Here is a 72089-nt window from a genome sequence, read left to right as displayed (position 1 = left end):
AGTCCGATTGCCTTGTTCGTTGTGCTGATCGCCTCCCTCGACGGACCCAATCATGGGAAAAAGAGCGCTCAGATTTATCCCGAACACCCCAGCACTAGTGGCATGGGGGCAGAAGCCGACGACTGGCCATCTCTCAATTTTTTGATAAACGGCCGCATAGAAAGTAATATTTTAAATTCAAAAGCATTGCTTAGCGCATATGAACAAGTTTTCAGCGCACAGGATAACACGAGCGAGTTCATTCAAAAATTACATCCTTGGTACATTCATCCGCCATAAGGCGGGCACCAGCCAGAACATCCTTGTAATAGTTCTCGGGCTTGCGATGCTCCTTCCCCGGCGGCGGCCCGTCCCTCACAAGCTTCTCGCCGTCCAGCTTACCCCAGTGCACCTTTGCACGGGCAAGGGCCCTACGGGCACCTTCGATGCAGACGGAGCACTTGATGACCTCAAGCCTTGGACAAGCCTCCACCAGCCGCGGCACCAGTCCGAAGTAGCTCCCAGGTAGGGCCTCTCCAGGCCACAGCCGAACTATGATGCCCTTCAGGGCTTGTTCGGCCGCCTTGTGGAGCTCGACCAGCTGCTTCAGCTAGTCGCTCAAGGGCACAGGGTGTCCGGCCTCAGCATACTGAGACCAGAACACCTTCTCTGTCGAGCTGCCTTCCTCGGCTCGGTAGAATGCGGCGGCATCGGATACACTACGGGGAAGATCTACGAATGCCCCTGGAGAGCTCCGGATTCGGGTAAGTAACAAGTAGTTTACTTTTATATGTCTGCTTTGCATAGAGAATGCCTTACCCGCCGCTATCTTTTTCACCGCATCCAATTCCTGGAGAGCCTTCTGGGCTTCGGCCTTGGCAGATTTGGCAGTTTTAAGGGCCGCAGCAAGCTCGGACGCTCGCGTCTTCGAGTCGAGCTCCAAACTCTCATGTTTTTCCATGAGAGCCTGAAGCTCTTGCTGCACCTCGCCGACCTGCGCGTCAAATTTCTCCCGCTTGGTGCGCTCCGTGGCCGCTTTCTTCTCGGCCCCGGACAGTGCCTGCTTGAGGGTCGCCACCTCAGTTGTGGCCCCTACAATAAGCAGTGTACTCCTGTCATGTTTTGCAATTGCGTCTTCTTATAGGCATTTTTTCTATAAGGTATCTCTTACCTTCTTTCTCCTTGAGCTGCCGTTTGGCAAGGCCGAGCTCTTCCTCAGTCCGCTCGAGGCCCTGCTTCAGGGCACCCACCTCCGCAGTCAGTGCGGCGGTGGCCAGCAGCGAAGCCTACATACGTATATTGACTCCTTTTTAGTTAGACTCCTGCGATATTTAATAGATCCTCTATTCGGCTTTTCTTTCCGAACGCCAAACAGAGCATCAGGGGCTACTGTCTATGTGGTAATATTTTTACATATTTTTTACTTACCTCGAAGCCTGTTAGAAGGCTAGCACAAGCTTCAGTCAGTCCGCTTTTGGCGGACCGAACCTTCTGGACCACCGTACTCATGATGGTACGGTGCTCCTCGTCGATGGAGGCGCCCTTAAGCACCTCGAGCAGATTGTCTGGCGCCTCCGGTTGGACGGAGGACACCGGCTCAATAGGCTTGCTCCTCTTGGCAGGAGTTCACCTGCCGCGGTCCGGAACCAGTGATGATTCCGGCGCGGTGTCCGGCTTAAAGCCGGACTTGGAGGCCTGGGGGGTCTGGTCCCCTTTACTCATGGAGTCCGGGAGGTCGCCTCGCGGCTCCTCCTGGACCACCTCCTCTTGCCCCAGAGCTCGTCACGACACCACTTCGGCGTCATCCGCAGCACAGGGGGAGGCAGCGGGCGGAACTGAATTCACGTCTGATGAATCCAGGGAGCCGCTTGACGACTCGTCGAGCCCGTCCTTGGGCGGGCTGCATGATTACATTCGACATTAGGGAAAGCTGTGCAATAAAAGGAATATCATGAGTTACTCTGGTATCCGAACACTTACGATTTCGCTGGACGCTTGGCCCTGTCCGGCCACTCCTCTTCGTCCTCGTCGGCGTCGGGGGCGTAGTCCGGCAGAGGGGTTTTCCTCTTCTTGGACCCTTCGGCCTCCCCTACTGGGGCGGACTTCCTCTTCTTTCCTCCCCCCGCTGGAGGGGGAGAGGTCGCTTCTTCCTCCTCCTCGTCTTCACGGGAGGAGTGCGTCTCGGACTCGTCGGACGACAAGTCCGACACCACCATATGCCGGGAACTCTTTCGAGTCCCCGTGGCCTTCTTCTTCTTGGCCTTCTTCTCCGGCACCACATAAGGTGCCGGAACCAGCAGCTTCACTAGGAGAGCAGGGGCTGGGTCTTCGGGCAAGGGAGCCGGACAGTTAATCAGTCCGGACTTCGCCCGTCAATCCTGTCAAAGGTGAGGGAGTTTAGATCCCGCATAGAGTCAAACTATGAAGAAAACTTAACATCTTGTAAAAGATGAAAATATTTTACCTCGCCAGCAAGACGCTGCGAGCTGAATCCATGGTCTTCGGAGGCGGATGTGGGAGCCTCGACGCCTTTGGTTAGCCCCCTCCAGACATCTTCGAACGTCGTGTCGAAGAGCCTGCTCAGAGTTTGGTGCTGCGCCGGGTTGAACTCCCATAGATTGAAGTCCCGTTCTTGACACGGAAGGATCCGGCGGACGAGCATGACCTGGACTATGTTGACAAGCTTGAGCTGCTTGTTCACCAGGGACTGGATGCATTTTTGCAGTCCGGTCACCTCTTCTTTGTCGCCCCACGACAAGCCCGTCTCCTTCCAGGACGTGAGCCGCGTAGGGGGTCTAGATCAGAATTCAGGGGCTGCGGTCCACTTCGGATCGCGTGGCTCGGTGATGTAAAACCACCCTGACGGCCACCCCTTCAAGGTCTCCAAAAAGGAGCCCTCGAGCCATAGGACGTTGGCTATTTTGCCCGCCATGGCACCTTCGCACTCCGCCTGGTTGCCGCGCACCACCTTTGGCTTGACGTTGAAGGTCTTGAGCCAGAGGCCGAAATGGGGGCGGATGCAGAGGAAAGCCTCGCACACGACGATAAACGCCGAGATATTGAGGATGAAGTTTGGGGCCAGATCATGGAAATCTAGGCCATAGTAGAACATGAGCCCGCGGACAAATGGATGGAGAGGAAAACCCAGTCCGCGGAGGAAGTGGGGAAGGAATACTACCCTCTCATGGGGCATTGGGGTGGGGACAAGCTGCCCCTCCTCAGGAAGCCGGTGCGCGATGTCTTTGGACAAGTATCCGGCCTTCCTTAGCTTTTTGACATGGCCCTCCGTGACGGAGGAGACCATCCACTTGCCTCCCGCTCCGGACATTGTTGGAGAAGGTTGAGGTAGGAAGTGCGGGCTTGGGCGCTGGAGCTCGGGTGCGCAGAAGATGGATAGGCAAAGGAGGAAGAAGGCGTAGGTAAAAAGGTGGATCCTTATCCCCTTATATGGGCGGATGCGACTATGCGTCCCCACCGGCCTAGTAAAACTCGCTTGCCTCCCAAGCGCCATGATAAATGGCGCGGTTGGGTTACCCACGTCCGTATTGATGAGAATCCCGTAAATGGGGGACACGATCTCTGCTTTGACAAGACGTGCCAAGGAAACCACCTCGCAAAACACGCTGAGGTGGAAAAGTGAAAACGATTCGAATAAAGGCTTGGCCGTAGTGTGATGTCACGCTGCGGAATACGTGAGCAGATTAGATTTGTGTTAATATTATTCTCTCTGTGGCAATACGTGGAAACTTATTTTGCAGAGCCGGACACTACTCTTGGTGTTTACAAACTTCTATGAAGAATTTGGAGGAGGAACCCGCCTTGCAATGCCGAAGACAATCTACGCGCCGGACTCGTCGTCATTGAAGCCTGGTTCAGGGGCTACTGAGGGAGTCCTGGATTAGGGGGTGTCTGGGTAGCCGGACTATACCTTCAGCCGGACTCCAGGACTACGAAGATACAAGATTGAAGACTTCATCCCGTGTCCGGATGGGACTTTCCTTGGCGTGGAAGGCAAGCTTGGCGATGCGGATATTCAAGATCTCCTACCATTGTAACCGACTTTGTGTAACCCTAACCCTCTCCGGTGTCTATATAAACCAGAGGGTTTTAGTCCATAGGACAACTTCATCGTACAACAATCATACCATAGGCTAGCTTCTAGGGTTTAGCCTCCTTGATCTCGTGGTAGATCTACTCTTGTACTACCCATATCATCAATATTAATCAAGCAGGACGTAGGGTTTTACCTCCATCAAGAGGTCCCGAACCTGGGTAAAACATCGTGTTCCTTGCCTCCTGTTACCATCCGGCCTAGACGCACAGTTCGGGACCCCCTACCCGAGATCCGCCGGTTTTGACACCGACACCCACTTAGATAGACATCTCTCTAATCGTCTAAGTGATCACGTGATCCATATCAACTAAACCATGTCCGATCATTATGTGAGTTGGAGTAGTTTTCAATGGTGAACATCACTATGTTGATCATATCTATTATATGATTCACGCTCGACCTTTCGGTCTCCAATGTTCTGAGGCCATATCTGCATATGCTAGGCTTTTCAAGTTTAACCCGAGTATTTCGCGTGTGCAAAACTGGCTTGCACCCGTTGTATGTGAACGTAGAGCTTACCACACGCGATCATCATGTGGTGTCTCGACACGACGAACTGTAGCAACGGTGCATACTCAGGGAGAACACTTACACCTTGAAATTCAGTGAGAGATCTCTTATAATGCTACCGCCGAACTAAGCAAAATAAGATGCATAAAGGATAAACATCACATGTAATCAATATAAGTGATATGATATGGCCATCATCATCTTGTGCCTTTGATCTCCATCTCCAAAGCACCGCCATGATCACCATCGTCACCGGCTTGACACCTTGATCTCCATCGAAGCATTGTTGTTGTCTCGCCAACTATTGCCTCTATGACTATCGCTACCGCTTAGTGATAAAGTAAAGCAATTACATGGCGATTGCATTTCAAACAATAAAGCGACAACCATATGGCTCTTGCCAGTTGCCGATAACTCTGTTACAAAACATGATCATCTCATACAATAAAATTTAGCATCATGTCTTGACCATATCACATCACAACATGCCCTGCAAAAACAAGTCTACATCCTCTACTTTGTTGTTGCAAGTTTTACGTGGCTGCTACGGGCTGAGCAAGAACCATTCTTACCTACGCATCAAAAACCACAACGCGGTATACTGATTGCTTTTTAATCTTCAGAAAGAACCCTATTCATTGAATCCGATTCAACTAAAGCTGGAGAAACAGACACCCACTAGCCACCTGTGTGCGAAGCACGTCGGTAGAAACAGTCTCGCGTAAGCATACGCGTAATGTCGGTCTAGGCCGCTTCATCCAACAATGCCACTGAATCAAGAATCAACTAGTGACGGCAAGCAATATGTATATACTCACGCCCACAACTCCTTTGTGTTCTACTCGTGCATATAAGATCTACGCATAAACCTGGCTCGGATGCCACTGTTGGGTAACACAGTAATTTCAATTTTTTTTCCTACGCACATGCAAGATCATGGTGATGCATAGCAACGAGAGGGGAGAGTATCGTCTACGTACCCTCGTAGACCCTAAGCGGAAGCGTTATGACAACGTGGTTGATGTAGTCGTACGTCTTCACGATCGACCGATCTAGCACCGAAGGTACGACACCTCCGTGATCTGCACACGTTCAGCTCGGTGACGTCCCGCGAACTCATGATCCAGCAGAGCTTCGAGGGAGAGTTTCGTCTGCACGACGGCGTGATGATGGTGATGATGATGCTACCGGAACAGGGCTTATCCTAAGCAGCGCTACGATATAACCGAGGTGGATTATGGTGGAGGGGGGGCACCGCACACGGCTAAAAGATCAATGGGGTGCCCCCTCCCCCGTATATAAAGGAGTGGAGGGGGAGGAGGCCAGCCTCCTAGGCGCACCCCAAGGGGAGTCCTACTCCCACCGGGAGTAGGATTCCACCCCTTTCATGAGTAGGAGTAGGATGGAAGGAAGGAGAAGAGAGGGGGAAGGAAAAAGGGGCGCGCCCCCCCTTGCTAGTCCAATACGGACTAGAGGGGGAGGGGCGTGCGGCCTGTCCTGGCCGCCCCTTCCTCTCTCCACCAAGGCCCATGAGGCCCAATACACTCCCCCGGGGGTTTCGGTAACCCCCCGGTACTCCGGTATTCGTCCAAACTTACTCGGAACCCTTCCGATGTCCAAACATAGTCATCCAATATATCAATCTTTATGTCTCGACCATTTCGAGACTCCTCGTCATGTCCGTGATCAAATCCGGGACTCCGAACTATCTTCGGTACATCAAAACACATAAACTCGTAATACCAATCGTCACCGAACGTTAAGCGTGCGGACCCTACGGGTTCAAGAACTATGTAGACATGACCGAGACATGTCTCCGGTCAATAACCAATAGCGGAACCTAGATGCTCATATTGGCTCCTACATATTCTACGAAGATCTTTATCGGTCAAACCGCATAACGGTATACGTTGTTCCCTTTGTCATCGGTATGTTACTTGCCCGAGATTCGATCATCGGTATCTCAATACCTAGTTCAATCTCATTACCGGCAAGTCTCTTTACTCGTCTCGTAATGCTACATCCCGTAACTAACTCATTAGCTACATTGCTTGCAAGGCTTATAGTGATGTACATTACCGAGAGGGCCCAGAGATACCTCTCCGACAATCAGAGTGACAAATCCTAATCTTGATCCATGCCAACTCAACAAACACCATTGGAGACACCTGTAGAGCACCTTTATAACCACCCAATTACGTTGTGATGTTTGGTAGCACACAAAGTGTGCCTCCGGTATTCGGGAGTTGCATGATATCATAGTCATAGGAACATGTATAGTTATGAAGAAAGCAATAGCAACAAACTAAACGATCATTGTGCTAAGCTAACAGATGGGTCAAGTCAATCACATCATTCTCTAATGATGTGATCCCGTTAATCAAATGACAACTCATGTATATGGTTAGGAAACATAACCATCATTGATTCAACGAGCTAGTCAAGTAGAGGCAAACTAGTGACACTATGTTTGTCTATGTATTCACACATGTAATAAGTTTCCAGTTAATACAATTCTAGCATGAATAATAAACAATTATCATTATATAAGGAAATATAAATAACAACTTTATTATTGCCTCTAGGCATATTTCCTTCACTACACGCATGCTCCAAGGGGGATAGATTTGTAGTAAAAGATCATCGCTCGTCCCCGATCGCCACTCATAAGGAAGATAATAAATAAATAAATCAACCTCCGTGTTCAGCACATAACGGTTCAACATATGTGCATGCTACGGGAATCACAAACTTTAACACAAGTATTTCTACGAATCCACAATTACTCACTAGCATGACTCTAATATCATCATCTTTATATATCAAAACAAATGCAAGGCATCGAACTTCTCATCTATTCAATGCTCTTTATATGAATTTTTTATTATATCCCTCTTGGATGCCCATCATATTAGGACTAAATTCATAACCTAAGTAAATTACCATGCTGTTTAGAGACTCTCAAAATAATATAATTGAAGCATGAGAGTTCAATAGTTTCTATAAAATAAAGTCACCGCCGTGCTCTAAAAATATATAAGTACACTAGAGCAAACTGCCTAGCTCAAAAGATATAAGTGAAGCACATATAGTCTTCTAATAAATTCACGATTCATGCGTGTCCCTCTCAAAAGATGTGTACAACCAGAATGATTGTGGCAAACTAAAAAGTAAAGACTCATATCATACAAGACGCTCCAAGCAAAACACATATCATGTGGTGAATAGAAATACAGCCTCAAGTAAAATTACCGATGGATTGAAGATGAAAGAGGGGATGCCATCCGGGGCACCCCCAAGCTTAGATGCTTGCTTATCCTTGAATATTACCTTGGGGCGCCTTGGGCATCCCCAAGCTTAGGCTCTTGCCACTCCTTATTCCATAGTACATCAAATCTCTACCCAAAACTTGAAAACTTCACAACACAAAACTCAACAGAAAACTCATGAGACCCGTTAGTATAAAAAAATCACCACTTTCGGTACTATTGTGAACTAATTCTTTATTTATATTGGTGTAATATCTGTTGTATTCCGACTTCTCCATGGTTCATACCCACTAATACATCTCCAACGTATCTATAATTTTTGATTGTTCCATGTTGTTATATTATCAATCTCCAACGTATCTATTGACATAGTGCCAAGTGCTAGTTGTTGTTTTCTGCATGTTTTTTACATCGCAGGAAAGCAATACCAAATGGAGTCCAAATGCAACAAAACTTTACGAACATTTTTATGGGACTAGAAGACACCTAATGGGCCAAGGCTGTGCCTGGGGGGTGCTCCGAGGAGAGCACAACCCATCAGGGCGCGCCAGGAGGCCCAGGCATGCCCTGGTGGGTTGTGCCCACCTCGGGTGCCCCTCGGACTGCCTCTTTGCTCTATAAATGCCCCAATATTCCAGAAACCCTAGGGGAGTCGACGAAAATCAATTCCAGCTGCCGCAGAGTCCAAAACCACCAGATCCAATCTAGACACCATCTCGGATGGGGTTCACCACCTCCATTGGTGCCTCTCCGTTGATGCGTGAGTAGTTCTTTGTAGACCTTCGGGTCCGTAGTTAGTAGCTAGATGACTTCCTCTCTCTTGCCGAATTCTCAATACAATGGTCTCTTGGAGATCCATATGATGTAACTCTTTTTGCGGTGTGTTTGTTGGGATCGATGAACTTTGAGTTTATGATCAGATCTATCTTTTTATATCCATGAAAGTATTTGAGTTTCTTTGATCTCTTTTATGCATGATTGCTTATAGCCTCGTATTTCTTCTCCGATATTTGGGTTTTGTTTGGCCAACTTGATCTATTTATCTTGCAATGGGAAGATGTGCTTTGTAGTGAGTTCGATCTTACGGTGCATGATCCCAGTGACAGAAGGGGAACCGACACGTATGTATCATTGCTACTAAGGATAAAACGACGGGGTTTATCTCTACATAGATAGATCTTGTCTACATCATGTCATCTTTCTTATTGCATAACTTCGTTTCTCCATGAACTTAATACACTAGATGCATGCTGGATAGCGGTCGATGTGTGGAGTAATAGTAGTAGATGCAGGCAGGAGTCAGTCTACTAATCTTGGACGTGATGCCTATGTAATGATCATTGCCTCGATATCGTCATGATTATTTGAAGTTCTATCAATTTCCCAACAGTAATTTGTTCACCCACCGTTTGCTATTTTTCTCGAGAGAAGCCACTAGTGAAACCTACAGCCCCCGGGTCTCTGTCTCATATTATTTGTCTTTTCGATCTATTTTCCTTTACTTTTATTTTTAGATCTATTAAACCAAAAATACAAAAATACCTTGGTGTGTTTTATTCTTATTTATTTTATTTGGTGTTCGATCTATCAATCTACTACAATTTTATTCACGTCCGTTTGCCCATCTTGGGGCGCCGCTACCCGAAAGGGATTGACAACCCCTTTTACATGTTGGGTTGCGAGAAGTTGTTATTTGCGTGCAAGTGCTGTTTACGTTGTGTTGCCTGGTTCTCCTACTAGTTTGATAACCTTGGTTTCACATCTGAGGGAAATACCTACCGCCACTGTGCTGCATCATCCCTTCCTCTTTGGGGAAATACCGATGTAGCTTCAAGCCGCATCAAAAGGAATTTCTGGCGCCGTTGCCGGGGAGGATCTTCAACATATACCAGGTACCTAATCAAAAATATCATATCCTCGCAATTTACATTATTCGCCGTTTGCCTCCCATTTTCCTCTCCCCCACTTCACAAAAATTTGCCGTTTTATTCACCTCTCTTTTTGTTCGCCTTTTTCTCGTTCGATCTTTTGTTTGCTTGTGTTGCCATGTGCCTTCTGTATGCTTGCATCTTCGCTTACTAAAAATATATTCATATGGATCCCCATCCACTTGCTAATCTTTTTAAAAGATCCAATCATGATGGACCAATTGCTAGTGAGTTGAGTGCACTACATTATCTTTATGAAATTTTGCTTGAGAATCATGAATCTGAAAATTATGATGAAGAAATTTATGAAGTGATTCATATAGCTCGTTGAATGAAAAGCATGATTGCAATAATTTTACTATAAATTCCATTAATGTCAATTGTGCTAATAATATGCAAAACCCCAAGCTTGGGGATGCTTGTTTTGTCATGTCCGCTACTTATTTCAATGACCATGATTGGGGTGATAATGTTTCTTATGATCTTGAAAATTTATTTAAGCCTCATGATGAATATCTTTGCGATAATATTGAAAGTGGGTTTGGCAGAGTGTCAACTTTAGCTAAAAATAATCCCACATATTTGGAGAGTGTTCAATCTTATGAAATTTTTGATGAAAGTGGGTTTGGAGAGGACATGACTTTATTTGATGATAATCCCACTATTCTTGAAGAGTGTCAACTTTGCATGCGTGTGGATCATAAAGAGAAAATTTTATATGATAGTTATATTAATGAATTTGATTATGATCCTACATATAATTATTACGAGAGAGTAAAATATGGTTGTAGAAATTTTCATGTTATCAAATTCCTCTCGTTGTGTTGAGATTGTTAATGTTTTATTCCTCTCCTTTGCATATGCAAGATGTTTCTTGTCTTGATAATTTGTTTTCCTATAAAATTCTTATGCATAGGAAGTATGCTAGACTTAAATGTGTTTGTCACATGTTTCATGATGCTCTCCTTGTGTTTCGATTATTATCTGCTGTGTGAGCATCGTTGAAATATTATGCCTAGCTAAGGGCATAAACCTATAGCGCTTGTTGGGAGGCAACCTGATACGTCTCCAAGGTATCTATAATTTTTTATTGTTCCATGTTGTTTTATTATCAATCTTGGATGTTTTATAATCATTTTATAGTCATGTATATAATATTTTGGGTACTAACCTATTGACATAGTGCCAAGTGCCAGTTGCTGTTTTTTACATCGCAGAAAATCAGTATCAAACGGAGTCCAAATGCCATGAAACTTTACGGACATTTTTTACGGACCAAAAGGAAGATATTGGGCCCTGGTTGCACCTGGGGGGAGTCCCGAGGAGGGGACAACCCACCAGGGGGCACCAGGAGGCCCAGGCGTGCCCTGGTGGGTTGTGCCCACCTCGGGTGCCCCCCGGACCGCCTCTTTGCTCTATAAATACCCCAATATTCCAAAAACCCTAGGGAAGTCAACAAAATATTCATCCAGCCTCCGCAGAGTCCAGAACCACCAGATCCAATCTAGACACCATCTCGGATGGGGTTCACCACTTCCATTGGTGCCTCTCTGATGATGCGTGAGTAGTTCTTTGTAGACCTTCAGGTCCGTAGTTAGTAGCTAGATGGCTTCATCTCTCTCTCTTGATTCTCAATACAATGGTCTCTTGGAGACCATATGATGTAACTCTTCTGCGGTATGTTTGTTGGGATCGATGAACTTTGAGTTTATGATCAGATCTATCTTTTTAAATCCATGAAAGTATTTGAGTTTCTTTGATCTCTTTTATGCATGATCTCTTATAGCCTCGTATTTCTTCCCCAATATTTGAGTTTTGTTTGGACAACTTGATCTATTTATCTTGCAATGGGAAGAGGTGCCCGGTAGTGGGTTCGATCTTACGGTGCTTGATCCCAGTGACAGAAAGGGAACCGACACGTATGTATCGTTGCTACTAAGGATAAAAAGATGGGATCTATATCTACCGCCATAGATAAATGGATCTTGTTTACATCATGTCATCGTTCTTATTGCATTACTTCGTTTTTCCATGAACTTAATGCACTAGATGCCTGCTGGATAGCGGTCGATGTGTGGAGTAATAGTAGTAGATGCAGGCAGGAGTCGGTCTACTAATCTTGGACGTGATGCCTATGTAATGATCATTGCCTGGATATTGTCATAATTATTTGAGGTTCTATCAATTGCCCAACAGTCATTTGTTTACCCACTGTTTGCTATTTTTCTCGAGAGAAGCCACTAGTGAAACCTACGGCCCCCGGGTCTTCTTTCTCATATATTTGCCTCTGCGATCTATTTTTCTCTTGCTTTATTTTTAGATCTATTAAACCAAAAACCCAAAATACCTTGCTGCAATTTATTTTATTTGGCGTTCAATCAATCAATATTTACAACTTTCTCCGGTCCACGTGCCATTTCTGGTGCGGTTACCTAAAAGGGATTGACAACCCCTTTAACACGTTGGGTTGCGAGGTGTTGTTATTTGTGTGCAGGGGCTTTTTACGTTGTGTTTCTTTGTTCTCCTACTGGTTTGATAACCTTGGTTTCATATCTGAGGGAAATACCTACCGCCGCTGTGGTGCATCATCCCTTCCTCTTTGGGGGAAAAAACTAACGTAGCTTCAAGCGACATCACAACCCAATGAATAAAATTTATTTTTGCCTTTTTCTTTCTATTCTTGAGTGTTAGCACAATTATGCTACTATTATGATTGTGTTTTTTGTGTTTTAATTAGTGTTTGTGCCAAGTAAAGCCTTTAGGATCTTCTTGGGTGATAGTTGTTTGATCTTGTAGAAAAACAGAAACTTTTGCTCTCACGAAAACAATTCTCATTTTTACCAGAGCTCGATAAAATGCCATGCAGAAGATTAATATACAAATTTCTCAGGTTGTCCTAATCTTTTAGAATTTTTGGAGTTCCAGAAGTATTCAAAATAGTCAGATTGCTGCATACTGTTCTGTTTTGACAGATTCTATTTTCTTTGCGTTGTGTGCTTGTTTTGATGGCTCTATGGTTTTCTTTGATGAGTTTTTGCCATAGAAAAGTTGGAATACAGTAGATATAATGCAAAAACAAAATATGAATTAGTTTGGTACAGTACTATAGTAGTGATTTGCTTTCTTTTACTAACGGATCTCACGAAGGTTTTGCTGAGTTTTGTGTGATTGAAGTTTTCAAGTTTTTGGGTTATCTTACGATGGATGAAGGAATAAGGAGTAAGAAGAGCCTAAGCTTGGGGATGCCCCGGCATACCAAGCTATTATCCAAAAGAGAGCAAGCAACTAAGCTTGGGGATGCCCCGAGTGGCATCCCCTCTTTCTTCTAACGACCATCGGTATTTTACTCGAAGCTATATTTTTATTCGTCACATACTATGAGTTTTGCTTGGAGCGTCTTGTATGATATGAGTCTTTGTTTTTTTATTTTGTGTTTTAAGTCTTGATTCCTTGCTGGACACACCTATTTGAGAGAGCCAAAATTATGTCATGACTTGTTAGAATTGCTCTCTGATACGTCTCCAACGTATCTATAATTTTTGATTGTTCCATGCTATATTATATCCTGTTTTGGACATTATTGGGCTTTATTATACACTTTTATATTATTTTTGGGACTAACCTATTAACCGGAGGCCCAACCCAGAATTGTTGTTTTTGCCTATTTTAGGCTTTCATAGAAAAAGAATATCAAACGGAGTCCAAACGGAATGAAACCTTCGGGAACATGATTTTTGGAACGAACGTGATCCAGATGACTTGGACCCTACGTCAAGACATCAACCAGGAAGGCACGAGGTAGGGGGCGCGCCTACCCCCCCAGGCGAACCGTCCACCCTCGTGGGGCCCACGTTGCTCCACCGACGTACTCCTTCCTACTATATATACCTACGTACCCCAAACTACCAGATACGGAGCCAAAAACCTAATTCCACCGACGTAACTTTCTGTATCCACGAGATCCCATCTTGGGGCCTTTTTCGGAGCTCCGCCGGAGGGGGTATCGATCACGGAGGGCTTCTACATCAACACCATAGCCTCTCCGATGAAGTGTGAGTAGTTTACTTCAGTCCTACGGGTCCATAGTTATTAGCTAGATGGCTTCTTCTCTCTTTTTGGATCTTAATACAAAGTTCTCGCCCTCTCTTGTGGAGCTCTATTCGATGTAATCTTGTTTTGCGATGTGTTTGTTGAGATCGATGAATTATGGGTTTATGATCAAGTTTATCTCTGAACAATATTTGAATCTTCTCTGAATTCTTTTATGTATGATTGGTTATCTTTGCAAGTCTCTTCGAATTATCAGCTTGGTTTGGCCTACTAGATTGACCTTTCTTGCAATGGGAGAAGTTCTTAGCTTTGGGTTCAATCTTGCGGTGTCCTTTCCCAGTGACAGTAGGGGCAGCAAGGCCGTATTGTATTGTTGCCATCGAGGATAACAAGATGGGGTTTATATCATATTGCATGAGTTTATCCCTCTACATCATGTAATCTTGCTTAAAGCGTTACTCTGTTCTCTTGAACTTAATACTCTAGATGCATGAGTTTATATCATATTGCAAGATGGGGTTTATATCATATTGCATGAGTTTATACTCGAGAGAAGCTTCTAGTGAAACCTATGGCCCCCGGGTCTATTTTCCATCATATTAATCTTCCAATACATAGTTATTTCCTTTGCTATTTATTTTACTTGCATCTTTATTTCTCTTTATCATAAAATACCAAAAATATCATCTTATCATATCTATCTCACTCTCATAGGTGACCGTGAAGGGATTGACAACCCCTTTATCGCGTTGGTTGTGAGGAGTTTATTTTTTTGTGTAGGTGCGAGGGACTCGTGCGTGGCCTCCTACTGGATTGATACCCTGGTTCTCAAAAACTGAAGGAAATACTTACGCTGCTCTACTGCATCACCCTTTCCTCTTCAAGGGAAAACCAACGCAGTGCTCAAGTGGTAGCAAGAAGGATTTCTGGTGCCGTTGCCAGGGATTCTACGCAAAAGTCAACATACCAAGTACCCATCACAAACCCTTATCTCCCGCATTACGTTATTTGCCATTTGCCTCTCGTTTTCCTCTCCCCCACTTCACCCTTGTTGTTTTATTCGCCTCTCTCTCTATCCTCCCTCTCTTTCTCTATTCTCCTCTTTTTGCTCGTTTCTTGTTTGCTTGTGTGTCGGATTGCTTGCTTGTCACGATGGCTCAAGATAATACCAAATTGTGTGACTTTATCAATACCAACAACAATGATTTTATTAGAACTCCGATTGCTCCTCTTACCGATGCTGAATCTTGTGAAATTAATGCTGCTTTGCTGAATCTTGTCATAAAAGATCCGTTTTCCGGCCTTCCTAGTGAAGATGTCGCTACCCATCTAAACAACTTCGTTGATTTGTGTGATATGCAAAAGAAGAAAGATGTGGACAATCATATTGTTAAATTCAAGCTATTTCCTTTTTCGCTTAGAGATTGTGCTAAAGCTTGGTTTTCGTCTTTGCCTAAAAATAGTATTGATTTGTGGAATAAGTGCAAAGATGCTTTTATCTCTAAGTATTTTCCTCCCACTGAGATCACCTCTCTTAGAAACGATATTATGAATTTTAAGCAACTTGATCATGAACATTTTGCACAAGCTTGGGAGAGGATAAAATTAATGATACGTAATTGCCCTACACATGGTTTGAATTTGTGGATGATTATGCAAATTTTTATGTCGGATTGAATTTTACTTCTAGAAATCTTTTAGATTCGGCCGTGGGAGGCACTTTTATGGAAATCACTTTAGGAGAAGCTACTAAACTCCTAGATAATATTATGGTTACTTATTCTCAATGGCACACTGAAAGATCTACTAATAAGAAGTGCATGCGATAGAAGAAATTAATGTTTTTAGTGGTAAGATGGATGAACTTATGAAATTATTTGCTAATAAAAGTGTTTCTTCTGATGCTAATGATATGCGTTTGTCTACTTTGATTGAGAATAATAATGAATCTTTGGATGTGAATTTTGTTGGTAGGAATAATTTTGGTAACAACGTGTATAGAGGAAACTTTAATCCTAGGCCGTATCCTAGTAATTCCTCTAATAATTATGGTAATTCCTACAACAATTCTTATGGAAATTTTAATAAACCCTTTGATTTTGAATCTAATATTAAATAATTTATTACCTCGCAAAAGAATTTCAATGCTTTGATTGAAGAAATATTGCTTCAGATTGATGAGTTGGCTAGGAACGTTCATAGAATTTCTCTTGATGTTGATTCTTTGAAACTTAGATCTATTCCTCCTAAGCATGATATCAATGAGTCTCTCAAAGCCATGAGAATTTCCATTGATGAGTGCAAAGAAAGAACCGCTTGGATGCGTGCTAAGAAAGATTGCTTTATAAAAGCGTGTTCTTCTAGTTTTCATGATAATAAAGATGAAGATCTAAAAGTTATTGATGTGTCCCCTATTAAATCTTTGTCTTGTAGTATGAATCTTGGTAATGATGGGACTGAATATGATCCACCTTCACCTAGAAGGCGTTCCAAAAATTCGGAGTCTTTAGATCTTGATGCTAAAATTGTTAAAAGTGGGATTGAAGAAGTCAAAACTTTAAATATTAATGAACCCACTATTTTGGATTTCAAGGAATTTAATTATGATAATTGCTCTTTGATATATTGTATTTCCTTGTTGCAATCCATGCTAAATTCCCCTCATGCTTATAGTCAAAATAAAGCCTTTACCAAACATATTGTTGATGCTTTGATGCAATCTTATGAAGAAAAACTTGAGTTGGAAGTTTCTATCCCTAGAAAACTTTATGATGAGTGGGAACCTACTATTAAAATTAAGATTAAAGATCATGAATGCTATGCTTCGTGTGGTTTGGGTGCTCGTGTTTCCACGATTCCAAAGACTATGTGTGATTTGCTAGGTTTTCATGATTTTGATGATTGCTCTTTAAACTTGCACCTTGCGGATTCCACTATTAAGAAACATATGGGAAGAATTAATGATGTTCTTATTGTTGCAAATAGGAATTATGTGCCCGTGGATTTTATTGTTCTTGACATAGATTGCAATCCTTCATGTCCTATTATTCTTGGTAGACCTTTCCTTAGAACATTGGTGCAATTATTGATATGAAGGAAGGGAATATTAGATTCCAATTTCCGTTAAGGAAAGGCATGGAACACTTCCCTATAAATAAAATTAAATTACCTTATGAATCTATTATGAGAGTACTTATGGATTGCCTTCCAAAGATGGCAATACATAGATCTATCTTTGCTTTCATGCCTAGCTAGGGGCGTTAAACGATAGCGCTTGTTGGGAGGAAACCAAATTTTATTTTTATTCCTTTATTTTTGCTCCTGTTTAGTAATAAATAATTTATCTAGCCTCTGTTTTGGTTGTGTTTTTTGTGTTTAATTAGTGTTTGTGCCAAGTAGAACCGTTGGGAAGACTTGGGGAAAGTCTTTTTAACCTTGCTGTAAAAAACAGAAACTTTAGCGCTCACGAGAACTGCTGCCATTTTTATTTGGAAAGTGATATTTAGTTAATTATTTTTGAATATGATTAATAGATAAATTCCTCACGTCCATAAATTTATTTTAGAATTTTTGGGGTTCCACATCTTGCGTTAGCTACAGATTACTACAGACTGTTCTATTTTTGATAGATTCTGTTTTTCGTGTGTTGTTTGCTTATTTTGATTAATCTATGGCTCGTAAAATAGTTTATAAACCATGGAGAAGTTGGAATACAGTAGTTTTAACACCAATATAAATAAATAATGAGTTTATTACAGTACCTTGAAGTGGTGTTTTGTTTTCTTTCGCTAACGGAGCTCACGAGATTTTCTACTTTAAGTTTTGTGTCGTGAAGTTTTCACGTTTTGGGTAAAGATTTGTTGGATTATGGAACAAGGAGTGGAAAGAGCCTAAGCTTGGGGATTCCCATGGCACCCCCAAGATAATCTATGGACACCTAAAAGCAAAGCTTGGGATTCCCCGGAAGGCATCCCCTCTTTCGTCTACTTCTATCAGTAACTTTACTTGGAGCTATATTTTTATTTACCACATGATATGTGTTTTGCTTGGAGCGTCTTGTATTATTTGAGTCTTTATTTGTTTGTTTTCCACAATCATCCTTACTTCACACACCTTTTTGAGAGATACACTCATGATTCGGAAATTGTTAGAATACTCTATGTGCTTCACTTATATCTTTTGAGTTATATAGTTTTTGCTCCAGTGCTTCACTTATATCTTTTAGAGCACATTGGTAGATTTGTTTGTTCTCTCATGCTTCACTTATATTATTTTGAGAGTCCTACAAAACAGCATGGTAATTTGCTTTAATTATGTTAGGCATTCAAGATTAATAATAAAATTTTCTTATGAGTGTGTTGAATACTATGAGAAGTTTGAAACTTGATAATTGTTTTGAGATATGGAGATGGTGATATTAGAGTCGTGCTAGTTGAGTAGTTGTGAATTTGAGAAATGCTTGTGTTGAAGTTTGTGATTCCCGTAGCATGCACGTATGGTGAACCGTTATGTTAAGAAGTCGGAGCATGATGTATTTATTGATTGTCCTCCTTATGAGTGGCGGTCGGGGACGAGCGATGGTCTTTTCCTACCAAACTATCCCCCCTAGGAGCATGCACGTAGTACTTTGCTTCGATAACTAATAGATTTTTGCAATAAGTATGTGAGTTCTTCATGACTAATGTTGAGTCCATGGATTATACGCACTCCCACCCTTCCACCATTGCTAGCCTCTCTAATACCACGCACCTTTCGCCGGTATCATACACCCACCATATACCTTCCTCAAAACAGCCACCATACCTATCTATCATGGCATTTCCATAGCCATTCCGAGATATATTGCCATGCAACTTTCGTTTTGTTTATTATGACACGCTCCATCATTGTCATATTTGTCGGATTTCGGGTTCCGGCAGACCCTTGAGGTTCAAACACTAGGGTGCGCGCGGAGATCTCTCCCCTACTGATCTACGTCCAATCTCCTCGCATGATCTAAGCTGGAAACAACGAACAACACAAGGGACACGAGGTTTATACTGGTTCGGGCCACCGTTGTGGTGTAATACCCTACTCTAGTGTGTGGCGTGGTGGATTGCCTCAGGGGCTGATGATGAACAATACAAGGGAAGAACAGCCTCGCGAGAGGTGTTCTTGAGCTGGTGCAATGAACTGCTTGGGTGAGTTCAGTTGCCTCTCTCTCTCTCTCTGCTAGGGCTCTATCAGATCTCTGTGGTGGCTAGCTCTATTTATAGAGGCCATGAGCCTCTCCCCAAATAATGAGCGGGAAGGGCGCCAACAATTGGCCGTTTTGAAGGGCAACATCTAGTACAAGTTATCCTGACCAAAGGTGGTGTTCGGCTGCCAAAAGCACTGGTGATGACGTCGTCTTGGGCTCCACGGTGATCTCCGTCCTGCCGCTCAGTTGGTCTTGGTCTCGTTGCACTGGAATGGTAACCTTTGCCCGATGCCTTGGCCTGTGCTTGCTCCCTTTGCACCAACGGGGAAACAAGGACACTGCGCAGGCAGGCGCCCGCCTGGTCTCGATCGTCATGGCTTGCGTCACGGGCTCCTCGCGAGGTACCCCTGCCTTGATCTCTCCGCCTCCTCGCGAGCCTGCCTGATGAGGCTGCCTCTGAGGAAGCTTTCCGTCATCCGCCCCGTGAGGCTTGGCCCCTCGCGAGGATCTTGAGCTTGAGCTGATGAAGATGGGCCGCGCAAGGCCCCCACTTGAGCCACACCATAGGCTGCAGGCAGGCAAGTCTGGGGACCCCCGTTCCCAGAACACCGACAGTAGCCCCCGGGCCCAAGGCGCGCCCGGGCTTGGCCTAGTAGGGAAGCAAAGGGGCAAGCGCGAAGTGCCGCGGGCCCCAACAGCTCGCGGCCTTGGGCGCCGTGTGGCGATTGATTGGACGTGGGCGTCTGCGCTTCCCCACGATGCCTCGGTGGCTGCACGACTTGACAAGTCCCTGCATGCAAGAGACCGGTCATGATTACCTGCGATCGTGGTTCTCGGCGGTTGGCCTCCATCGGCTATAAGTACGGGGCTGCGTGAGCCCCTTCAGCCCATCCCTTCTTGCTGCTCCTTTTCTTCTTCTTGGCTACTCGCCGTTCCCATGGCTCCAAAGAGATTCTTGACCGCGGAGAAAGGAAAGGCCCGCCAGGCAGGGCCTGACTCCCCCTGACCAAGCGCGGTCGAGGCCACCCTCGCAAGTATTCCATGGTCCCCCTAGTGGCTTCCCGCGGCCATAGAGGCTGTTCCCTGCGCGGTGGTGAGCGCCCGGTTGCCGATGGGGGGCATGCCGTGGCTGTGCGCCCCCTAGGCCACGCTTTCGCTCTACGGAGGTGCTGCCAGAGTTCGTCGTGTGGTCGGCGGACCCAACCAACACCCGGCTCCAGCTCCCCCGTTTCTTCGTAGGTGAACTGCCGGCCAGCGCTCGGTGCGGCCTCTGGCTCCAGGAAGACGGCTGCTGCAGCAGGGCCTCCTGGGCTTCGCTGGAGGTCTCCGTTTCTGGGAATGGGGCCCTGACCTGCGGCTGGCAAACGTTTGCCCGCGCGCGCGGCCTGGGCCGGCGGTGCACCCTATACTTCAAGTTTGATGGCGACGCCACCCTCTACGTGAGGGTGTTCGGTGAAGACGGTCGCCGTGCTGGGTGCTGCCCCGAAGACGACGACCGCGGCCGCTTGCCCAGCCCCGGCACTGACCAGGACGAAGACGGCGACAGGCGTACAGGCGGCGGTGCTCGGGGTTCGCTGAGCTTCGGTGACTCCCTCTCAGGCAGCAGCTCCTCCAGCGGTGGCCGCGACCAGCCTCCGCGCCGTCGCGCCCGCCCGGTGAAGGTAGCAGGTCAGCCCGCTGTCGCTCCCCGGTGAAGCGAGAGGAGGGATCCGCTCGAACCCTCGCTGTGGGTTGGTGCAGGACGAATCGCGCCCATTTTGTTTTCCTTCTTTTCCTGCGCAAAAATAGAAGGTAGTATAGGGCCCCGCGGGGGCGTGTTAGAACTGCTGCTGTTAACCATCGCGCTGCTTCTGCTATTTCTGCGCTGTGTTTCCGCGCCATGCACCCATGTGCGAGAATTATTTTAGCTCAGTGGGGCTTGACGCGGTCCTCGCCTCCCGAGGCCGTGGCCCCGCCGTGTGCTTCGTGCCCTGCAAGGATTAGTAGGAGGGGTAACTTTCGGTCTCGGTCGTGGGGGCGATCGGCCCAGGTCCTGCGCTCGTGTCGCGATGCCTGTGGGGCACGGACTGGGAGGGGTGCTCCCGTAGAGGACTCAGATAGGAAAGCTCCAAACGATCGGGGCAGAAAACACTCGCGAGGGCGCCCGCGAACCTCCCTCGCAAGACTTGTGCGAGAGAAAATGAGGCAAGCGAGTGAAAAAGACAAAGAGTCACAAGCCAGGAACGTCAACAGCTTCAATGAAACTTCAAACGGGAATAAACAAGCCAACTGTAGAAAGCAAATGGAAAAGCCGCGTCCGGCACCTATTCTAGTCTTCGATGTCTTCTCACCAGCGCGGAGCCAAGTGCTGCCACTGGGCGTCGGCGGGAGCCCCCGAGGCCCGAGGGCGGCACTCCGGAGACTCCGGGGCGTGTACAACCCCACTCATTATTACGTGAGAGTGTCACGGGCGGTGAGCTTCACATGCATTGGCCTTCTTCACAGGCATCGGGCCTTTCCCGAAATGCGGCAGCTTCACAGGCTTGGCCTTCTTCACAGGCACCGGGCCTTTCCCAAAACACGATAGCTTCACAGGCATTTTCCTTCTTCACAGGCACCGGGCCTTTCCTAAAACACGGCAGCTTCACAGGCATTTCCCTTCTTCACAGGCATCGGGCCTTTCCCAAAACACGACAGCTTCATAGGCATTTGCCTTCTTCACAGGCACCGGGCCTTTCCCAAAACACGACAGCTTCACAGGCATTTGCCTTCTTCACAGGCACCGGGCCTTTCCTAGGTGCTAGGCCTCGCTCAGGGATAGAACCTCCGGAGATGTTGAATGTTCCACGTGTTCTGGATGGGTACCCCCTCCGTGGTCTCCAAGCACGCGGAGCCAGGCCTAGAGACATGAACAACCTTGAATGGGCCCTCCCACATGGGAGAGAGCTTGTGCAGCCCCTCCCCAGAGAGAACCCGTCTGAGTACGAGATCCCCTACCTCAAGAGTTCTGGGGCGGATGTTGCGGCAGTGGTATCGTCGCAGCGCTTGTTGATACCTTGCCGCTCGCAGCATGGCTTCTCGGTGGCGGTCCTCCCCCATCACAAGATCCATCCCCCACATGGCGTCCTGCTGCATCTCGTCGAACGCCAGGACCCGTGCGGAGCGACGCCTGACCTCGTGAGGGAGAACAGTCTCTGCTCCGTAGACGAGGAAGAACGGGGTCTCGCAAGTCGGCTTGGTCGCAGTTGTGCGGATTGACCATATCACGGACTAGAGCTCGTCGTACCAGCCCCTGCCACAGGCCTCCGGCTTCTTCTTAAAGGTCCTGGCTTTGAGGCCCCTGAGGACCTCCGCGTTGGCTCGCTCGGCCAGGCCATTGCTCCGGGGGTGTGCTACCGAAGCGTAGCATATCTGCGTTCCAAGGTTAGCACAGTATGTTTTGAAGAGATTACTGGTGAATTGCAAACCGTTGTCGGTGATGATGCGGTTGGGCACCCCAAATCGGCTCACGAGGCCCTTGATGAACTTGACCGCGGAGCCTGCCAGGATTGTGCAGACGGCTTCCACCTCAGCCCATTTGGTGAACTTGTCCACAGCGATGTAGAGGTAGCGATAGCCCCCTGGCGCCCGAGGAAACGGGCCCAGAATGCCCAACCCCCAAACTGCGAATGGCCATGAGAGGGGTATAGTCTGTAGACCCCCCGCAGGCTAATGGATCTGCTTAGTGTGAAACTGGCAGGCCTCGCAAGCCTTCACCAGCTCAACGGCATCGATGAGCGCCGTGGGCCACTAGAATCTACTACGGAACACCTTGCCGACGAGGGTTCGTGACAACGAGTGGTGCCCGCAGTCTCTGCCGTGTATGTCCACTAGTAGCTCCTTCCCTTGCTCTCGGGAGAGGCAACGTAGGGACACGTCATTTGGTCGCTTCCTGTAGAGCTCTCCATCCTTGATGCAATAAGCTATGGCCTGCCGCGCTACACGCTCCGCTTCCTCCTCGTTCTCCGGCAGAGTCCCTTGCATCAGGTAGTTCTTGAGCTCCGGGATCCAACACCCTTCCTGAGGCTTTAACGCCAGGAGCAGGCATGCCCCTGAGGCCGGGCCGCAGACCGGGCCTCCTGAGGCAGGCGGCTGAGGGAGCTCCTCCCTTGGTTGCGCCGTGCTCGACAGTGACGACAGCGCCGAAGGTTTGAAGAGCCGCTCCTCGAAGACGCCAGGCTCCTGAGGCAGCCGCCGAGATGCCTTCTTGGCAATGTCATCAGCTTCCTGATTGGTGCCCCGGGGCACGTGTTGCAACTCCAACCCCCGGAACTGTTTCTCCATCTTGCGAACCTCAGCGAGGTAGGCTTCCATGTGCTCGTCCTTTGGCTCATATATCTTGTTGGAGAAGTTGACGAGGAGCTGCGAATCGCCCTTGATGATGAGGCGCTTTACCCCTAAGGTAATTGCGGCCTTCAATCCTGCTATTAGGCCTTCGTACTCCGCTATGTTGTTGGAGATCTTTTCTCCGTGCTGGAAGGAGAGTTGTACGATGTAGTAGAGTTTGTCCTGGGTAGGGTATACGAGCACTGTGCCAGCTCCTGCACCGTGTCGGGAGAACGCCCCATCAAAGTACATGACCCAGCCGTCCGGTGCTTCACTTCCCGGGGAAAGTGATCGGTCTTCGCCTGCCTCGAGACCCGTCGCTTCTGCCCATTCTGCCATGAAATCCGCAAGTGCGGCTCCCTTGATGACTTTGGTCGTACTGAATTCTAGCTGAAATGCCTGTAGTTCAATGTTCCATTCATCGACCGTCCCAGCTGAGTTGGGGCTCCTGAGTACTCTTTCCAAGGGGTATGCTGAGACGACTTTGATGGGATGGCCTTGGAAGTAGTGGCGCAGCTTGCGTGAGGCCACTAGTAGCGCGAGGAGGAGTTTTTGAGGCATGGGGTACCGTGCCCTTGCATCCCGTAGCATCATGCTGACGAAGTACACGGGATGCTCGACGAGGTTGAGGGTGCTGGCGCAGCTTGCGTCCTCTGGAGGTTGAGGCGTCTCTTGAGACGACGGAGCCCCCAGTGCTTGGTCGCCTGAAGAGGCCTCTCCTGCTCCGGGTGCGTTCTCCTGCTGCGGCTGTTCCTTTCCGGCTGCGGTTGCGGCCTTCGCAAGGCCCTCCCGGCTCTGCTTTGCTTCAGTTCGGACGGTCGATGTGGCCTTGGCACAACGCTCCTCCCTGACTGCCACCAGGGCTGCGCTAGCGGAGTAGGGGGTGGCCGCAAGGTAGAGCACTAGGGGCTCCTGAGGACGCGGAGCTACCATCACCGGTGGGCTGGTAAGGTACCTCTTGAGGTCTTGGAATGCCTTGTCGGCCTCTTCGGTCCATTCGAAGGGGCCCTTTTTCTTCATTAGCTTGAAGAAGGGCAGCGCTCGTTCCCCCAGCTTGGAGATGAAGCGCCCCAGCGCAGTTACACGCCCGGTGAGCTTCTGCATTTCTCTGAGGGTCCTTGGCGGGCTCATGTCTTTGACTGCCTTGACCTTCTCCGGGTTGGCCTCGATGCCCCTGTGGGACACGAGGAAACCCAGGAGCTTGCCCGAGGGGACTCCAAACACGCACTTCTCCAGGTTGAGCCGTAGGTCCACTTCGTTGAGGCTCGCAAAGGTTTCTTCCAGGTCCGGTATCAGGGTTCTTGCCTCACGAGACTTCACCACAATGTCATCGACGTAAGCTTCAGCGTTCCTCCCGAGCTGCCGGCCTAAGGCAATGTGCATCAGCCGCTGAAAGGTCACGCCTGCGTTGCGCAACCCAAATGGCATGCACGTATAGCAGTACACTCCACACGGGGTCAGGAAAGCCGTCTTCTCCGCGTCTTCTACCACCATCTTGATCTGGTGATAGCCCGAGAAGGCATCCAGGAAGCACAATAGGTCACACTCTGCGATGGAGTCGACTATCTGGTCAATGCAGGGGAGCGGAAATGGATCCTGCGGGCAGGCCTTGTTGAGGTTGGTGAAGTCGACACACATGCGCTCCTTTCCTCCCTTTCTTGGCACAACGACCGGATTAGCCAGCCAATCAGGGTAGCGGACCTCGCGGATAAATCCTGCTGCCTCTAGCTTCCGGGTCTCTTGAACGATGAAAGCCTGTTTCTCAGTGGACTGCCGCCTCGCCTTGTGCTTCATGTGGCGCACATTGGGGCACACGTTGAGGTGATGCTCAATCACTTTCCTTGGGACCCCTGCTAACTGATCAGGTTCCCACGTGAACACCTTCTTGTTCGCACGCAGGAACCTCACCAGGGCCTCCTCCTGCTCGGGCTCGAGGTTGGCCCCTATGGTGAAGGTGGCGCCAGTTGACCCGTCCTCGTCGACTGGTACCTGCTTGGTTTCTGCCTTGTCTTGGGTGAATAGATGCTTCTTTTTAGCCGGTGCATCCCCCTTGGGCTCAAGGGCGTCGGTGCTAGTGTGTTGTGCCACCGCGGCCGCCCTAAAAACAAGCTGGAGGACCTGCAGCGCATCCCTTGTGTCTCCTAGCACAGTGAGGACGCCGCTGCTCCCAGGCATCTTCATGAGGTTGTACGCCGGGTGAGTTGCTGCCATGAACCGAGCCAAGGCCGGATAGCCAAGGATGGCATTGTAGGGGAGGCCAATGGGGGCGATGTCGAAGTCGATCAGCTCTGTGCGGAAGTTGTCGCAGGTGCCGAAGGTCACTAGGAGGCGGATCTGACCCAAGGAGGCGGTGGAACCGGCTCCGACGCCCGAGAAAGGCCTGCTGGGTTGGAGCCGCTCTAGCGGCACGTGGAGGAGGCTGAAGGCCTCCACCGAGAGCACGTTGAGGCCGGCACCACTGAGGGAGTCCTGGATTAGGGGGTCTCCGGACAGCCGGACTATATCCTTTGGCCGGAGTGCTAGACTATGAAGATACAAGATTGAAGACTTCGTCTCGTGTCCGGATGGGATTCTTCTTGGCGTGGAAGGCAAGCTAGGCAATACAGATATGGATATCTCCTCCTTTGTAACCGACCTTGTGTAATCCTAACTCTCTCCGTTGTCTATATAAACAGAAGGGTTTTAGTACGTAGGACAACAATCACAACATACTATCATACCATAGGCTAGCTTCTAGGGTTTAGCCTCTCTGATCTCGTGGTAGATCTACTCTTGTACTACCCATATCATCAATATCAATCAAGCAGGACGTAGGGTTTTACCTCCATCAAGAGGGCCCGAACCTGGGTAAAATATTGTGTCCCCTGCCTCCTGTTACCATCCGGCCTAGACGCACAGTTCGGGACCCCCTACCCGATATCCGCCGGTTTTGACACCGACATTGGTGCTTTCATTGAGAGTTCCTCTGTGTCGTCGCCGTTAGGCTTGATGGCTCCTACTATCATCGATAGCGATGCGGTCCAGGGTGAGACTTTTCTCCCCGGACAGATCTTCGTATTCGGCGGCTTTGCACTGCGGGCTAATTCGCTTGGCCATCTGGAGCAGATCGAAAGCTACGCCCCTGGCCATCAGGTCAGATTTCGAAGCTTAAACTACACGGCCGATATCCGTGGAGATTTTATCTTCGACGGATTCAAGCCTCTGCCTTGTGCGCCACGCGGTCACGATGAGCATGATTTAGCTCTCCCATTGGACAGTGTTAAGGAGATCACACCGGCAGCCGCTGCGACCCTCAATTCAGAGCCAGTCGCGCCTTTCGCGGACGGGTGGATGGACCCCGCCACGGAGGCCTTACCCTCAGCGGTGATCGAGCTGAACATCGACCTTGCCTTGCACGGGAGCCGTGTTGTTAAACTGCCGGATCCTTCTCCGGCCACGGACTCCGAACCGCCTGCGCCCGTTCCTATTGAATCCGATTGGGCGCCGATCATGGAGTTTACCTCCGCGGATATTTTTCAGCACTCGCCCTTTGGCAACATACTGAACTCATTAAGGTCTCTCTCCTTGTCAGGAGAATCCTGGACGAACTATGTCTGGCAAGATCGGGATGCGGACGACGAAGAAATTCGACGCCCACCCACCACACACTTAATAGCCACTGTCGATGACTCAACCGATATGCTCGACTTCGACTCTGAAGACATCGACGGTATGGACGACGATGCGGGAGGCAAAGAGGAACCACCGCCCACAGGGCGCTGGACGTCCACCTCATCATATGACGTATACATGGTGGACACACCAAAAGAAGACGACGACGAGGAACGGAAGGATGCAACGAAGGCTTGTTCCCTCGAGAAGCAGTCAAAGCGGCCGCCCCAAATCCCGCCTCGGCAGAAATAACGATCATACAGACCCAGCGTTGGAGCAGGGCAAACCACCGCCAGACCACGGCAATACGGAGAATCAAACCGAACAAACCAATTCTGTCAAAGATAATAGTCCGGATGACATAACGCCGGACAGGCTCCCGGAGCAGCAGAATGCCCGTCAAAGGCTTGTTGCCACCGCGTGGAGTCTGAAAAAGCAGAAGCAAAGGCTCAAGGTTGTGCAGGACACACTCCAAATCAGATGGAGTAAAGTACTCAACACAGTAGCGAAGTACGGCGGCAATCGCCCCACCAAGAGCTACCCAAAGCGGAAGTTGCTACCTGAATTCGATGAGGAGGCCTCAGACCCCCCACAACCAAAAATTAAAACAGCCATCTGGCCAGATAGATGACCTCACGGCCAACGTACAGCGGCAAGCAACGCCGCACATAAGCCAATACGCGGTCTACGCGAGGGCTCGCATCAAAAGGACGGCGAAACCAGATCCATCTATGGACCACGCAAGCGTGCTCCAGCATACGATGCAACACAACAAACATCCGAACAACGCGGTACACCTAGATATAGGGGTGCGGCACACCCCCTATGTTTCACTGATGAGGTGCTGTACCATGAATTTCTAGAGGGATTCAAACCCGTAAACATAGAGGCATACGATGGAACAACTGACCCTGGGGTCTGGATTGAGGACTATATCCTCCATATCCACATGGCTCGGGGAGATGATCTCCATGCCATTAAGTATTGGGCCATTTGCATTTTTGTCCCTAACTCGAACCACCTAATCAGATATACCCCTAATTCGAAAGCCTGCTCAAATTTGCCCCTCCGCTGTTAGGTGCCCTTATAGAAATGCCCTTTTGCGCCGTTACCGTCCGGTCAAACAGCTTTGACCGTCTTGAAAAAAATAGCAAAAAAAATCTAAAAAATCTAAAATTTTGTGAGATCGAAGATACTCATGTGCCCAAGGTGTGTGCAAATTTTTGTGCAATTTGGACATTCCAGGAGCTCATGGCGAGGAAAAAAAGTTAATCTGCACACTTGTGAACAATAAATTTGAAATAAAATAGCAAAAAAATTTAAAAAATATGAATTTTTTTGGCATAAATGTGGCTTGGGTGCACAAGGTGCTTGGAAGTTTTTGTGATCAAATGACATGCGAGGAGCTCTAGCAAGAAAAAACAAAATAGTCATTTTTTCCCAAGTTTTTTCCTGAGCCAAATTTTGTTTTTTTATCTACAAGCCCCACCAATGTCCAAACACAACAAAAATTTGCATGCAGCTTGCAGACCCGAGTCTCTTTGATGCCAAAAAATTTCATATTTTTTTGAATTTTTTTGAATTTACTGTTCACATGCTTACATATTTATTGTTTTTCCTCTAACATGAGCTCTTGGAATGTACGAACAACACGAAACTTTGCACGCACCTTGTGAACCTGAGTATCTTTGATCCCACAAATTTTCAGATTTTTTAGAAATTTTTTGCTATTTTTTTCAAGATGGTCAAAGCCCTTTGACCGACTTTGACCTGCTTTGACCGGACGGTAACGGCACAGAAGGGTATTTCTGTAAGTGCACCTAACAGCGGAGGGGAAAATTTGAGCAGGCTTTGAAATTAGGGGTAAATCTGAGAGTGGGCGCAAATTAGGGGCATAGATGTAAATGTCCCTTAAGTATTTACCCCTCAAACTCAAAGGGCCAGGTCGGCACTGGCTTAAGAGCCTCCCCGAAAGCTCCATTGGAAGTTGGGAAGAACTCGAAGACGCCTTTCGGGCAAATTTTCAAGGGACTTATGTCTGACCTCCGGACGCGGATGATTTGAGTCATATAACTCAACAGCCCGGAGAGTCAGACCGAAAGCTTTGGAACATGTTTCTTACTAAAAAGAACCAAATTGTCGACTGTCCGGACGCCGAAGCCTTGGCAGCTTTTAAGCATAGCGTCCGTGACGAATGGCTTGCCAGACACCTCGGCCAAGAAAAGCTGAGAACAATGGCAGCATTAACAAGCCTCATGACCCGCTTTTGCGCGGGTGAGGATAGCTGGCTAGCCAGATGCAGCACCAGCGACGCCAGTACATCCGAAGTTAGAGATGGAAATGGGAAATCACGGCGCAACACCAATAACAAACGCTGGAATAAAGAAGACAACACGAAGAGCACGGTAGTAAATGCCGGATTCAAAAGCTCTCGGCCATGTCAGCAAAATCCGCCCTCTAAAGGCGCCAGAGACGAACTGTCCAGCCTAAACAAAATTCTGGACCAAATATGTCAGATCCATAGCACCCCTGGTAAACCCGCTAATCATACCCACAGAGAATGTTGGGTCTTCAAGAAGTCCGGCAAGCTCAATGCCGTACACAAGGGGGAGGATACACCAAGCGAAGACGAGGATGAGCCTCTCAAGCAAGACACTAGGGAACAAAAGAAATTTCCACCAGAAGTCAAAACAGTAAACGTGTTACACGTGATCAAGGGGAGAAACAAAACGGCACTCCCAGAAAAATATGCCCAAGGGCCTATCACCGCGGAGTCCTGCCACTGGTCGTCTCAACCGATCACTTTCGATCAACGTGATTACTCAGCAAGTATCCGGCGTGCAGGATGGGCTGCCCTGATATTAGACCCAATAATTGACGGATACCACTTCACACGAGTCCTGATGGACGGTGGCAGCAGTCTAAACCTGATATACCAGGATACAATCCGCGAAATGGGGATAGACCCAACGAAAATTTGCCATAGCAATACTACCTTTAAAGGAGTAACGCCAGGCCCAGGGGCTCATTGCATGGGCTCCCTGCTACTAAAGGTTATATTCGGCTTCCCCGATAACTTCCGTAGCAAACATTTAACCTTCCACATCGCTCCGTTCCAAAGTGGCTATCAAGCACTACTTGGACGCGAAGCTTTTGCTCGCTTTAATGCAATACCACATTACGCTTCCCTGACGCTCAAAATGCCCGGTCCACGCGTCATCATTATAGTGAACGGAAGTATTAAGCGATCCTTGCGCGCCGAAGAGAATGCGACTGCCTTGGTAGCCGCACACGAAAAACGGCCTCGCCGACTAAAGTATTTGATAGGTCGTCAAGACCACGGACGCGGTTAGACGAGTCCGGCGCAGCTATATGTAATTTATACCGGATTGATGGCCACAACCCTATTACAAATACAAGGGGCCCAACGCGCGCAGACAAGTGGCAATTTATACTCATTTCTAGTTATACATGGTTTCTTTAAAAACTATCTCTCTGCACGACAACTTTTTCACCTAAATTCCTCTCTTTTACAGATGACCATCGTGCTACACCCGTCCAGGATACGGCACAACGGAGACACAGGCGCAGACATGCAGCAGGGACCCGTTCCAAGGATTCTTTTTAGATTAAGACCCTGCGTAAACCTTTTTACTGTCTCTTGTTGATACACATCCACCAAATTCTCAGCACAATTGAGAAGGATGCTGACGTCTTGGCATGTGGCCACGTCAGAATAATGCACGTACCTGGACACAAGGGGCTTCTTACAAAGGCCACTATTTAGGCCCGGTTTATACCATAAAGACCGAATACCTTAGGGAGTTTGGCCTTATATGCATCAGCTCAGAATCATTGTCTTTGGTCAAATGTTGGGTCTGCCTGGCTCCTGTGTTTTGGTGCCTTATGTTCCGCTTTATCGGCTAAGGCAACACCAGGAGAACTACTGCGATTGTGCCCTGGTTCATCCGGATGAGCACCTCAGTAGAGAAAGCCGAAAACTGACTGTCATGATATAGCGTGAGACTGGTCAACCACTCGATGACCTATCGGAATGTTAGAATTCCTCCGCATTAACGAAGGGCCGTTTTCCGGCCAGGCATGTACGCACCCCAAGATCGGGAGAGTGCGGAGCCACCAGGGGCTATCTAGTAGCCCCACTGTCAAACTCCTATGGCTAAGTGAAAGTGTTAAAGCATTATAGTCCGGTTGCCTCGTTCGCTACGCTATCACCTCCTTAATAGGACCAAGACGTTGGGTTAAGTGTGAACACATGTTTTTCGTGAGCACCTCCGCATTATATGCGTGGGGGTTGAAGCCGACGGCTGCAATCTTTCAGGTTATACACATGTATACACAAACGGCCGCACAGGAGGCATCATACTACTTTCAGGAAAAAGTATAAACATAGCCTTATAAAATTTCATAAAAGCATTGTGTTTACAATGAGAATACATATCACTCAAACATAATATTCTTCGAGCACTGGGCCTCTATCAAACGAGCACCCTCAAGAACCTCCTCGAAATAGTGCTCGGCAGCCACTCGGCCTATGGCCGAACCCTGCGCCGCAACAGTGGTAGTGTCCATCTCCGCGCAGTATGCTTTAGCATGGGCAAGGGCCATCCGCGAGCCTTCTATGCACGCCGACCTCTTCATCGCTTTAATGCGCGGCACCGCACCAAGGAACCGCCGCACTAAACTAAAATAGCTGTTCGGCTTTGGCTTTTCCGGCCATAGCTGATCCACGACAGACCTCATGGCGAGTCCGGATAACCTATTTAGTTCGGCCCATTCGGCTAGCTAATCAGTCAATGGAAGCAGACGCTCTGGAACGTTGAATTGCGACTAGAACAGCTTGTCCACTTCACGATCTGTTTGACCTTGGAAGTATTTGGCCGCATCGGCAGCGCTCGTCACCAAGTCCATGTACACATCTGCTGAACTCCACAGCCGATCCAGAGGGGCATACCGTGGATCTCCGAACTTCCTCCGTAGCATGAAGGGCTTCCCAGCCGCAATATCCCTGGCTTCCCACAGCTCCTCCTTCTTCGCTCTCATCGCAGAGCGGGTGTCTTTGTCCGCCATCGTGGCCTTCTCAAGGTCCGTTGCCTTCGCTCGGTTTTCTTTTTCAAGGAGCCGGCAACGGTCGGCAGTGTATTTTAATTCTACGGCCATCTTGGCCATCTTCTCTTGGCTCTCGCAATGTGCGGCCTTCTCGGCTTTCAACTCTTCGGCCGCCTTTAAAGCAGCTGCATTACTAATCCTCGCTTGTTCCTTGGCTCGGGGAAGTTCTACCCGCAAGGTTTCCACGGTGGCAGCTCCATCTGCAGTCACAACATATTAAAGATATTGGCATCATGTTGCTCTTACTATGTGGCGTTCACTAGATAATAACACTTACCCTGTGCCTCGTCAAGCCTCTTGCTAACAAGCTCGATGTCGGCGTCTGCCGCATCCAGTTACCGTTTTAATTTGGCAAACTCACTAGTCCGGCTAGCCACCGGAGCTTCCACCACCTGCACATAAGGGAAGTCTGGTTATTGCCTGGGACTATAATCTCTGTTCGCCGCCGTTCTTGATGATAACCAGAGTCTCAGGGGCTACTATCTACACAGGGCACACCTAACATGTGCGGTACTATCACATATTATCTCACATACCTCAAAGCCTGTCAGTGGACTTATAAAGGCTTCATGTAATCCGCTTTTGGTAGACGAAATTCTCTCCATCACCGTACTCATCAGCGTACGGTGTTCTTCTGAGATGACCGCTCGCCCCACCAGTTCCCTCAGAACGTTCGACCGCATACCAGACGGTGCCGGACTCTTTTGTTTGCTCTCTTCGGGAGCCGGACGCTGGGGACTTCGGGGGTCTATGGGATTATCTTCTGGCCTCACCATATCCGGAGAGGCCCTCCGTGACAACACTTCGGGGTCGCCCGCTTCTTGAGCGGTGGAGTCCGGGGGAGGCGTTTCGATCTCCATCATCTCTAGAAGAAGATCCCCCGAAGATGAGCTAAGCTGAGAGGGGCTAAGGCCCGAACTGCAAGACATATGCAGCGGTTATTTTCTCAGAAGAAAGATAGTATACCTTCACTATTAAAGTATTTTTTGGATCACTTACGACTCCTTGGAGGGCTGATCCCCCCGCGGAGTTTGTGCGGCAAAAGCACCACCCGAGGCAGGACCCTCAGTGGGAGACTTCTTCTCCCGTTTGGAGGCCTCGGCTTCCGGATCCTCGGAAGCAGTCCTTTTTCTCCCCCGGTTATCCTCCTTCATGGAGACGCTCATTCCCTCGGTTGGAACTGGTAGCGATGGGGGACCGCGTCTGCCCGTATTATCCCCCCGTATCTTCCTTCGAGGGCTCTGGGCAAGGTGCGAGCTCGAGCATCTTTTCCAATACCGGATTTTCCAAACCCTCAGGGAGGGGGGCCAAACACCGAATCATCTTCGCCTTTGTTAGCCAGTCCTTGTCAAAGAGCGAACTCTCAGAAATAACTTCATGATGAATAAAAGACAGTGTGTTTGGCTAGGCGATTTCTTACTTGTTCGGCGGCGCGGTTACTGCTCAGGCCCACGTCCTCGGTAGTATCCGGACACTCTATTTGAGGTCCGAAGAATGACTTGTACATCTCCTCGTGCGTCAGGCTGAGGAAACTTTGAATAGCACGCGGTCCTTCTGGGTTGAATTCCCACAAGCGAAGGGGCCGGCGTTTGCAAGGCTGGACTTGACGAACCAGCATAACTTGTATTACCACGACCAAATTAAAATCTCCCTCGAAGAGATCTCGAATGCGGCTTTGCAATATAGGCACGTCCTTGGCTGGACCCCAGCTCAGACCTCTGCTAATCCATGACATTAGACATGGTGGGGGGCCCGAGCGGAAAGCGGGGGCAGCCGCCCACTTGGCACTTCTGGGAGCCGTGACGTAAAACCACTTCCGTTGGCATAATTCGGACACCTTTGGAAAGGAACCTTTCGGCCATGGATCTCTTGCCATCTTGCCTATTGATGCACCTCTGCACGCTGCATGTTGCCCCTCGATCATCTTCGGCTTCACTTCAAAGGTCTTGAGCCACAGGCCGAAGTGAGGGGTAATGCGGAGGAAGGCCTCACACACGACAATAAATGTCAAGATGTGGAGAAAGGAGTCCGGAGCTAGATCATGGAAATCTAGCCCGTAATAGAACATCAAACCCCTGACGAAGGGATCCAGAGTGAGGCCTAGGCCTCGGAGGAAGTGGGAGACGAAAACAACGTTCTCGTTGGGTTCGGGAGTAGGGACGACTTGGCCTCGAGCAGGTAGCCGATGCGAAACCTCGGCGGTCAGGTATCTGGCCTCCCTCAACTTCTTGATGTCCTCTTCCATCACGGAGGAGGGCATCCATCGGCCTTGAAGGCTGGATCCGGACATGATTGAAGATCCGGAGCACCTAACCTGGGCTTTGGGTGTTGGAACTCGAGTCGGGGGAAGGGTTCGATTGAGCACGAGAGGGAAAAAGCGAAAACCTTGTCCCTTTATAAAGAGGGTGAATATCAAGCGTCCTCTCCATAGCCGTTTAGGACTTGCCAATAATCTAGGAGTCCTAGACACGGTTGGGTTACCCACGACTTCATTAATGAGAATCCCGTAATTGGGGGAACACGATCTCTTTTTTGGCAAGACGTGTCAAGAAACCGCCTCGCGTTATGTGTGGAGCTGGTTGAAGAAAAATGGTTCGAATAATCACCGGGCCATGAAATAACGTCATGCTGCCAAAACAAGTCTCTCTACGGCGGTATGTGGAACTTATTTTGCAGGGTCGGACACTATCCTCGTATTTAAATTCTTCTGTGATGTATTCGGAGAAGGAACCCTCCTTGCAATGCCGAAGACAATACTGCGTGCCGGACTCATCGTCATTGAAGCCTGGTTCAGGGGCTACTGAGGGAGTCCTGGATTAGGGGGTCTCCGGACAGCCAGACTATATCCTTTGGCCGGACTGCTAGACTATGAAGATACAAGATTGAAGACTTCGTCTCGTGTCCGGATGGGACTCTACTTGGCGTGGAAGGCAAGCTAGGCAATACGGATATGGATATCTCCTCCTTTGTAACCGACCTTGTGTAACCCTAACCCTCTCCGGTGTCTATATAAACCGAAGGGTTTTAGTCCGTAGGACAACAATCACAACATACAATCATACCATAGGCTAACTTCTAGGGTTTAGCCTCTCTGATCTCGTGGTAGATCTACTCTTGTACTACCCATATCATCAATATCAATCAAGCAGGACGTAGGGTTTTACCTCCATCAAGAGGGCCCGAACCTGGGTAAAACATTGTGTCCCCTGCCTCCTGTTACCATCCGGCCTAGACGCACAGTTCGGGACCCCCTACCCGAGATCCGTCTTGACACCGACAACCACCGTCGATGAGGGTCCTGGTGACGGCCACTTGGCAGATGGTGGGGGTGCACAGCATTGGGAACGCGCCCGAACCGATGGGGTTGAAGGGGTGATCCTCCGAGTCGAAGGTTAGATCGGCCTCGGGTGCCACCCAGCCCGGGGGGGCTTCTCGGCGCTTGGAGGCGATGCTGTCCGGCGGGTGAACGGCTTGACGTGATGGCTCGAGGGTGGTGCCTGGGAGCCACCCAGGAGAGCTACGATGACGGGCGGCACTGGTGCGGCAAAACGGGCGAGGAAGAGGTCGCGCAGCTCCTCCCAGGAGGTGACAGAAGCCGTCGGCAGGTGGAGGAGCCACGCGCATGGAGCGCCGGTGAGGACCATGGGTAACCAGTTGGCCATCACCCGGTCGTCGCCCCCGGCCCTAAGGACGGCCTCCTCGTACACCCGCAGGAAAATCATTGGGTCTGTCGCACCGTTGTAGCACAGCGGCATCTCGGGCTTGAACTTGTGCGGCCACTGCTCCTGTCGCAAGGTGGGGGCCAAGGCCCAGAGCCCCGTGACCCAGTGCGGGAATCCGTTGCTGGAGCGGGCAGCGCGTTGTCCACCATGAGGGCAGGATGCGATGTTGGGGGAGAGCGGGTTGTCAGGAGGGAGAACTCCGGCGCACCCCCTACCTGGCGCGCCAAATGTCGGATTTCGGGTTCTGGCAGACCCTTGAGGTTCGAACACTGGGGTGCGCGCGGAGATCTCCCCCCTACCGATCTACATCCAATCTCCTCGCGTGATCTAAGCTGGAAACAACGAACAACACAAGGGACACGAGGTTTATACTTGTTCGGGCCACCGTTGTGGTGTAATACCCTACTCCAGTGTGTGGCGTGGTGGATTGCCTCAGGGGCTGATGATGAACAATACAAGGGAAGAACAGCCTCTCGAGAGGTGTTCTTGAGCTGGTGCGATGAACTGCTTGGGTGAGTTCAGTCGCCTCTCTCTCTCTGCTAGGGCTCTATCATATCTCTAGATGTCCCTCTACTCTGTGGTGGCTAGCTCTATTTATAGAGGCCCTGGGCCTCTGCCCAAATAATGAGCGGGAAGGGCGCCAACAATTGGCCATTTTGAAGGGGAACATCTAGTACAAGTTATCCTGACCAAAGGTGGTCTTCGGCTGCCAAAAGCACTGGTGATGACGCCGTCTTGGGCTCCACGGTGTACTCCGTCCTGCCGCTCTGTTGGTCTTGGTCTCGTTGCGCCGGAATGGTAACCTTTGCCCGATGCCTTGGTCTGTGCTTGCTCCCTTTGCACCAAAGGGGAAACAAGGACACTGCGCAGGCAGGCGCCCGCCTGGTCTCGATCGTCATGGCTTGCCTCATGGGCTCCTCGCGAGGTACCCCTGCCTTGATCTCTCCGCCTCCTCGCGAGCCTGCCTGATGAGGCTGCCTTTGAGGAAGCTTTCTGTTGTCCGCCCCGTGAGGCTTGGCCCCTCGCGAGGATCTTGAGCTTGATCTGATGAAGATGGGCCGCGCTGGGCCCCCACTTGAGCCACGCCGCAGGCAGGCAAGTCTGGGGACCCCCGTTCCCAGTACTCCGACAATATTGCTTCGCATGATCATGTAGTTGACATCTCAGTTGTGGAAAAGACACCGTTCATAATTCTTTCATATAAGTCACTCATGCATCATTGCTATCCCGGTACACCGCCGGAGGCATTCATATAGAGTCATACTTTGTTCTAGTATCGAGTTGTAATCATTGAGTTGTAAATAAATAGAAGTGTGATGATCATCATTCATAGAGTATTGTCCCAAAAGAAAAAAAGAAAGGCCAAATAAAAAAAGAAGGCCCAAAAAAAGAATAAATAAAAGGGGCAATACTACTATCTTTTTTTTTCACACTTGCGCTTCAAAGTAGCACCATGATCTTCATGATATAGAGTCTCCTATGTTATCACTTTCATATACTAGTGGGAATTTTTCATTATAGAACTTGGCTTGTATATTCCAACGATGGGCTTCCTCAAAATGCCCTAGGTCTTCGTGAGCAAGCAAGTTGGATGCACACCCACTTAGTTTCTTTTTGTTGAGCTTTCATATACTTATAGCTCTAGTGCATCCGTTGCATGGCAATCCCTACTCACTCACATTGATATCTATTGATTGGCATCTCCATAGCCTGTTGATACGCCTAGTTGATGTGAGACTATCTTCTCCCTTTTTCCTTCTCCACAACCACCATTCTATTCCACCTATAGTGCTATGTCCATGGCTCACGCTCATATATTGCGTGAAGATTGAAAAAGTTTGAGAACACCAAAAGTATGAAACAATTGCTTGGCTTGTCATCAGGGTTGTGCATGATTTGAATACTTTGTGTGGTGAAGATGGAGCATAGCCAGACTATATGATTTTGTAGGGATAACTTTCTTTGGCCATGTTATTTTGAAGAGACATAATTGCTTAGTTAGTATGCTTGAAGTATTATTATTTCTATGTCAATATTAAACTTTTGTTTTGAATCTTTCGGACCTAAATATTCATACCACAATTAAGAGAATTACATTGAAATTATGCCAAGTAGCATTCCACATCAAAAATTTTGTTTTTATCATTTACCTACTCGAGGACGAGCAGGAATTAAGCTTGGGGATGCTTGATACGTCTCCAACGTATCTATAATTTTTGATTGTTCCGTGCTATATTATATCCTATTGTGGACATTATTAGGATTTATTATACACTTCTATATTATTTTTGGGAATAACCTATTAACCGGAGGCCCAGCCCAGAATTGCTATTTTTTTTGCCTATTTTAGGGTTTCGCAAAAAAAGAATATCAAATGGAGTCCAAATGTAATGAAACCTTCGGGAACGTGATTTCTGGAATGAACATGATCCAGAGGACTTGGACCCTACGTCAAGCAATCAATGAGGAAGGCACGAGGTAGGGGGCACGCACACACCCCAGGCGCGCCCTCCACCCTCGTGGGGCCTGTCGGCGTCAAAACCGGCGGATCTCGGGTAGGGGGTCCCGAACTGTGCGTCTAAGGCGGATGGTTACAGGAGGCGGGGGACACAATGTTTACCCAGGTTTGGGCCCTCTCGATGGAGGTAATACCCTACTTCCTGCTTGATTGATCTTGATGATATGAGTATTACAAGAGTTGATCTACCACGAGATCAGAGAGGCTAAACCCTAGAAGCTAGCCTATGGTATGTTTGTTGTTGTCCTACGGACTAAAACCCTCCGGTTTATATAGACACCGGTGGGGCTAGGGTTACACAGAGTTGGTTACAAGGGAGGAGATATACATATCCGAATTTCCAAGCTTGCCTTCCACGCAAAGGAGAGTCCCACCCGGACACGAGACGAAGTCTTCAATCTTGTACCTTCATAGTCCAACAGTCCGGCAAAAGTATATAGTCCGGCTATCCGAGGACCCCCTAATCCAGGACTCCCTCAGTAGCCCTAAACCAGGCTTCAATGACGACGAGTCCAGCACACAGATTATCTTCGGCATTGCAAGGCGGGTTCCTCCTCCGAATGCTCCATAGAAGATTTTGAACACAAGGATAGTGTCCGGCTCTGCAAAACAAATTCCACATACCACCGTAGAGAGTATAATATTTCCACAAATCTAATATTCTGACAATTTCATATCGTGACATCACGACATGGCCCCGGTTATTATCCGAACCGTTTTTCTCAACCAGCTACTGCACACATTGCGAGGCAGTTTTCTTGGCACGTCTTGTCGAAGCAGAGATCGTGTCCCCTTATCCCAGGATCCTCATCAATACGGGTGTGGGTAACCCAACCGCGCCATCAATCACGACGCTTGGGGAATAAGCGAGTTTTACCAGGCAAGTGGGGAGGCACGCAGTTTCTACCGCCCTTATAAAAGGATAAGGACTCCTATTTTTTACCCACGCCTTCTTCTTCCCAGCCCATCCATTCTCGCGCACTCGAACTCCAGCGCCCAAGTTCGCATCTTCTCCGCAAAAACACTCCGAACATGTCCAGAGCGGGAGGCAAGTGGATGGCCTCCTCCGTTACGGAGGAGAACATCACGAAGCTCTGGGAAGCCGGATACCTGGCTGCAGAAATCGCACACCGGCTCCCAGGCGCGGGGCAGATTGTTCCTACCCCCGAGCCCCACGAAAGGGTTGTATTCCTTACCCATTTCATCTGCGGGCTGGGATTTCCCCTCCACCCATTTGTTCGCAGCCTCATGTTCTACTACGGGCTGGACTTCCACGATCTGGCCCCCAATTTCATCCTCAACATCTCGGCGTTTATCGTTGTGTGCGAGGCCTTCCTCCACATCAAGCCCCACTTCGGCCTATGGCTGAAGACCTTCAATGTTAAACCGAAGGTGGTGGTCGGCCAGCAAGCGGAGTGCGGAAGCGCCATGGTGGGCAAGATGCCCAACGTCACCTGGCTCGAAGGCTCCTATGTGGAGACCGTAAAGGCGTGGAAATCGGGGTGGTTCTACATCACCGAGCCGCGCGACACCAACTGGGCGGCGGCCCATGAATTCCGATCCGGCATCCCTATGCGGCTCACCTCCTGGAAAGAGAAGGGCTTATCTTGGGGTTAATCAGCGGAGCTGACCGGACACCAGAACTGCGTTAAAAAACATGATAAGCAAGAAAATCAAGCTTGTCAACGTGGTCCAGGTCATGCTCTTCCGCCGGATCCTCCCGTGTCAAAGACAGGCATTCAATATGTGGGAGTTCGACTCGGCAAGGCACCAGACGCTGCGAGAGCTCTACGACACGACGCACCAGGACATCTGGAGGGTGCTGTTCAAGTCTGCCGAGGCACCTCCTTCTCTTACCGAGGACCGCAGACTCAGCGCAAAGCGCCCTACTAATCCGGTAAGCTCCTTATATCTCATAAGGCGTTTCTTTCCCTAGTATGATTATGTGAGGGATCTGAACCTCCACATTATATGACAGGAATGGGTCGCGACAGCGAAGCGGATTGATTGTCCAGCCCCACTACCCGAAGATCCAGCAAGTACTCTCTTGACGGAGATGCTAGTTCCGGCACCCTATGAGGCGCCGGAGAAGAAGGCTAAGAAGAAGGCCGTGGGGACCAGGAATGGTCTCCGGCGCAATGTTGTATCGGAATCATCATCCGATAACACCAAGACGCCCTCCTCCCCCGAAGACGAGGAGGAGGAAGAGGAAAATTCTCCCCATCTAGCCGGGGGAGATAAGAAAAGGAAGGCAGCCCCATCCGGGGAGGCCAAAGGGTCCAAGAAGGGAAGAGCCCTCCTTCCGGACCGCTCCACCACGACCGCGTTCAAATACGAGGAGTGGTTGCCCAGGGACAAGCCCCTGGTGAAGTCGTAAGTATCCGGATACCATAATAGTTCTGGTATATTTCGTTTTATTGTTTCTTATCATGCCAAACATGATCATGCAGCCCACCCAAGGACCGTCTCGACGTATCCTCTTCGGATGGGTCTCTGGGCCTGTCGGAGATGAACAGTGATTTGCTCCCGACCGCCTCCCCCCCGCCCAACGGACGACACCGAGGTGTTGTCCTGAAGGGCACCAAGCCAAGGGAAGGTAGTTCTGGGGGAGCCCCAAGGCGACCTCCCAGACATCGGGCGCATGGGAGGCAAGGCTCCCATGGGCCCTAATGACGGGGGCAGCAAGTCCGGCCCCCAGCCGAATACTGCGCCGGAACCTCCCGTGGTTTCGGACTCTGTTGGGCGACCCCTCACGAAGGGGGGCGAGCCGTCTGTGCCGATGGCCTCTGTCCATCCAGAGGCACCAGACAACTTGCTGGAAGCGCTTCGCGGCGCTTCCATTAACGAAGAGCACCACACTGTCATGAGTGCGGTGGTAGAGAAGGTTCAGTCCGCTAAAAGCGGATTGACTGAAGCCTGTGCCAGCCTCCTAATAGGCTTTGAGGTAAGTAATCCCCTGATGCTCCTGATGCTCTGTTTGGCGTTCGCAGAGAAAGGCCGAATAGAGGATCAAATAATAATCATAGGAGTCTAATCAGAATGTGTCTTATGTGAATAAGCAGGCTTCGCTGCTGGCCGCTGCCGCTCGCACTGCGGAGGTCTCCGCATGGAAGCGGGACCTTGAGCGGTCCGAAAAAGAGCTCGGCCTTACCAAGAGGCAGCTCGAAGAGAACAAAGGTAAGTAATACCCGTCTGTATATTGATAAGGAATAAAAAGGATGTGGTTGTGAAGTCACAGGATCATCGTGAATTTGCTAGGGCCACGACCGAAGTGGCGGCCCTGAAGGAGGCGCTGTCCGAGGCCGAAGACAAAGCGGCCAAGGAGCGCACCGAGCGCGAGAAGCAAGAGGCTTGAGTCGGCGAGGTGCAGCAAGAGCTCCAGGATTTCGTAAAAAAATATGAGTCCTTGGAGCGTGACTCTAAGACGCAAGGGTCTGAGCTTGCGATGGCCCTTGAGAACGCAAAAAATGCCAAGGCCGAAGCCCACAAGGCCCTCTAGGAGCTTCAGGCGGTCCAGAAGATAGCAACGGGTAAGGAATTCGTTATGCAAAGCAAGCATGTGAAGGAAACTTTCCTTTTACTTACCCGAGTTTGGAGCTCTCCAGGAGCGTTCGCAGATCTTCCCCGCAGTGTGTCCGATGCCGCGGAATTTTACCGGGCCGAGGAAGGGAGATCGATGGAGAAGTTGTTCTGGTCTCAATATACTGGGACCGAACATCCGATGCCCTTGAGCGACCAGTTGAAGCAATTGGTTGAGCTCCACAAGGCGGCCGAACAGGCCATGAAGGGCCTCATAGTCCGGATGTGGCCTGGTGAGCCCCTGCCTGGCAGCTACTTCGGCCTGGTGAGGCGGCTTGTGAATGCCTGCCCACAGCTTGAAGTCATAAAGCGGCCCATCTGCATTGAGGGTGCGTTCAGGGCTTTTGCCCGAGCGAAAGTGCACTAGCGAAGATGGACCCCGAGAAGCTGGTGAAGGAGGGGCCGCCGGAGGGCAAGGAGCATCGCCGCCTCGAAAAGTATTATGACAGCGTCCTGAAGGGTGCCCGCCTTGTGGCGGAGGAATGTTCTAAGGAAATAATATTTGAATGATTGTACTCATGTGATCCTGTAATATGAAAACGAGTTCATTTGCGCTATATAACGCTTGTTGATTTAAAATATTACCTTCTGTGCTGCCGTTTATAAAATCTGAGAGTTGGCTAGCCGTCGGCTTCTGCCCCCATGTAGCTAGTACTGAGGTGTTCGGGATAAATCTGATCACTCTTTATCCCAGTTTTGGGTCCTTCAAAGGAGGTGTTCAGCACAACGAACCAGGCAATCGGACTATAAAGCTTTATCACTCTCACTTAGCCATAGAAGTCTACAATTTCAAATTTTGGCGAATCCCCTAGTATTCGGAAGGCCGAACTTGGGGTGCTATGAACACCTAAATTGGACAAGGCCGATTCCTCGCCTGAAGCGGAAAAAATCTTTAGGGATTTGGGACCTCTCGAACAGCGACTGATACGTCTCCAACGTATCTATAATTTTTGATTGCTCCATGCTATATTATCTTCTATTTTGGACATTATTGGGCTTTATTATTCACTTTTATATTATTTTTGGGACTAACCTATTAACCGGAGGCCCAGCCCAGAATTGCTGTTTTTTTGCTTATTTTAGGGTTTCGAAGAAAAGGAATATCAAACGGAGTCAAAATGGAATGAAACCTTCGGGAACGTGATTTTTGGAACGAACAAGATCCAGGAGACTTGGACCCTACGTCAAGCAACCAACAGGGAGGCCACGAGGTAGGGGGCGCGCCTACCCCCTGGCGCGCCCTCCACCCTCATGGGCCCCCTGTTGCTCCACCGACGTACTCCTTCCTCCTATATATACCTACGTACCACCAAACGATCAGATACGGAGCCAAAACCCTAATTCCACCACCGTAACTTTCTGTACCCACGAGATCCCATCTTGGGGCCTGTTCCGGAGCTTCACAGGAGGGGGCATCGATCACGGAGGGCTTCTACATCGACACCATAGCCTCTCCGATGAAGTGTGAGTAGTTTACCTTAGACCTTTGGGTCCATAGTTATTAGCTAGATGGCTTCTTCTCTCTTTTTGGATCTCAGTACAAAGTTCGCCACCTCTCTTGTGGAGATCTATTTGATGTAATCTTCTTTTGCGGTGTGTTTGTTGAGACCGATGAATTGTGGGTTTATGATCAAGTTTATCTATGAACAATATTTGAATCTTCTCTGAATTCTTTTATGTATGATTGGTTACCTTTGCAAGTCTCTTCAAATTATCAGTTTGGTTTGGCCTACTAGATTGATCTTTCTTGCAATGGGAGAAGTGCTTAGCTTTGGGTTCAATCTTGCAGTGTCCTTTCCCAGTGACAGTAGGGGCAGCAAGGCACGTATTGTATTGTTGCCATCGAGGATAACAGGATGGGGTTTTCATCATATTGCGTGAGTTTATCCCTCTACATCATGTCATCTTGCTTAAAGCGTTACTCTGTTCTCTTGAACTTAATACTCTAGATGCATGCTGGATAGCGGTCGATGTGTGGAGTAATAATAGTAGATTCAGGCAGGAGTCGGTCTACTTGTCTTGGACGTGTTGCCTATATACATGATGATACCTAGATATCCTCATAACTATGCTCAATTCTGTCAATTGCTCAATAGTAATTTGTTCACCCATCGTAAAATACTTATGCTCTTGAGAGAAGCCACTAGTGAAACCTATGGCCCCCGGGTCTATCTTCATCATATTAATCTTCCAACACTTAGTTATTTCCTTTGCCTTTTTCCTTTGCTTTTATTTTACTTTGCATATTTATCATAAAAATACCAAAAATATTATCTTATCATATCTATCAGATCTCACACTCGTAAGTGACTGTGTAGGGATTGACAACCCCTTATCGCGTTGGTTGGGAGGATTTATTTGTTTAGTGTAGGTGCGAGGGACTGGCGCGTAGCCTCCTACTGGATTGATACCTTGGTTCTCAAAAACAGAGGGAAATACTTACACTACTTTGCTGCATCACCCTTTCCTCTTCAAGGGAAAACCAACGCAGTGCTCAAGAGGTAGCAGCGACCAGCTTTCGCCGCATCATGAAAGCCAGTTTTCGGCTTTCTCTACTGAGGTGCTCGTCCGGAAGAACTGGGACACAATTGCAGTAGTTCTCCTAGTGCTACCTTAGCCGATACAGCGGAACATAAGGCACCAAAACTTGGGAGCCGGGCAAACCCAACTATTGACCCAAGACATGATTCGGAGCTGATGCATATAATGCTATAAGTTCGGGGTGCCGCACTGTCGAAAGTGTTCGGACTTTTCTTGCCGTGTTATGGGGTACACTAAAGCCCCTGGCGTACTGAACATACTAGAATGTAAGGGAGCAACTTGTCGTGAATAGACAAACAAGGAAAAAAAGATGAAGAAATGTAATAATAAGCTGACGCTATGCATTGTTATTTATAGGATACGTCAAAGCGTATGTGTATAAGTAGTACAATAAGCAAAAGTAGGACTATCTGACATGTCCGATCCAAGGGCGAGCTGCGTGCGGGTATGTAAAATAGGTATAACGATCGGTATGAGAGACCACCTGGGTATTCCCCTGTACGTCAAAGCTTCTTGATCCCTTGGTGCTTCCCTCCCATGATGGGTCCAATGATCTAGCTATCGGAGAGGGCCTCCTTAGAATAGGGTCCTGAAAGGAAGAAAATGATAAAGATATACTGGTCCTGAGGCGGTTGAACTGCATTGTGGGACGTGCCGTAGCCGTGCCTCTGCCTATACCCATGGTATCTTTAGTGCGTAGTTATGTACGTGTGGCGCAAATTTCGTCGCTTGACTGGGACTAGGACGGAGGCCGAATTGCTAGGCGAGCTCTGAATGCGCCTGGTGATTCTGTTGCAGGTTATTCCAGACTCGCTTGAATGTGTCTGCGGACCTTGTCGCCGAATTGGCGGTTTGCCTCAAAAGGCTGCTTTGCACTTCTTCCGCAAGGGCCGCAGTGTGCTCCTCCGTGCGGAGCGAGCGTTCTATGTTGCCGTTAACTATTATAACCCCGCAAGGTCCTGGCATTTTGAGCTTGAGGTATGCATAATGCGGTACCGCATTGAATCTAGCGAATGCGGTTCGTCCGAGTAGTGTGTGATAGCCACTGCAGAAGGGGACGATATCGAAGATTACCTCTTCGCTTCGGAAGTTATCCGGAGATCCGAAGACCACTTATAGTGTGATTGAGCCCGTGCAACAGGCCTCTACACCTGGTATGACACCTTTGAAGGTGGTTTTTGTGGGTTTGATCCTCAAGGGGTCTATACCCATTTTGCGCATCGTATCCTGATAAAGCAGGTTCAGGCTGCTGCCACCGTCCATAAGGACTCGAGTGAGGTGGAATCCGTCAATGATAGGATCAAGGACCAATGCGGCAGAACTGCCATGACTGATACTAGTGGGGTGGTCCCTGCGATCAAAAGTGATCGGACAAGAAGACCATGGGTTGAACTTTGGGGCAACTGGCTCCATCGCGTTGACGTCGCTGAGTGCACGCTTCCGTTCCCGCTTGGGGATATGGGTTGCGTATATCATGTTCACCGTTTTCACTTGGGTAGGAAATTTCTTCTGTCCTCCTGCGTTCGTCGGCCGGGGCTCCTCCTCGTCATCGCTATGCAGCCCCTTTTCCTTGCTTTCGGCATTCAACTTGCCGGCCTGTTTGAACACCCACCATTCTCTGTTGGTGTGGTTGGCTGGCTTATCGGGGGTGCCGTGAATTTGACACGAGAGGTCGAGTATGCGGTCCAAACTGGACAGGCTCGGTTTGTTTCTTTTGAACGCCTTTTTCCGCCGACCGGATTTAGAGCCACTGAATCCGGCATTGACTGTCGTGTCTTCGGCGTTATCGCCATTGTTGCGGCGCTTGTATCTGTTGCGACGTGGCTTGCTGTTGCTGTCTCTGGCCTCCGATGTGCCAGGGTTGCTTGTTGTGTTGTTGCTACAGGCCAACCGGCTATACTCGCCCGCGCAGAAGCGGGTCATGAGTGTTGTGAGGGCTGCCATGGACTTTGGCTTCTCTTGGCCGATATGTCTGGCGAGCCACTGGTCACGGATGTTATGTTTAAAGGCCGCTAGGGCTTCGGCATCCGAACAGTCCACAATTTGGTTCTTTTTGGTTAGGAACCGAGTCTAAAATTTCCTGGCTGACTCTCCCGGCTGTTGTGTTATGTGACTTAAATCATCAGCATCCGGTGGTCGTACATAAGTGCCCTGGAAATTGTCCAGGAATGCATTTGCCAGGTTCTCCCAACTTCCGATGGAGTTTGCTGGCAAGCTATTTAGCCAATGTCGAGCTGGTCCTTTGAGTTTTAACGGGAGATACTTGATGGCGTGTAGATCATTCCCGAGGGCCATGTGGATGTGGAGGAAGAAATCCTCTATCCATACCGCGGGGTCAGTAGTACCATCGTATGATTCAATGTTCACGGGTTTAAATCCTTCTAGGAATTCATGATCCATTACTTCATCAGTGAAGCATAGGGGCTGTGCAGCGCCTCTATGCTGGGATATGTCATGACGCAGTTAATACGAGTCTTGTCTGCTGTGTTCAGCCCGGCCGGATTTTGAAAGAACAAGTGCTCCCTAGATGGTTTTGATAATTGATGACAACATATCTCTTGTTGGACTAACATTTCGATCTAGCATGTTTCAGATAAGTTCAACAATGGAGTGGCATGGACTAAAGGTTGTGGGAACTCCTTCAAGATGCTAAGGACAAAGGATTGGCTAAAGCCTAAAGCTCAAGACTCTTCATTTTATATTTTAGTGATCCAAGATCACATTGAGTCTTTAAGAAAAGCCAATACTATCAAGGAGGGATGAGGTGTTGCTTAATGAGCCTCTTGCTTCATGTGCTTAGTGATATGCTCTAAAAACCCTCAACTACTTTCCCATATCCACATATGACCTAAACCCTAAGCCAAACTCGGTCCTACCGATTCTTCCTATCCGGCGCCACCGAGTTTCACTTCTCATTAGCCACTGCCAAACCCTAGCAATTCGGTTCTACCGATAGGGATCTCAGTCTCACCGAGATGGGATTGCAAACTCTCTGTTACCTATTGCAATATTCTCGGTCCCACCGAGATATGCAATCGGTCCCACCGAGATTGCAATGTAAATTCAGTGTTTCCTTTTTGTAACTTTTCGGTCTCACCGAAAGAGCAAATCGGTCCCACCGAGTTTGCCTGACCAACTCTCTGGTTAGCTAATTACCAAATTCGGTATCACCGAGTTTGTGTAATCGGTCTCACCGAGATTACGTTATGCCCAAACCCTAACCATATCGGTCCTACCGAGTTGCATGTCAGTCTCACCGAAAATCTCTAACGGTCACTAGGTTTACATTTTCGGTCCGACCGAGTTTGTTGATTCGGTCCCACCGATATTGGAAAACTGTGTGTAACGGTTGGATTTTGTGTGGAGGCTATATATACCCCTCCACCTCCTCTTCATTCGGAGAGAGAGCCATCAAAACGCATACACCATTCCAACTCATATGTTCTGAGAGAGAACCACCTACTCATGTGGTGAGACCAAGATATTCCATTCCTACCATATGAATCTTGATCTCTAGCCTTCCCAAGTTGCTTTCCACTCAAATCTTCTTTCCACCAAATCCAAATCCTATGAGAGAGAGTTGAGTGTTGGGGAGACTATCATTTGAAGCATAAGAGCAAGGAGTTCATTACGTACACACCATTTGTTACTTCTTGGAGAGTGGTGTCTCCTAGATTGGCTAGGTGTCACTTGGGAGCCTCCGACAAGATTGTAGATTTGAACCAAGGAGTTTGTAAGGGCAAGGAGATCGCCTACTTCGTGAAGATCTACCGCTAGTGAGGCAAGTCCTGTGTGGGCGATGGCCATGGTGGGATAGACAAGGTTGTTTTTCGTGGACCCTTTGTGGGTGGTTGCTTCTTCGTGGACCCTTCGTGGGTGGAGCCTCGTGTGGACTCTCGCAACCGTTACCCTTTGTGGGTGGAGCCCTGTGTGGACTCGCGCAACCGTTACCCTTTATGGGTTGAAGTCTCCATCAACGTGGATGTAGGATAGCACCACTTATCCGAACCACGGGAAAAACATCCGTGTCTCAAATTGCGTTTGATCTCTCCAAACCTTTCCCTTTACATTCTTGCAAGTTGCATGCTTTACATTCCGCTGCTCATATACTCTTTGCATGCTTGCTTGATATGTATTGTGTGTGTTGAAATTGTGCCTAAACTCCACTTAAACCAAAAAGCTTAAAAATTGGAACTTTAGCATTAAGTGTCTAATCCCCCCCTTTTAGACACATCTACTTCTAGATCCTACAAGTGGTATCAGAGCATTGGTCTCCATTGCCTTGGTTTAATCACCATTGGAGGAAGATGGATGTGTCTACTCTAGGGAGTCTTAGACATAGAGTGCCTATTCTTGATGGAAAGTATTTTCATGAGTGGAAAAATGAGATGCTTGTAATCTTCAATCAATATCGTTTGAACAAGTATATTGCTAGCCCTTGTGCACTTGATATTGATCCATTGCATCCTACCCTAGATGAAGATATTGACATGATTCACAATCTTAGAACTATTGAGCTCATCATTAGAGGATTGCCCAAAAACTTGATTGCTAGTTTGCCTACTCAAAATTGTGCCTATACTATATGGAAATTTCTTGAGGAACGATTTCCCGATCATTCCTTGAAAACTTTGGATGAAATTTTCCATAAATCTATTTCCTTGAGTAAGATGAATTCTAGTGATCCTAGTTTTGGTAAATGTCTATTTGAACTTACCAATCTTAAGCATGCTAAAGGAGATGTTGGAATCATTAATGATATCATATTCAAAGCTATAAGAATTCATAAAAGTGACCACTTTGATGATCATTTATCTAATGAATTACCCTCTCTAGGAAATGATGAGTCACAAGATCATGATGAACATGAATATTATGATGATGATGCTAGTGACTTCGATCTTGATGATGCAATGAGACATTTTGGTCTTATGGCAAATCTTCGGGGATATGAATCAGGAGGAAAGGAATGGGTTCTTGATAGTGGATGTACTGATCATATGACCGGAGATGAAGAGATGTTTTGTGAGCTTGCTGAAAATGACGGCCCTCGAAAATATGTCACCTTTGGTGATAATTCAAAGGGTAAAGTGGTTGGCCTTGGTAAGGTGGCCATCTCACATGATAGTTCCATTCAAAATGTCATGCTCGTTGAATCTCTTGGCTACAACTTACTTTCAGTATCTAGACTTGCTGATTTCGGTTTGAATGTCCTATTTACTGAGGTAGATTGCCACGTATTTCGTCGAGACAATCATAAAATGGTCTTTACGGGTATGCGTAGAGGTGATCTTTACATTGTCGATTTATCTAAAAAGGCACAACCTAAAACTTGCTTTGTTGCTAAATCCTCAAAAGGTTGGTTGTGGCATAGACGACTAGGTCACGTTGGCATGAGAAACCTTGACAAGCTTATTAAAGGAAATCATATCCTTGGAGTCAATGATGTCATATTTGATAAGGATAGACTTTGCAGTGCTTGTCAAGTAGGTAAACAGGTTGGAGGAAGACATCCCGTGAAGAACATCATGACCACAAGGAGGCCACTCGAGCTACTTCACATGGATCTTTTTGGTCCCAACGCCTACAAGAGTCTCGGTGGAAATTCCTTTGGTCTAGTTATAGTTGATGATTTTTCAAGATTTACGTGGGTGTTCTTTCTTAATGACAACTCGCAGGTCCAGAAGATCTTCAGAAACTTCACTAGGAAGGCCCAAAATCAGTTTGATGTGAAGATCAAGAAGGTTCGGAGTGACAACGGAACGGAGTTCAAGAACGCACATGTGGACACCTTTCTTGACGAAGAAGGGATTTCACACAAGTTCTCGGCTACGTACACACCTCAACAAAATGGAGTTGTTGAGAGGAAGAACCGGACGCTCATCAAAATGGCAAGAACGATGCTTGATGAATACAAGACGCCAAAGCACTTTTGGGCAGAAGCGGTTGAGACAGCTTGTCACGCAACAAATCTCTTATATCTTCACAAGCTACTCGGCAAGACGGCATACGAGCTTCTCACCGGTAACAAACCCCAAGTTGGATACTTTCGAGTATTCGGCTCAAAGTGCTACATTCTTGATAAGCATCGTCGTTCAAAGTTTGCTCCTAAATCTCATGAAGGTTTTCTACTTGGTTATGGCTCAAACTCTCACACTTACCGTGTCTACAACAATTTCACCCGAAAGGTTGAAGAGACGGTAGATGTGAAGTTTGATGAATCTAATGGCTCGCAAGTAGAGAAATTGCCAATTGATGTAGGAGACAAAGACCCTTCAGAAGCAATTCAAGACTTGTCCATTGGCAAAATTCGTCCAACGGAGGTGAAGGAGAGTACTTCGTCCGTCCAAGTGGAAGCTTCTACTTCACGACAAGGTGAACCAAGAATCGACACAGAAGCATCCACAAGTGGGACACACCAAGATGAAGAAAACGAGGAAGTACGTCAAGATGAACATCAACAACCTCCTTCTCCACCACGACAAGAGAACGACAACGTCAACAATGAAGAAGGCCAAGAAGAAGAACAAGATGAAGAAGATGTTCAACGAAGACCCAAGAAAAATCTCTCACAAGTTCGAGCAAGAATTGCCAAAGATCATCCCGTCGAGCAAATCCTCAATGATATACAAACCGGGAGAATCACTCGCTCAAAAACTCGTTTAGCTTACTTTTGTGAAAACTATTCATTCATCTCTAGCATTGAACCTATGAAGGTTGAAGAAGCATTGGAAGATCCGGATTGGATAAACGCTATGCATGAAGAGCTACATAATTTTGAGAGAAACCAAGTTTGGACATTGGTCGAGAAGCCCGACAACATCCACAACATCATTGGTACCAAATGGGTGTTCCGCAACAAGCAAGATGAAGATGGACAAGTGGTTCGCAACAAAGCACGTCTCGTCGCCCAAGGGTACACACAAGTCGAAGGTATGGACTATGGTGAGACGTATGCTCCCGTTGCTAGACTTGAGTCCATTCGCATCTTACTTGCCTATGCTAATCACCATAATATCACCTTGTACCAAATGGACATTAAAAGTGCTTTTCTAAATGGTGAAATAGAGGAGGAAGTTTATGTCAAACAACCTCCCGGCTTTATCAATCCTAAGAAACCAAATCATGTTTACAAACTTCACAAAGCTCTTTATGGTCTTAAACAAGCTCCTAGAGCATGGTATAAATGCTTGACCAAGTTCCTTACTACAAGTGGTTTTGAAATTGGTAAAATTGATTCTACTCTTTTTACTAAAAGGGTTAATGGAGAACTATTTGTATGCCAAATTTATGTTGATGATATCATATTTGGTTCAACTAACCCTCTCATTAGTTAAAAGTTTGGAAAGCTAATGTCAGAGAAGTTTGAGATGTCTATGATGAGTGAACTCAAATTCTTTCTCGGGTTGCAAATCAAGCAAACTAAGGAAGGTACATTTGTCTCTCAAACAAAGTACACCAAGGACTTATTCAAGAAGTTCAATATGCAAGAATGCAAAGGTACGTCTACACCCATGCCTACTAGTGGACATAATGATTTAACCAAAGATGGTGAACCGGTTGATCAAAAGGTTTATCGCTCTATGATTGGTTCATTGTTATACCTATGTGCTTCACATCCCGATATTATGCTAAGTGTGTGCATGTGTGCACGATATCAAGCTGCTCCTAAAGATTGTCATCTTAAGGCTGTGAAAAGGATAGTGAGATATTTAATCCATACACCAAATTTTGGCATTTGGTATCCTAAGAGGTCTTCTTTTGATCTTGTTGGCTATTCTGACTCGGATTATGCCGGAGACAAGGTTGATAGAAAGTCCACTTCGGGTACTTGTCAATTTCTTGGTAGATCTCTTGTGTCTTGGTCTTCCAAGAAACAAAACTCGGTATCCTTATCCACCGCCGAAGCGGAATACATTGCCGCTGGTTCATGTTGTGCTCAGTTACTTTGGATGACCCAAACTCTTAAACATTATGGGATTTATGTGAAACATGTTCCACTGCTTTGTGACAATGAAAGTGCTATCAAAATTGGTCATAATCCTGTACAACATTCTCAAACTAAGCATATTGAAGTTCGTCATCATTTCATTCGAGATCATGTTGCTAAGGGTGACATCAATCTTAAGCATGTTCGCACCGACAAGCAATTAGCGGATATATTCACTAAACCACTTGATGAGAAAGTGTTTTGCAGGTTGAGAGGAGAATTGAACATCATTGATGCTTCGAACTTGGAGTAGAAACTCCATTGGATACATGCAAGACATGAGCTTATGACTAATCCATGATATATCTCTTATAATAACTATCTTGTCTTGGATATATTTGCACCTTGCATGTTGCCTAACCCATGTAGGTGCTTGGTTGAATCTAATTCCGTGAGATTGCGACTCACTCACATCTTGAGCAATCTCTACAAGACCAAGACTCTACACAATAGTGGTTGAAGACAAGGAAGCACAAAACCATTCAAACATATCCTTTGACAAATTCTATGTTAAGCTTCATGATTGTCATTTTTGGATACACAAGTGCTCTTCCTTGCAAGAACTAACCCATGTAGGTAGATGAACTCAAACTCCAAGTGGTGCTCCCAAATCTTGATGAGCTACATCAACCTTGAGCACCCACACAAGTTCAACTACATGAGCAAGAACCACACCACCACCCAAGGTATGTTATTCCATCTTAGAGAAGCTTTACTCCAAGACATGAGTCAAATCAACTTAACAAGGTGAGAATACATCAAGATGCTTAAACGAAAAATGGTAACCCCATTTTGAGCTTAAAACGATGAGTACGACCTACGATCAAGTGTCCTCACTTGACTCCTAAGTCAATATACTCTAACATAGGTGACTATGTCACCGTCCAATTCTAGATGAAGTTCTCTTGTGTTCTTTTCTGAGTTATTGCATTTGTCCCTTGCATATTTGTTTCCTTCTTTTTCAAACAAAAAAAACTTCATCTAGAAACTTTCACTCTTTTCTTTTTGATTTTTGTTCTGCATATTTCTGCATCAAATTCCTTGCAAATCTTTTAGCTAATTCATTGCAAATCTTTGTGAGATCTTACTTGACTAGTGAGCTGAGGTGACAAGTGTTTTTATCTGTGATGAACTCGGTTTCACCGAATTGCCATTTTCGGTCCAACCGAATCCCTTCGGTACTACCGAAACATGCCACTCGGTGCCACTGATTTCGCAACAGGAAAAACAGTTTGCCACATGTGCTATATTTCTTCTGATCCAGCTCCACTCAATGAATCTTGTCCTCTACAAGCATCACAGTTTTATTCCCTGCTTTGTACTGAATCTCAAGGACCAAACCTATTCGACGGATTCCAGGAAAAACCTTCTTGGAAATTGATGTCAAAGGGGGAGAGAGAGATCACATCAAAGCTTATCATCATGGAGAGAGAGATCACATCAAAAGCTTATCACCTACAAAGGAGAGAAAGTACTAAGGGGGAGAGAATACTCAAGGATCCCATATATTAAGGGGGAGAAAGAAATCTCCAAGGGGGAGAGAATACTCAAGGATCCCAGATGCTTGATGTTCAAGAGGAGAGATGACACATGTCAAAGACATGTTCATATGAACTCATTTGAATTAAGTTCTATTCATATATCTTTCAGCTCTGATTTTCTGTTTCCTATCTTCTCCCAATATCCCATGTAAGATTCAGGGGGAGCAAGACACCTAAGGGAAAGAAATCAGTCAAATTCATTGCATATCTTTATTCTTGGGGACATGCTGAATTCAATGTGGTACCTTGTATTCACTCTCTACATGTCATCCCAGTCTTGGTATTCTTGTGGTTTCTTTTGTTTGCTCTGGCTAGTGGACGTACCTGTGTTATCTAACCTTGTTGTGCAGGTTCATTCCATCCTAAGCCAACTCAAGACCACAAGGTAAGTATATGCATCAAAATCATGAGTATGAGGAGTTCTTGCTTATGTACATACTGTTTGCAAGAAGGACTCATGAGCATGAAGGTATTTTCCTTGATAATCTTTTGCTCTGATGCATATGGCCAAGATGCATGTAACACATTGCCTACTCTGTCATGGTTATGCTCTCACATGTCTCTATATTTCATATTTACATGAGTGCATACATGTAGGGGGAGCCTATGCTTGTTACATGTCCTTCCAAAGCTTTACTTGCTGTTCTTTATATCTTTATCTAAAGCTTTGATGTATGTTGCCATCAATTACCAAAAAGGGGGAGATTGAAAGCACAAGTGCTCCCTAGGTGGTTTTGATAATTGATGACAACATATCTCTTGTTGGACTAACATTTCAATCTAGCATGTTTCAGATAAGTTCAACAATGGAGTGGCATGGACTAAAGGTTGTGGGAACTCCTTCAAGATACTAATGACAAAGGATTGGCTAAAGCCTAAAGCTCAAGACTCTTCATTTTATATTTTAGTGATCCAAGATCACATTGAGTCTTTAGGAAAAGCCAATACTATCAAGGAGGGATGAGGTGTTGCTTAATGAGCCTCTTGCATCATGTGCTTAGTGATATGCTCCAAAAACCCTCAACTACTTTCCCATATCCACATATGACCTAAACCCTAAGCCAAACTCGGTCCTACCGATTCTTCCTATCCGGCGCCACCGAGTTTCACTTGCCATTAGCCACCGCCAAACCCTAGCAATTCGGTTCTACCGATAGGGATCTCGGTCTCACCGAGATGGGATTGCAAACTCTCTGTTACCTATTGCAATATTCTCGGTCCCACCGAGATTGCAATGTAAATTCAGTGTTTCCTATTTGTAACTTTTCGGTCTCACCGAAAGAGCAAATCGCTCCCACCGAGTTTGCCTGACCAACTCTCTGGTTAGCTAATTACCAAATTCGGTCTCACCGAGTTTGTGTAATCGGTCTCACCGAGATTACGTTATGCCCAAACCCTAACCATATCGGTCCTACCGAGTTGCATGTCAGTCCCACCGAAAATCTCTAACGGTCACTAGGTTTACATTTTCGGTCCGACCGAGTTTGTTGATTCGGTCCCACCGAGATTGGAAAACTGTGTGTAATGGTTGGATTTTGTGTGGAGGCTATATATACCCCTCCACCTCCTCTTCATTCGGAGAGAGAGCCATCAGAACGCATACACCATTCCAACTCATATGTTCTGAGAGAGAACCACCTACTCATGTGCTGAGACCAAGATATTCCATTCCTACCATATGAATCTTGATCTCTAGCCTTCCCAAGTTGCTTTCCACTCAAATCTTCTTTCCACCAAATCCAAATCCTATGAAGAGAGTTGAGTGTTGGGGAGACTATCATTTGAAGCATAAGAGCAAGGAGTTCATTACCTACACACCATTTGTTACTTCTTGGAGAGTGGTGTCTCCTAGATTGGCTAGGTGTCACTTGGGAGCCTCCGACAAGATTGTGGAGTTGAACCAAGGAGTTTGTAAGGGCAAGGAGATCGCCTACTTCATGAAGATCTACCGCTAGTGAGGCAAGTCCTGTGTGGGCTATGGCCATGGTGGGATAGACAAGGTTGCTTCTTCGTGGACCCTTTGTGGGTGGTTGCTTCTTCGTGGACCCTTCGTTGGTGGAGCCCTGTGTGGACTCTCGCAACCGTTACCCTTTGTGGGTGGAGCCCTGTGTGGACTCGCGCAACCGTTACCCTTTGTGGGTTGAAGTCTCCATCAACGTGGATGTAGGATAGCACCACTTATCCGAACCACGGGAAAAACATCCGTGTCTCAAATTGCGTTTGATCTCTCCAAACCTTTCCCTTTACATTCTTGCAAGTTGCATGCTTTACATTCCGCTGCTCATATACTCTTTGCATGCTTGCTTGATATGTATTGTGTGTGTTGAAATTGTGCCTAAACTCCACTTAAACCAAAAAACTTAAAAATTGCAACTTTAGCATTAAGTGTCTAATCCCCCCCTTTAGACACATCTACTTCTAGATCCTACAGATTTTCTTTTGGTATATCCGGCATGACGGTCGTCGTCATGTGTTGGGGCGCGCCCTCATGATCCGAAGATCGATCTTTTGTGTCTTGCTTTGTTTTCGAATACGTCCCGCATGTCCTGCGTGTTACCCCGGGCCTTGTTGTTCTTGTTTGACTGGCGACGGGGTGTGGGCTGGACTTCGGGCTTATATGCCACTTTGTCTCGGCCACGAGGTGGCCGGTCTGCTGCATCATACGCCGGAAACGCATGCTTTAATGCTCCCTCTTCAAGTTGGGGTAGCAACCTGAGCTTTGGGAAACTTTTGATTGGGCGCTCGAGTTCGTGTTCCTCGTCTGCCAGGACCTCAGTCCATCTATTTGCTAGCAGATCTTGCTCATCTTGAAGCTGTTGTTGCTTTTTCTTCAGGAATTTTTCTATGGCAATAAGCCGGCGCTTGAAGCGCTCCTGTTCGACGGGATCCTTAGGCACGATAAATTCTTTGTCGCCTAGGCTCACCTCGTCTTTGGAGAGAGGCATGTAATTGTCATCCTCTGATTCTCCGTCTGCTGCCTGTTCCTTGGGGCTGGCTTGCCCATCCTCCTGCTCAAAGCCTGGCTGGAGGGGATCGTCTTCGTCTTCGACACTATTTGCAGCGTTATTGTCTCCTGTGCCGGTATTGCTGTTTTTTCTATGGCGGGGCTTAGAGCGCAGCCGATGACGCCAGTTCTTGGATTGCTTCTGGGGGGGTGGTTATCCTCTGCTGTCTTATTGCCATCGCTTTCTTTGGGGGTGTCCACCATGTATATATAATATGATGAGGTGGTAGTCCAGCGCCCTGTGGGCGGTGGTTCCTATTCGTCTCCCGCATCGTCGTCCATACCGTCGATGTCTTCGGAGTAGAAGTCGAGCATGTCAGTTAGGTCATCGACAGTGGCTACTAAGTGGGTGGTGGGTGGGGAACGAATTTCTTCGCCGCCCGCTTCCCACTCGAGCCAGACATAGTTCAGCCAAGGGTCTCCTGACAAGGAGAGAGACCGTAATGAGTTTAGCACGTCGCCTAGGGGAGAGTGCTGAAAGATAACTGCGGAGGTGAACTCCATGACCGGTGCCCAATCAGATTGGATGGGCACGGACGTGAGCGGTTCGGAGTCTGTGGCTGGGGACGAATCCGAGTGTCCGGCAACACAGGTCTCATAGAAGGTGAAGTCAGTATTCGGCTCAATCGCCGCTGAATGTGCGGCCTCCGTAGCGGGGTGCACACACCCGTCCTCGGATGGCGCGATATGTTCCAGATTGAGGGCCGGAGTAGTTACAGGTGTGATCTCCCGAACATTGTCCGACGGCAGAGCTAAATCATGCTCATCGTGACTGTGTGGCGTACCTGACATGGGTTCGAATCCGTCGAAGATCAAGTCTCCGCGGATGTCGGCGGTATAGTTCATGCTTCCAAACCTGACCTGATGGCCAGGGGCGTAGCTCTCGATCTGCTCCAGATGGCCGAGCGAGTTGGCCCACAGTACGAAGCCACCGAATACGAAGATCTGTCTGGGGAGGAAAACCTCACCCTGGATCGCATCATTGCCGATGATCGAAGGAGCCATCAAGCCTTATGATGACGACACAGTGGAACTCTCAATGAAAGCACCAATGTCTGTGTCAAAACTGGCGGATCTCGGGTAGGGGGTCCCGAACTATGCGTCTAAGGCGGATGGTAATAGGAGGCGGGGGACACAATGTTTACCCAGGTTCGGGCCCTCTCGATGGAGGTAATACCCTACTTCCTGCTTGATTGATCTTGCTGATATGAGTATTACAAGAGTTGATCTACCACGAGATCGGAGAGGCTAAACCCTAGAAGCTAGCCTATGGTATGATTGTTGTTGTCCTATGGACTAAATACCTCCAGTTTATATAGACACTGGAGGGGGCTAGGGTTTGAGTCGGTTACAAGGGAGGAGATATACATATCTGAATTTCCAAGCTTGCTTTCCACGCAAAGGAGAGTCGCACCCGGACACGGGACGAAGTCTTCAATCTTATATCTTCATAGTCCAACAGTCCGGCCAAAGTATATAGTCTGGCCGTCCGAGGACCCCCTAATCCAGGACTCCCTCAGGGTCCACGTTGCTCCACCGACGTACTCCTTCCTCTTATATATACCTACGTACCCCAAACTACCAGATATGGAGCCAAAACCCTAATTCCACTGCCGTAACTTTCTGTATCCACGAGATCCCATCTTGGGGCCTTTTCCGAAGCTCCGCCGGAGGGGGTATCGATCACGGAGGGCTTCTACATAAACACCATAGCCTCTCCGATGAAGTGTGAGTAGTTTACCTCAGACCTACGGGTCCATAGTTATTAGCTAGATGGCTTCTTCTCTCTTTTTGGATCTCGATACAAAGTTCTCCCCCTCTCTCGTGGAGATCTATTCGATGTAATCTTCTTTTGCGGTGTGTTTGTTGAGATCGGTGAATTGTGGGTTTATGATCAAGTTTATCTATGAACAATATTTGAATCTTCTCTGAATTCTTTTATGTATGATTGGTTATCTTTGCAAGTCTCTTCGAATTATGAGTCTGGTTTGGCCTACTAGATTGATCTTTCTTGCAATGGGAGAAGTCACTACAAAAAAAGACACATCCGTGACATTTTGGGCCGAACGAATTTTTTTGTCATACATATGACACTTCTATGATGATATTGTGACAAAACCCGGTATCATCATAGATGTGGTGGGCTCCTACTTCTATGACAAAAAATCATGATAGAAAATGGGCTTTTCGTCCTGGGCAGGCCGGAGAGGCAGATGCATGACATTCTTTGGGCCGTCCATGACGGGAAAAACCGTGGTAGAAGCGAGGGGGAGGAAAATTTCAGGGAGTTCCCGGTTACGGTGGGAGGTCAGGGGCCGAGAGATGCGCGTTTCTCTCGTACAGGTACGCGCGTGTGTGCGAGCTGTTGGCTCTAATTGAACCCGAGCGATTGCACTGGAGGCTACGCGTTACTGAACCCGAGCGATCGATCGATGGCTGTTAACTGAACCCGATCGAGCGATTCCTTCGCTACTGCTGCTAACTGAAGCCGATCGATTGGATGAACAGTGAGTGTTGTGGGGGACGGGGGGGTGGATGAACAGTGAGCGGTGGCGTTGCCTCTGGATGAACATGACCCCGTGGTGTGGAGGGCTGGATGAACAGTAGACGGTGGAGGGGTGCCCGTGGAGGGGTGGTTGAACAGGACCCCGTGGTGTGGAGGGCTGGATGAACAGTAGACGGTGGAGGGGTGCCCATGGAGGGGTGGTTGAACAGTAGCCGGTGGAGTAGCGCGCGGTGGAGGCTGGATGAACAAGAGCCCGTGGAGGCTGGAGAAGGTCGACTGTAGCCCGTGGAGGCTGGAGGAGGTCGACGGTGGAGATGAACAGTATCCCGTGGAGTCCCGTTTTGCGGTACGCCACACCCCTCCCGATGAACAGGACCCCCGTTTCGACCGTAGGAGGTCCGTTTCGTCCGTTTTGCGGTACGCCACACCCCTTCCGATCAACAGGACCCCTGTTTCGACCGTAGGAGGTCCATTTCGTCTGTTTTGTGGTACGCCACACCCCTCCTGATCAACAGGACCCCCGTTTCGACCGTAGGAGGTCTGTTTCCTCCGTTTTGCGGTACGCCACACCCCTCCCGATCAATAGGACCCCGTTCCGAACATAGGAGGTCCGTTTCCTCCGTTTTGCGGTACGCCAGGCCTCGTTTCCATCGCCTGTTCCGTCCAAGCCCTCCCGATGAACACGACCACGCATTCCGTTCCGACCCAGCCGGTTGGCTCCCACGCGTTCCGTTTCCTCCCGATGAACACGACGCATTCCGTTGCCTCCCCATGAACACCACCACGACGATGTTTCTCCGTTCTGACCCAGCCATGTACACGAGCCCTGGCCGTACGTATGCGCGAGTAGGCGTTCGAGACCCCGCCCATATGTACACATATGTGGTCGTATTTTCTTTCTTGCACCCTGGCCGTTGTACGTACGTGTACATGCTACATGCGCGCCTCTACTACGACACGTACGCGCCTCTACTATGACACGTGCGCGCCTCTACATCCACCAGTATATATGTACATACACGTTTGCGACCAGAATGACAACGCTACATACGCTTCGACCAGGTGGGTCCCGACTGTCAAGCACTTCCTTGCGTGCGAAGATGTAGCTGGTGGGTCCCAGCAGTCAGGGGGGTGAATCGTTTTTTGCCCGGACGCACTTCCTTGCGTGCAAAGATGTAGCTGGTGGGTCCCAGCAGTCAGGGGGGTGAATCGTTTTTTTGCCCGGACGCACTTCCTTGCGCGCGAAGATATAGCTGGTGGGTCCTAGCAGTCAGGGGGAAACGTTTTTTTTTTCATGAAATACGGTGGCCCGTCCGGTGGGTCCCCGCTATCAGGTGGAGGAATCATTATTTTCTGCGTAATAAGGAGGCACTTCCTTGCTGCGGCCGTGGACCCAGCTATCAGCCTCTCCATGTATAGTCCGCGTTCAATGGAAGTCGTTCCTTGACCATGTTGACCATGCTGCACCGAGAGCACCATGGTGGTGGACGACGGCGAGGACTAGGAAGGGGACGACTCGGAGCCGGGGAAGACGCAGCAGTGGATGCCCACGCGAAGAGGAGTACGAGGGTTCACTGGTTCGGCTGCGGTGTGAGGCTGCTGTCGCCGCAGAATAACAGGGGGTGTGGGTGAGTAGAGGGATGGCTTGGCCAGCGGTGGGAGTAGTAGGGGGCGGTGAGGCCTCCGCGGCATCACTGCCAGCCACGGGAGGCAGGAGCACGCGGCATGACCGGCGCTGGTTTAGGCGGCTGGAGCAAGAAGACCAGAGGTTGAAGAAGCACTACAGCTGTTGGATGAACATCGTACGGTAACAGGAGCTAGAAATCGTTCATATTGACTAAGTTGACAAAGCCCTCCGTCCCCGTCAACTTGGTAGGTCCACAAGTCAACCTCCCACTATGCTAGGTTCCAACTGGCAGGGGGAATATTCATTTTTTTTGTGCGTAATAAGGAGGCACTTCCTTGCGTGTGAAGATAGCTGGTGGGTCTGACATGTCAGTGGGGGGCACGTTATTTTTGTGAAATACAGAGGCCCTTCCGGTGGGTCCCAGATGTCAGGTGGAGGAATCATTATTTTGCGCGTAATAAGGAGGCATTTCCTTGTGTGCGGCCATGGACCCAGCTGTCAGCCTCTCCATGCACAGTCTACTCCTGATGGTGTCATTCGTTGACCACGTTGACCACGCCGCGCCGAGTGCATCCAAGGTGGTGGACGACGACGAGGCCCCGAACAGCAACGAGCCGGAGATGGGAAGACGCGGGAGTAGAGTCGCAGCCGGATAGGTGTACAAGGGTTAACTGGTTCTAGTGCGGTGTGGTTTGGCAGTCAGTGGAGAAGAACAGGAGGTGTGGAGGGGTGGAGGGATGGCTTGGCCAACGGTGGAGTGGCGCTTCATAGCGAAGCGTGCTAAGTAGAGCTGCTAGCAGCAGGAGGCGGGAGGTGGTCCCGACAACGCTGGAGGAAGAAGACGAGAGATTGAAGGTGGATGCCGGTCGTTGGATGTAAATCCAACGGCTAACACGTCAGAATCATTTGTTGACTAAATTGACAACGACTTGCGTTGGCTTCGACCTATTGGCCCACATTTCAGCCTCCAAAAATGTGGCACGTACTCAATCCATTTTTTAGGAATTTACAGTCTTTTTACTGCGCGGTAGAATTTACAGTCAATTTGATCTTTTTTTTGAATTACATCCATTAGCTGGGCTGGGTGAACAAATAATCTAGCGTCCATGCGGCCCATTTATTTTATTTCCTAAAAAAATACAGGCCATTTGCACTTTCTCGAAATACACGATTTTGCTGGGCTGATTCTAATTATAATGTTGGGTTGGGCCAGCAATGTTATAAAAAAGGGGCTATTTTGTTATAAATATATTTAAATAATAAGTGATATTACTACATTCGTCCTTAAATCTTACCAAGCTTTTGTGCACAATCACTAGGATTTTCGTGCCAAAACAATCCAGGATTTTATTTGTTAAGAAATTATTTTTATAAGTTCATAAGATGTGGGATATTGTTTTCTTACATATGTAAGTGTCGTGGGTTTGTCACGGCAGATGTCCTTGTGAAAGGACTTAGTCGTGGATCCATCGCAACGGGTTAACTTAAAGGGGTTAAACCAGACAGGGGGACACGGAGAGTTTATACTAGTCCGGCCCCTTCGATGAAGGTAAAAGCCTACGTCTAGTTGTGATTGGTATTACTTAGGTTTCGAAGGCCAGGGAGCGAATTCGCTTTTTCTGGCTCTCGAGTTGTTGTCTGTCCCCTGAACCACTACCGGGTCGTCCCCTTATATACATGGGTGGCACCCGTCGGTTTACAGAGTCCCAAAGCTGGATCATAAACGTTTCCGGTTCGGTCTCTACACTTCCTATCTTACAAAGCAAGTTACATGATTAAGTCAGTTTACATCTACATGCCTTAACTCACTTCTGGGACTTGGGCCTTCGTAAAGCGCCATCATCTTCACATCTTCATGGGCTTCTAATCTTCATAAAGTTAATCCGGCTACTCCTGGTCAGTTTACGTCCAGTAGTAATATCCCCAACATTAGGCCCCAGATTGACTTGAACAGGTTTCATGTCAATCCTTAGTAAAAACTTCGTCTTCCACATCTTCTCATACTTTGGTAAACCGTTGTGATGTCATCTTCTCGGATCGTGGTAAACCGTCGTGACGTCATCTTCATTATTTGTCCTCCGACAATCGAGGCGACAGCTCCGCCTCACTTCCAAGTTTTGGCTCCTCGATTTTCGTGCATGACACCTATCCCTTGCCTTTATAAATAAGACCGGGGAGTCATTTTCACATTTCCCCCTCGTGCCTCTTCGTGTCTATAATGCCCTCGATGCATCTATATCTCCTACGTGTCGAAGCACGACCTAGAGGCATAACTGCATTGAAAGCAATGTCGCAAGTAAGGTAATCTTCACAACAACCCATGTAAATAGATAAAAGGGGAAAAGGTACATAGTTGGCTTACACTCGTCACATCACACAAATACATGAATAACATTACAATCATCCAATACACTCATGGTCCGACTATGGTACCAAAATAAAGATCAACCCCAACATGCGACACGGTCCCCGATCGCCCCAACTGGGCACCACTACTGATCATCTGGGAAAGACACATAGTAACGGCGAGAGTCTTCATCGAACTCCCACTTGAGCTTAAGCGCTTCGTCTAGAACGGTATCATCGGTCCCTGCATCTGGTTTTGGAAGTAAACTATGAGTCACGGGGACTCAGCAATCTCGCACCCTCGCAATCAAGACTATTTAAGCTTATAGGTAAGGCAAAGGTATGATGTGGAGCTGCAGCAAGCGACTAGCATATATGGTGGCTAACATACGCAAAAGAGAGCAAGAAGAGAAGGCAGAGCACGTTCGAACAACTATGATCAAGAAGTGATCCTAGAACAACCTATGTCAAGCATTACTCCAACACCGTGTTCACTTCCCGGACTCCGCCGAGAAGAGACCATCACGGTTACACACGCGGTTGTTTCATTTTAATTAAGTTAAGTTTCATGTTATCTACAACCGGACATTAACAAATTCCCATTTGCCCATAACCGCAGGCACGGCTTTCGAAAGTTCAAATCCCTGCAGGGGAGTCCCAACTTAGCCCATCACAAGCTCTCACGGTCAACGAAGGATATTCCTTCTCCCGAGACATTCCGATCAGACTCGGCATCTCGGTTTTACAAGACATCCTCGACAAAGGTAAAACAAGTCCAGCAACACCGCTCGAATGTGCCGACAAATCCCGATAGGAGCTGCACATATCTTGTTCTCAGGGCACACTCAGATGAGACTAGCTACGAGTAAAAACAACCCTCAAGTTTCCCCAAGGTGGCCCCGCAGGCAGCTCAGTCGGACCAACACTCAGAGGAGCACTGGCCCTGGGGGGGTTGAAATAAAGATGACCCTTGGGCTCTGGAAACCCAAGGGAAAAAGAGGCTAGGTGGCAAATGGTAAAACCAAGGTTGGGCATTGCTGGAGGAGTTTTATTCAAGGCGAACTATCAAGGGGTTCCCATTATAACCCAACCGCGCAAGGAACGCAAAATCCGGGAACATAACACCGATATGACGGAAACTAGGGCGGCAAGAGTGGAACAAAACACTAGGCAAAAGGATGAGCCTTCCACCCTTTACCAAGTATATAGGTGCATTAAGATAACAAGATAATATGGTGATATCCCAACAATAAACAATGTTCCAACAAGGAACGATCTCCAATCTTCACCTGCAACTAGCAACGCTATAAGAGGGGCTGAGCAAAGTGGTAACATAGCCAATCAAAGGTTTGCTAGGACATGGTGGGTTAGAGGTTTGACATGGCAATTTGGGAGGCATGATAAGCAAGTGGTAGGTATCGTAGCATAGGCATAGCAAAAGAGTGAGCATCTAGCAAGCAAAGATAGAAGTGATTTCGAGGGTATGATCATCTTGCCGGCAAAGCTGTCAGACTTGACTTGATCCTCGTAAGCGAACTCAACGGGCTCCTCATTCACGAAATCGTCTCCGTGCTCTACCCAAACAAGAAAAACAACCAAAAGGAACACAATCAACCACGTGCAATGCTCAAACAACATGATGCAAACATGGTATGCTATGCGGGATGCGATATGTGATGCATATGCAAGATTTGACAAAAAATGATTGAACATGGCCTAAAATTGGAAATCCAAGAGTGCCACTGGAAATGTGAGTTGATTTCGGTTGAAATCGATATGAAGATCACCGGAATCGGATGCACGGTTTGGAAATGGCAAGCAAAACAAATATGGCACCGGTCTGCAAAAATCAGCAAGTGACTAACTAAATGCATCAAGATAAATATGGTACGGCACTCAAACATGACAAAAACAATACATGGCAGGGATCCACTCATGATGCTTGACAAAAGATGAACACCAAGCTACGGCTAATTCATCCATTAACAGGTTCAAACAAGCATGTCAAAAATGCAAATGATAACAGGTTTCAGACTTAGTGAAATTAACACAAGTCTGGAATTTATCATCAGGAAGCACACTTTAGAGCATGAAAACTATATGCTACAGGAACTTAACATGGCATATCAAGGCATGACATGAAGCTACTCAAAGCACTTAACAAAAGTCCCTTAGTGACCTTGAGCCAAAAGGGATCAGAAAATACAATTGCAAGCATGTGAACATGGCAAAAACATAAACAGATCTCAGACTTAGTGAAAAACTGGAGCATGCAAATCAGTTAACGGGTAGGCATGTTTACGAGCTCGATACACTCACTACAGAGCATGGCATGAAAAACTAAGCATACACGCATCAAGAATACATATCATAGAAGCTATACATGGCAAGAACAACAACATAGCATGCACGGATCAATAGCAACATCCTCGGCAAAATCGCTAACATGTCAACAATCTGCCAGGATTCACGATATAGCAAAAGTAGAGCTCGATTGACTCAAGCTAGGGTGCTCCATAAATGCAAACAAAGTGCAAACGATAACATGTTTCAGACTTAGTGAAATTAACAGCATGTTAGGAATTTATCATCAGGAAGCAATGTTTAGAACACGATAACTACATGCTACAGGAACATATCATGGCAAAGTAAGGCATGGAATGAAGCTACTCAAATCATATAACAAAAGTCCCTTAGTGACCATGAGCCAAAAGGGATCAGAAAATACAATTGCAAGCATGTGAACATAGCAAAAACACAAACAGATCCAGACTTAGTGAAAAACTGGAGCATGGCAAAACAGTTAACAAGTAGGCATGCTTACGAGCTCGATGCACTCACTACAAAGCATGACATGACAAAAGAAGCATACACTCATCAAGAAGACATGGCATAGAAGCTAGACATGGCAAGAACAACAACATAGCATGCACGGATCAACAACAACAACCTCGGCAAAATTGCTAAACATGTTAACAATCTGCCAGGAACATTTTATAGCAAAAGTAGAGCTCGGTTGACTCAAGCTAGGGTGCTCCATAAATGAAAACAAAGGCATGGATGGATATAGAACCACAAGGTTAACAAAACATCCTTACTGATCATCCTCAAAAGAGGCACGGATCACTAGGAAACAACATGAACATATGACATACCGACAAAAACAGAATAAGGACTTAGTGAAATTCTAAGTCCCTGAAATCAGCATTACCGATTACGCTACTTTGCAAGCTTGTGCTAGTCACCACACATATCACAAAAATACATGGTAAGAACCTCTGTAAAGATGGAATGGCATATAACAAAACTCATGTAGAGCTCAGGAGCATATCATATACACATTAATCAAGGCAAAAATGACAAATATCTATTTGATGAAACAGGTCTGGCAAATTTATCACATAGCCCTCTTCCAACATCATTTCGGGCGTCAAGATGAGCTCAAATGAAAATGATGCAATGAGATGAAGTGATTTACTCGTCGAGACAAACATTTTGATATGCTACACGCGCAAATCGGAGCTACGGATGCAAAGTTATAGCATGTGCAAGAATGCAAAAATTAGGGTTCTCTGGGAAAAAGTCAACCCTCATAGATCCAGATCTGGCCGGCGCGTGGATCGAGGAGGTCGCCGGATTCACTGTTCACCAGAGAGCGAGGGAGGCGCGCCGGAGGAGGAGGTCGTTGGGGCCAGCAACGAGGTGACCCCGGTGAGGAGGCGCGACGGAGGTCGGCGGAGGCAGGGGCGGCGCGGCTGCGCGATGGGCGGCGAGGTCGGCGGAGCTCGGCGGCCAGGGATGGCGGGCGGCGGCGCCGGGCCGTCGGGTGGCCGGACAGGAGGAAGACGGCGGCGGGGTTCGCGGGTGAAGGCGCGGGGCGCGCGGGCTCGCGGGGGCCCGACTTGGGCCTCCCGGGCCGGAGCGGTGGGAGGCGGCGCAGGGCCACGTGGCAGCCCCGGAGTGGTGGCGGTGGTGTGTTCGGCGGCCGGCGGACGTGTCCGGCCGCGCGGAGAGGAGCGGGGCTAGGGTTAGGGGGTGGAATGACTCGAAAATTTCGGGGGAGATGCCATTTTATAGGTAGGAGGAGCTAGGAGGCTCCAAATTGAGCACGGTTTTCGGCCATGCGATCGTGATCGAACGCTCTAGATGATGGAGAGGGTTTATGTGGGTTTTGGGCCAAATTGGAAGGGTGTTGGGCTGCAACACAAACGAGGCCTTCTCGGTCCCTCGATTAACCGTTGGAGTATCAAACGAAGTCCAAATGGCACGAAACTTGACAGGCGGTCTACCAGTAGTAAACCAAGGCCGCTTGGCAAGTCTCGGTCCAATACGGAAATGTTTAACCCCCACACACGAAAAGAGACCGGAGGAGATAGGAGCGCCGGAATGCAAAACGGACAACGGGGAAATGCTCGGATGCATGAGACGAACACGTATGCAAATGCAATGCACATGATGACATGATATGAGATGCATGACAAAGGCAACAACACACGGAGACAAAACCCGAACTCGAGGAAAATAAAATAACTTAGTGCCGGAAACGGCAAGAGTTGGGATACATATAAGGTAGATTACATCTGGGGTGTTACAGCGTCGTCTTCCTTGCGCTGCTCAACCTCCAAAGCTCCGCCGCCACCGTCGACCGTCGCCTCTGCTCCGACTCCGGCTGCTGCATCACCCTGAACGCACCAGAATACTGCGGCATCTCTCCGCCGTTCCTGTGATACTGGTACCCTTTTTCCTTCCACCCTAGATCTTGCTTTTAGGGTTTCACTGCTCGTCGGAGTTCATCGAAAAACTCAGTGTTGTTCTTCTCTTTTCTTCTCTCTAGCATCCCAGGCTAGGTTGGACCTGTTATCCTTGCGCGACCGTAGCCGTAATCATATTCTCCTCATTAGACTCTCTCTTTATATCAAGAACAACTTATCTGAATCTGCTGAACTATTTAAATACCTGAAGCTTGAACCTGGATATTTTCCAGTTTCTGTCATACCTTAGATCCGAAATTTTCATATAACTCTGTGAAATATGTTTCCCCTTACTTAGGTATTTTTAGATCTGTACTCCTCACACCAATATAAGCGGTTTAACTTTGCAAGAATGACAATCCGGTATACACCATTAGTCCCCTTGTTGAACCGCCAATGTACTTCCCCTTATAACCTGTATTTAATAAATTCTTGTATGGAATTGCCAACTCCGGTTTAGCGATATGTTTATATCCTTGATATAACCTTGTCCTTCATTATTATATCAGCCTCCGGTTTACGCAATCTTATGCACCAGTATATGTTGATATCATTACATCTTGTGTGTCATCCTGAGTGATTTGTAAACCGGCGTTTCTTCCATAGCTTTTTTGCTCTATAATGGCCAAGCAATTTACCGCTTGCAACTGGGCTCGTTCCCGGGTCACCGAGGAACAATTGAACGATATGGTTAGCATTGGTACTTTGCCTAAGAAGACTGAGATTAAATGGCGAGTTCCAGGAGCAAAAAATCCTCCGACCCCGAGGCAGGGTGAGGTGGTGGTCTTTGTCGACCACATAGGCCGTGGCTTCAAACCGCCAGGGTCAAAGTTTTACCGAGATGTGCTTGCCAATTTCCAACTCCATCCTCAAGACATCGGGCCCAACTCAGTATCCAACCTATGCAACTTCCAGGTCTTATGTGAAGTGTACTTACAGGAAGAACCAACTGCGGAGCTGTTCCGGGACTTCTTTCACTTAAACCGGCGCACAGAATTTGTAAATGGCCCCAACACTGAACTTGGTGGTGTCTCAATTCAGAAGCGGAAAGAAGTTGAATTTCCTGATGCCAAACTGCACAGCCACCCAAAGGAATGGAACCAGACTTGGTTTTACTGCAGAGACACTTCTCCTGAAGATGAGAATCCCCTCCCAGGCTTTCGTGATCACCGGCTTTCCAACACCCATCCGATGCCGCAACACTTAAGTTCCACAGAAAGGGCGAAATATGCCCCTCAACTCGCCAAACTCCGGGCTTTTATGGCCAACGGTTTAACATGTGTTGATTTCGTGCGCTGTTGGATATGTTGGAGCATCTTGCCGCTAAGCCGGTGTCCCGGTTTAATGTGTGAGTACACCGGTGAGGTTGAAGCCCCTCAATGCCATTTCAACATTCAAGTGACTGATGAAGAAGTCACTGAAGGTGTAAAGAAAATTTTGAATGAATCGGAACTAGTCTGTAGTCAAACCAGCTTGAATCCCTTGGATACCAAGAACAAACTGCCTGCTGTAAGCACTATACTTCCTTTTCATCTTTGATATCTTTAATTTGTGCAACTTGTAATCCTTCTTCTGTGTATGTATGTATCGGGTGATGATCCCTTCTTGAAACGGAAAACCGTAGAAAAAGCAGTAAAGCCAACCGGGGATAAAGCGGTCAAACCATCTCGCCCCAAAACCAAAGCCGTCAAACGGGCGTCAAAACGGAAAACGGCTGACCGGATCAACATGGAACTTGATGATGATGCTGATGACCTGGAAGTTGAGGTAGAACTTGACTCACTTGGCTCCCTTTTCATGCATCTCATTAACAATGATCTTCCTCAGGAGGACGCAGAAGGCAGTCAAGCTGATGATGTAGAGGTAATTACCCTCTCCTCTGGTTCAGACTCTAAGACAACACAAAAAACCCGTCAAGCAGTCCGGAAATTAAGCTTTTCTCATCCCCTTGCTCATTTGGATCCAACATTTATTTTGAAGACTCGGCAGCATGAAGCTCGCTGGACAACTCGGCACAGTGGCCAACATGTTACTTCAATCGGTTTACCTGACACCCTGGTTCGGAAGCGCCGGTCTGAGGTCTCTCCTACTCCTGACAACTCTTATACCAAGGTAGGTTATTTCAGACAACCTCTTAATCCGTCCGATTCAAATTATCAGGTGACACCTCCCTCATCCGCTGGTGAATCGACAGCAACTCAACTCCCCCTCTGAAAACTGTAGCTGGGTAAGCTTTGTAACCTTTCATCTCAATTTATTGTAAATCTGGAATAAAATGTTAACCCTCTTTTTAGTTTTGTTCTGCAGAGCCAAAGCCAGACCCAGCAAGAAAGCTCGGGTCAACAATCCGTCCGAAGACCCAGCCACTTTTGACGAAGAACCAAGAGGTGACCCGGACCAGACTTGTGAACCAGAGGGCCCTCATCCTGAAGCCGCCTCTGAAGACCCGCCCCTTCAAGGCCAAAACACTGATGAACCAACAGACGCTGAACCTGCCGCGCCTAACACTGAACCTGCAGAGCCAAACCGGGCTAGTCCGGGGAGAGATGCTGAGACTCCATTATCACCAGCCAAAAACACTGAAGGCCAAGGAGACGATGTGATCATTACTGGAATGGGCCACAGCTCTCCTAGCCATCCCGTATTCTTGGCTCAACATAGTGCCAAAGAAGATCAGGCTACTAGGGAAAAAGGCAAATGGAGTAGTGATTTATGAAATTATGCTCATCTCAACGCTGAAGAACTTCACTCTGGCTTCTTGAACCATCTTCACTCAAACCGAGACTATGAAGCCGGTTTGGTGAATTTGATGAAGGAGCGATATGAGGTATTTTCATCTCCCTTTGTTCGTTGATTCAAAGTTGAAATACTAGCCCAAGTAGCCCCCAAGGGCCGTTTATGATGTTAATCATAAACCGGGTCTTTGTAGCACTTTAAGTTTCTCGTCAGTGATCCTCAAAATGTCAGGTCTCTAATAAGAACCAAGACTCATCTTCTAACAATTAGATAGCTTTCCGCAGCGTAGCCCCCAAAGGTCGGTTTAACTTGGCAAGTTAATCCGGGTTTTGATCCATGCATCCGTTTTAGAACAGACGTACATTAGCCCCCAAGTGTCCAGGATAATGCTTGCATTGTTCTGGAGACTTGTATAAAATGTAGTACTTTAGAGCAAGTAGGCATTAGCCCCCAAGTATGAAGTGCATAACTTGTTATACGCTTTGTACTTAGTACATATATATATATATATATATATCCTGTTGTTTAATATACCTTCAATGCTGCAGGCTGAACTAAGGAATAGAGATGCCCGAAACTCTGACTTGCAAGAGAATGTGAAGTCACAACAAGCAGAAGCTGCAAAAGCCAAAGAGGAGCTGACCCAAGCCCTGGCCGTAATAGAAAAGTTGAAAGAATCTTTCAACAAAGATCGTGTTGACTAGGAAACCAAAAAATCTGGTTTAACCAAAAGAGCCGAAGACACCGAGGCAGCCCTGAAACCAATTGTAGATGAACTAGCTGGTTTGAAATGGCAAATCAACTCTATGACTTCTGCTATCTTTGGTAGGTATCTCCTTATGTGTTTGCGCAAGTCAATGAACCTTATCACTGACCAGAACGTTGATATAAACCCTTCACAGGCACTCAGATTGCTCATCTTGGTATAGACATGCGGATGAAGCTCAAAGCAGCGTATACTTTGATTGAACAGTTGTACTCTGGGTCTCAGCGGGCTATTTGCATGGCGGCTTAAAACAAACGGGCCCAACCCTGATAAAAGAAACACTTGAGAAGCTAGCCATGTTACCAGCCCGG

The sequence above is a fragment of the Triticum urartu genome, chromosome 2 (assembly GCF_003073215.2).
Source record: "Triticum urartu cultivar G1812 chromosome 2, Tu2.1, whole genome shotgun sequence".
Lineage (NCBI taxonomy): Eukaryota > Viridiplantae > Streptophyta > Magnoliopsida > Poales > Poaceae > Triticum > Triticum urartu.
The sequence above is the reverse complement of the archived record's forward strand: the minus strand, read 5'-3'. Positions refer to the sequence as shown.